We start from the raw sequence: 72089 nt of genomic DNA, 5'->3' as shown, positions 1-72089 counted from the left end.
TGACCAAAGCTGTGGTATATTCATTAGTTGGAATCCATTGCAAAACATTGTCGGAAACGGAAACCATTTACCCCAAACTAAAAATGTTATGCAACGAAAACGCAAGTTTCTATTGGACAAATTCAGTTAGGCCCCTCCCAGTTCCATTCCTTTTTGCTCTGTTTGCTTCTGTTTGGTTCCTAGATGGTAAACAGTTTACGTTGCAAAACGTTTACCAACAGACCGAATGTTTGTAATGGATGCTAGCTGGGGTCCCCTTGCTGGTCCTCTCTGTGTTGCATGTTCAGCTGCAAACTGGACATCTGTCGAACAACTGCAGCAGGAAGTCCTCATAAACAGTGTACTTCCTCATTTTATGAGGTAGTGTTGATTGGGAGGGCCTGTGACAGGGTGATACAATCGACATCCAAGTGGTAAATTGCATTTTGTTATAAAGAAAGTTTTTTGATGCTCTTCACAACCAAATGACTACTTCTGCTTGGTAATTAACCTACTAGTTAATCAAACTGAGTATTTTTTTATACAACATTTCACATAACACATATTACCGTGGTTGATGAAGCCGTCATTGTCATCAAGGCATTAAATCGTATCAAGCCCATTCTAGGTCATCAGCAGTTACCACAGCCACAAAGCCTCCCTATTTCTACAATTTATCTTCTTTAAATTTGAAATTTGAAACCTAACCTTAACCGTAACCGCACTGCTAACCTTATGCCTATCCTTAAAATAAGGTGGAAAAGCTTGTTTTTTTCCCATTAATTTTTACGAGAAAATTTGACTTTGTGGCTGTGGTAGTGGAATCCCTGATTCTCAGCTATACTGATTGTAGCTCCAGATTGGATAAAATTTAGGCCAGTAACGCGGTTAAAGTTTTTGTTGCTCCTAGTTCACTGTATTAGTCAGACTTAGACATGAGTAAACTACAACCATAGCTGCATCCATTGTTTAGTTTTGCCCTGGACAATACAGAATACACGTGTATGAGCTACGAATTAACTTGCAAATCTGACTTGTAGGCTAATGTTAGCTAGCCTGACTCACTAGCATTATCAAATTATAATGTTGCATAACCAGCAGTATCTAGACAATACACAAACTTCTATGAGCTACGACCTAAGTCATAATGAGGTAGCTAGCTAGCTAAGCTAATATTATTTCAAACTTAAGCTAGCCTGCCTCGCATTATCAAAAGATAGCTACCTACATAATGAGCAATAATGTCATCTAATGTCTTTAGCTAAATTATACCAGAGGTAATTATATTCCAGTATCTCTGGTTTTACTCACCACCGCCAGTTGTTGCACACCAACCTAGCACGCAGACTTGGGGACAACGAATTCCAAACGATACACCATCCCATCTGGGTTGGGATTAGTGGGACTATCATTTGTTTTTCATCAGGACAATGACCCAACACACCTCCAGGCTGTGTAAGGGCTATTTGACCAAAAAGGAGAGTGATGGAGTGCTGCATCAGATGACCTGGCCTTCACAATCCCCCTACCTCAACCAAATGGAGATGGTTTGGGATGAGTTGGACCGCAGAGTGAAGGAAAAGCAGCCAACAAGTGCTCAGCATATGTGAGAACTCCTTCAAGACTGTTGGAAAAGCATTCCAGGCGAAGCTGTTTGAGAGAATGCCAAGCTGTCATCAAGGCACAGGGTAGCTACTTTAAAGAACCTCAAATATAAAATCTATTTTGATTTGTTTAACACTTTTTTTGGTTACTACATGATTCCATATATGTTATTTCATAGTTTTGATGTCTTCACTATTATTCTACAATGTAGAAAATAGTCAAAATAAAGAAAAACTCTTGAATGAGTAGGTGTTCTAAAACTTTTGACCGATAGTGTATATAAAGAGACAAAAATAAAATGTTATGGTGTGGTGCCTGGCCTTGTATACTCTTCGGGCTACCTGTAATTATGCAATACGACATATTTTGCATCAGCTTGAATGTCGGCCCACCACCTCAAACTCAAGCTCAAACTCGGTAAGACGGAGCTGCTAATCCTCCCTGGGAACGCTATCTGCCCAAATGCATAATGCCAACTGTAAGGTTTGGGGGATGAGGAATAATGGTTTGGCGCTGTTTTTCATGTTTCGGGCTTGGCCCTTAGTTTCAGTGAAGGTAAATATTGTCAAGATCGGTGTGGAAGAACTTGACTGGCCTACAAGTAGCCCTGATCTCAACCCCATCGAACATCTTTGGGATGAATTGGAACACCGACTGCGAGCCAGGCCTAATCACCGATCATCAATGCCCAACCTCACTAATGTTCTTGTGCCTGATTGGAAGCAAGTCCCCACAGGAATGTTCCAACATCTAGTGGAAAGCCTTCCCAGAAGAGTGGAAGATGTTAAAGCAGCAAAGGGGGGACCAACTCCAAATGAATGCCAAGGATTTTGGAATGATGTGTTTGACAATTAGGTGTCCACATACGCTTGTGTTAGCCCACTCTTTACTCAGTTAGCCAACATTTTCCGATTTGGGTGTGAATGAAGTTATGCTGTTGCTGCTTTTTTGAATGTGTTGAGGATTAGTGTAGCGGAGGTGTTGTTGCCTGCCTTCACCACAGTGGGGCCCGCCAGGAAGTCCAGGACCCAGTTGCACAGGGCGTAGTGATGAGCTTGGAGGGCACTATGGTGTTGAAAGCTGAGCTGTAGTCGATGAACAGTGTTCTTATGTAGGTATTCCTGTTATCCAGATGGGAGGGGGCAGTGTGCTGTGCGATGACTATTGCCTCATTCGTGAATCTGTTGGGGCGGTATGCAAATTGTATTGGGTCTAGGGTGTCGGGTAAGGTGGAGTTGATATGATCCTCTGAAAGCACTTCAGGAGTACTACGGGTGATAGTCATTTATTTCAGTTACCTTTGCTTTGTTGGATACAGGAAAAATGGTGGACATCTTGAAGCAAGTGGGGACAACAGACCTGGATAGGGAGAGATTGGATATGTTCGTAAACACTCCAGACAGCTGGTCTGCACGTGCGGCTTGGGATATCGTCTGGACCGGCAGCCTTGCCAGGGTTAAGACGCTTAAATATCTTACTCACGTCTGCCACGGAGAACGAGAGCTCACAGTCTTCGGGAGTGGTAGAGGCCTGCGTTGGTGGCACTGTGTTTTCCTCAAAGTGGGGAAGAAGTTGTAGAGCTTGTCTGGGAGCAAGGCATCAATATCTGCTGTGTGGCTGGTTTCCTCTTTACAATTCATGATTGTCTGGAGGTAAATGTTGTTTGTGGGTAATAATGCAAGAAACGTTCTGCAAAAATAATGTACGAAAAAATACCACCCCAAACAATACTGCAAAGTTGTCTAGGAGCTAGGAACAGGGCGACGATGTCCGTCGGTCCCGTCTTGTCAATGTGCAACACGAATGCAGTGAGGCAGCTGAAAGTTATGTTGGATTCAGGCAGTCATATTGGACTAGCAAAGGTTCAAAAGTAACTACTAAATGATAGCGGGAGAATCCCCGCCACGTCCTCAAAACCCATTGGAGGAAAAGGGCAGACGGGAAGATCCTCCAGATTTCTCATCCAATGGGTTTTGAGAAGGAGATGAGGAGAGGGGATGTGAGCAGTATGCAATTGAGATCTTCACAAGCAGGTGACTTAACAGTCCATTTATGGCGGGCAAATTGGATTCCCAACATAGTTGAATTACACAAAAATAGTCTTGAGTACAGGTCATAAATCCTGTACACAAATATGAAAATTGTCTCACATTTAAAACATGTAGAGTGGATGGTGAATAAACCATAATTTAACGGACAATTCCGCCACTTTATAACTAGTTATTAAGCTATTAGTATACAGTGTACGTAATGCTATTTGAAACCCATTTTGATGTTTTATACCTCACAATTGTTTTAGGAATTTTGGTGCTTTTGTATTGCCCTCATCTACAGCATACTATGATTCTGATAGAGGAATTTTAGATTCCTTTATGCTTTAATTGCCAAAACCAATTAGCACTCATTTCTAATTCATTAATGAATTGTAAGTTCATTAATTATGCATGAAGTAGATCGAGACCAGTCTTAAAAGCCAGGTAAAGAGCGTTTAATTCCAGAGAGTACTGACCCAAAATACAAAGAACATTACATTTTAAAGAAAGAAGACATAAAATGACGTCATCAGTTTCACACCCTCTCCCAGCCTTACAATGGCGTAGTATTCGGTCCTGGAGATAGTTTCACTCCCCTCATAAACTACATTCCAACCTGTCTAAAGGATATTTACATTTACATTACATTTAAGTCATTTAGCAGACGCTCTTATCCTCTCCACTAATGGAATCCAACCAAAACATTCTTATCTGTTTGAAAAACTATCTTATCCCTCCTTCTTAATTTTCCCAGGAGACACAGACAATTAATTCATTTCTGCTTACATTTTCAGTAACAGCTCAACTAAAAACTCATACTTTTCAAATCATAACATAATAGTATTAGAATAAATGGTTCTAATCATTAATGTATACATAATTGATCATCTAAACTATAATTTCCTCTAACAGATTCCCAGGGTGCATTTTGTCTCCCATGATGCAATGCTCTCTGTAGTTAGCCTGCATTTAGCCTAGCTAGCCCAGGCAAAGCTAAGTCTAAATATATTGCTTATGTCATAAGTTATGAGTAAATTTCACATTACTTTTTGGTAAATATATTGTAAGGCTGCCTATGAATGGCATGCTGAATATATATTTGTTTGATGCTAACTAGCTACGCTAACCATAATACAGAGTTACTGCATCTAGTTAGCATGCTAGCTAGCGTGACTGTGAACGTTATATTGAAAACAAGTGTTTGCAACAATAACAGCCAAGTTTCATCTAAGTGACTGTTTTAAACAACAGTCAAAACAACATGTTCTTCCTTTCCTTCCTCCCTTGTTCGTCCATCATAGTCATTGACAATGACCATGACACGATTCATTGGGATGAGCAGATGGCTGTTGAGACCAATCTCAGCCCGGAAAAGACTCTTTGGCAGGCTTGACATAATATCGTGGTAGCATTCTCCTGAGGGACGGCTCTGTTGACCTCTAAAAGTCTAAGCCGTTGGGGTACTAAGCTAACATAGTTGGCACATCAGCATTACCGAGTTCAGACGAGTCCCGTGACACTTCTGGGGGTTGGAGTCGTAGAACACCAACGTAGGCAAAACCGTTTGAACGCTACAGACGTTTTCGTGAGAAGACCGATTTTTGGGATGTCTCAAAACCGCTATTGCTCTGCCACTTTTCGCGGAAGACTGACATAAGCGGATGCGGTGGATTGAGATGAAGCCCATGACGCCCACGCCCAAAAACTGATATCTCTACCTTAAACTGGTGGATTTGGATGGGGATTTGTTTATTATGTTACTTAGATTGACATACGGGTGCGTCAATAGACTCTTAATAATTAATAATGGTATTTTGCTTTTGTCTCTTCACCATGGCATTTTTGGTCCTGCTGGTTTCAGAGGTGGTAGCACCATCCCAGATGAGATTACGTCAGATGGGACGAACATGAGCGAGGCTTTCCCATGACCTTAGATCGATGTTAATGCTCTTGAGGGACGCATACAGGGTGTCTTTAATGTGTTTCTTTGGTCCAACTTGTGCTCGCTTGTCATTTTTCAGCTCTCCGGAGATCTGCTTAGAGAGACAGGTAGCAGGCATCCTGGTCACATGGCCCACCCATCTGAACTGTGCTTTCATAAGCAGTGTGGGAATGCTCATCATGTCGACAAGGCTGAGGACTTCAGTGTCTGGGATTTTGACGTGCCACTTTATTATGGGCTCCTGAGTGACACAGCGGTCTAAGCGGTCTGATCCTACAGGAGCAGAATAGTATACAGGAGGAAACTGTTTGTGGCAGGTTAAAGAGAAATTACGCTGAAAAAGCATGTGGCAGATCTCATTCTTGATCAATCATTCCACAGTGCAGTGTGTGTTATGTCAGCAACATATTACGAAGCCGAACTCGAAATCAAGACACATAAAACTCACCATAACATTTCCGGGGAAGAGTAAAATTATAATCTGCATTGCATTTTATATTGTTACTCCCATCTATTCTAAATGTTTATGTGCGTTATATCACAAAGGAAAATGCTGCCCTAAATCACCAATCCCACTTCTGCTGTTGTGTGTGTTCACATTCTTTTGGCTGTTAGATAATGAGGCTACCACACCACAAGTACATGCCTGAATCTCTCAGGCCCCTCAGGTTAGCAGTCAGCAGCACTTCTGGAGCACTTTGTTTATCACCTGACTAACTAATTACTTTCCTGATCATAATCACATGACACATTTAGTCCTGTGTTCAGCTGTCAGGGTGAGTGATGGCTCTATGATGACTCATTACCACACCACCTACCTGCAGGCTAACACACACACACGCATACACACACACGAACACACACACACACACACACACACACACACACACATTCACACACTTGCATGCTATTATGTGGTGTGAAGACAGCGAAGGAGAAGAGACAATTTCTAAATGTCTGAGACTATTTAAATAGTTCCTGAATTTTACAGTTTGATCTGCTGTGTCTGACATTTGATGTACAAAAACAAGACACGTCATTAAATTATTAGACAAATGTTGTCGATTTAGTGTTTATCCATCTTCAATCCGAAATAACAAAAAGGTCTGATTGAACCAGTTGACCTCTCGCTAGCTCTCTAGCGCTTTTTCTCTCTCTCGCTCTCTCTCCCCCTCTTACCCACATTCCCCCCCTCTCTCTTTCACTTGATTTATTTCCCGCCTTCCCTACTGGCATAACACAATTTCTCTGGCCTCCCCAAAGGTCGGAATCGAGGTCCCACCCTACCCCCAAAAATATATAATAATCGGAATGTGTCAACCAGACAGCCACTCACACAATTGCAATTGCAACATGTCTTCAGTCATGACCAAAGGTTTTGAGAATGACCCAAATATGAATTTCCACAAAGTTTGCTGCTTCAGTGTCTTTAGATATTTTTGTCAGATGTTACAATGGAATACTGATGTATAATTACAAGCATTTCATAAGTGTCAAATGCTTTTAAAGACAATTACATGAAGTTGATGTCAATATTTGCAGTGTTGACCAATGATTCCACAGTGACCAATGATTCCACAAAGATAATTACAAAGACAATTACATCACTCAATCAATATTTGCAGTGTTGACCTTTCTTTTTCAAGACCTCTGCAATTCGCCCTGGCATGATGTCAATTAACTTCTGATGGCAGCCCATTCTTGCATAATCAATGCTTGGAGTTTGTCAGAATTTGTGGGTTTTTGTTTGTCCATCCGCCTCTTGAGGATTGACCACAAGTTCTCAATGGGATTAAGGTCCGGCGAGTTTCCTTGCCATGGACCCAAAATATTGATGTTTATTCCCCCGAGCCACTTAGTTATCACCTTTGCCTTATGGCAAGGTGCTCCGTCATGCTGGAAAAGGCATTGTTCGTCACCAAACTGTTCCTGGATGGTTGGGAGAAGTTGCTCTCGGTGGATGTGTTGGTACCATTCTTTATTCATGGCTGTGTTCTTAGGCAAAATTGTGAGTGAGCCCACTCCCTTGGCTGAGATGCAACCCCACACATGAATGGTCTCAGGATGCTTTACTGTTGGCATGACACAGGACTGATGGTAGCACTCACCTTGTCTTCTCCGGACAAGCTTTTTTCCGGATGCCCCAAACAATCGGAAAGGGGATTCATCAGAGAAAATGACTTTACCCCAGTCCTCAGCAATCCAATCCCTGTACCTTTAGCAGAATATCAGTCTGTCTCTGATGTTTTTCCTGGAGAGAATTGGCTTCTTTGCGGTCCTTGACACCAGGCCATCCTCCAAAAGTCTTTGCCTCACTGTGCGTGCAGATGCACTCACACCTGCCTGCTGCCAAATCAACTTTAGGAGACGGTCCTGGCGCCTGCTGGACTCTCTTGGGCACCCTGAAGCCTTCTTCACAACAATTTAACCGCTCTCCTTGAAGTTCTTGATGATCTGATAAATTGTTGATTTAGGTGCAATCTTACTGGCAGCAATATCCTGCCTGTGAAGCCCTTTATGTGAGAAGCAATGATGACGGCATGTGTTTCCTTGCAGGTAACCACCGTTGACAGAGGAACAACAATGATTCCAAGCACCACCCTCCTTTTGAAGCTTCCAGTCTGTTATTCGACCCCCATCAGCATGACAGAGTGATCTCCAGCCTCGTCAACACTCACATCTGTGTTAACTCTAACTCAACCACTGAGGAACATTCACTGTCTTTTTGGTAAGCAACTCCAGTGTAGATTTGTGTTTTAGGTTATTTTCCTGATTAACCTGTTAACTTCTTGCGTCGAGCCATCCCGGATCCGATATCGTGACTACAGCCTGAAGCTCATTACCATAACGCAACGTTAACTATTCATGAAAATCGCAAATGAAATGAAATGAATCTATTTGCTCTCAAGCTTAGCCTTTTGTTAACAACACTGTCATCTCAGATTTTCAAAATATGCTCCTCAACCATTGCAAAACAAGCATTTGTGTAACAGTATTGATGGCTAACGTACCATTTAGCGTTAGCATTCAGCATGCAACATTTTCCACAAAAACCATAAAAGCATTCAAATAAAATCATTTACCTTTGAAGAACTTCAGATGTTTTCAATGAGGAGACTCTGTTAGATAGCAAATGTTCCGTTTTTACAAAAAATATTATTTGTGTCGACTAATCGCTCCGTTTTGTTCATCGCGTTTGGGTAAGGAAAAAAAAAAAAAAAAGTCATTAAAACGCGAACTTTTTTCCAAATTAACTCCATAATATCGACAGAAACATGGCAAATCGATGTTTAGAATCAATCCTCAAGGTGTTTTTCACATATCTATCGACGATAAAATCCATCGTGGCATTTTACTTTCTGTTCTGAAGAAATGGAACGCGCATGGACCTACAGATTACGCACACAGGACAACGGGCGGGACACCAAGTAAATGTAGTCTCTTATGGTCAATCTTCCAATGATATGCCTACAAACACGTCACAATGCTGCAGACACCTCGGGGAATAGACAGAAAGCGCGGGCTCATTCCTGGCGCATTCACAGCCATATAAGGAGACATTGGAACACAGCGCCTTCAGAATCTGGGGCATTTCCTGTATGAAACTTCATCTTGGTTTCGCCTGTTGCATTAGTTCTGGGGCACTCACAGATAATATCTTTGCAGTTTTGGAGACGTCAGAGTTGTGTCTTTCCAAGGCTGTCAATTCCATGCATAGTCGAGCATCTTTTCGTGACAAAATATTGCGCTTAAAACGGGCACGTCTTTTTATCCAATAATGACACAGCGCCCCCATAGGTTCAACAGGTTAAGTCTACCCCCTACATTTTCGAACATTCTGTTAAAAATCGCGCAACATTTCAGCGTCCTGCTACTCATACCAGGAATATAGTATATGCATATGATTAGTATGTGTGGATAGAAAACACTCTGACGTTTCTAAAACTGATTAAATCACGGCTGTGACTATAACATAACGTGTGTTTCATCGAAAAGCGCAAGAAAAACTGATCACTGAAAACTGGAAAATATATCAATGTGCCACTTGCATGTATTGTCTCTTGGAAAGCAAATTACATGGGGCTGAGATTGTAAGTCCTACAGCTTCCACAGGATGTCGCCAGTCTTGTCAATTGCCTGCGCTTTGTTTCTTGGTCAAACGAGTAAGAGAGAGCCCATTCCTTCCGGTCTCCGACAGGATGTTTTGGATGAGAAATTTCCGAACATGATTTCAAGACGTGGAGCTATTGAATACACATCGCCCCGTGATCAATTTGATAGATTATTAACGTTTACTAATACCTAAAGTTGGATTACAAAAGTATTTCGAAGTGTTTTGTGAAAGTTTATCGTCGACTTTTTTAATAAAAAAAAAATTACGTTGCGTTTTAAAACGCTGTTTTTTCCTTGATCACACACTTTCCATAGATCGATATTTAGGGTGTATATGGACCGATTTAATCGAAAAAAATACCCAATAGTGATGTTTATGGGACATCTAGGAGTGCCAACAAAGAAGATCGTCAAAGGTAATGAATGTTTTATATTTTATTTCTGCGTTTTGTGTAGCGCCGGCTATGCTAATTATTTTGTTTACGTCCCCTTCAGGTATTTCAGGGTGTTGCATGCTATCAGATAATAGCTTCTCATGCTTTCGCCGAAAAGCATTTTAAAAATCTGACTTGTTGGCTGGATTCACAACGAGTGTAGCTTTAATTCAGTACCCTGCATGTGTGTTTTAATGAACGTTTGAGTATTAACGAGTGCTATTAGCATTTAGCGTAGCGCATTTGCATTTCCAGATGGCTAGATGGGACGCATGCGTGTCGGGTCGACGTAAGAGGTTAAAGGTGAATTAATCTCCCAGTGTCTGGTGGAAAGCAGACTGAACCAGGTTTTACTCTAGGATTCTCCCTGTGTCACGATGCAGCCATCACTATGCTTGAAAATATGGAGAGTGGTACTCAGTTGTGTGTTGTATTGGATTTTCCCCAAACACAAAACAAATGTTTTATTCAGGACAACAAATGAATTGCTTTGGCAAATTTTTTTGTGTAGTATTACTTTATTACTTTAGTGCCTTGTTGCAAACAGAATGCATGTTTTTTAATATTTTTTAATATTTGTATTTTGTACAGGTATTGTGGAGTAACTACAATGTTGAAGATCCATCCTCAGTTGTCACAGCGATTAAACTCACTGTTTAAAGTCACCACTGGCCTCTTGGTGAAATCCCTGAGCGATTTCCTTCCTCTCTGGCAACTTAGTTAGGAAGGCCGCCTGTAACTTTGTAGTGACAAGGTGTATTGATCCACCCTCCAAAGTGTAATGAATAACTTAACCATGCTCAAAGGGATATTCTATTTGTATCCCTCTTCCAATAGGTGCCCTTCTTTGTGAGACATTGGAAAACCTCCCTGGTCATTGTGGTTGAATCTGTGTTTGAAATTCACTGCTCGACTGAGGAACCTTACAGATAATTGTATGTGTGGGGTACACAGATGAGGTAGTCATTCAAAAATCATGTTAAACACTATTAATGCACACAGAGTGAGTCAATGCAAACTATTGTGTGACTTGTTAATTAAGCAAATATTTACTGCTGAACTTATTTAAGCTTGCCATAACAAAGGGGTTGAATATTTATTGACTCAAGACATGTCAGCATTCCATTGGCCTTCTCCCACTATGCCTATCTCTCCTGGCAAAGTCATAGGAATGGCCTAGGAGTGTTAATTAAAGCCCAGCTCAGAGACTCAGTCCAGTGCATGTGCACAGCAGCTCTAAGATCAACACTGATACCCTCTGAGATCTGTGAAGAGGTTAGGGTCAAAGGTCAGGCCATCCATCCTATTGGGCACCTCCGTTCTGAACTTTAATGCATTTGTCTTCACAAGGCATGGCGCTTTGTTTGAAAAGGTCATTTGCACCCGGGTCAAAAAGGACCTCAATATCATCTTAGCATTACGTTTCTGTTCTCCATTTTGCTACAACTTGTCTGAAGGTAACCCATACAAATTAATGGAAGTATGGAGTTAGTTTTGTGCCAACAAAAACAAGGAGTTAAATATGTGTCAAAATAAACAAAAATATGTCATGAGTTTTCTTACATCTCCCAGGTATAGGACAGACCCTTCAAAACCTTATACCTCATGATACATTTTTTGTAAAACTTTTTTTAAATGCCATTTAAGAAGGTGTTATTCAAGACATTTATGTTGGCTATAGTAGGAAATACCAAATTCAATATTTTATCAAATAATATTTGGATATTTTTTTTATACCTAAAGGGGTCCTAAAATTGGAAATCAAATAGCTACATGATCCATGTTATGACCATCTTAACCTCTAGCGACGAGCAATCCCGTATCCAGGAGCGTAATCATAGCCTCAAGCGCATTACCATAACGCAACGATTCCTATTCATGAAAATCTAATCTAATCTAATCTAATCTAGGCAACATTTTCACTAAAACAAGAAAAGCATTCAAATAAAATAATTTACCTTTGAAGAACTTCGGATGATTTCAATGACGAGACTCTCAGTTAGATAGCAAATGTTCATTTTTTCCAAAAAGATTATTTGTGTTGGCGAAATAGCTCCGTTTTGTTCATCACGTTTGGCTAAGAAAAAGACCGGAAATGCAGTCACTACAACGCCAAACTTTTTTCCAAATTAGCTCCACAATATCGACAGAAACATGGCAAACGTTGTTTAGAATCAATCCTCAAGGTGTTTTTCACATATCTATTCGATAATATAACCGTCGTGGCAGTTGGTTTCTCATCAGAAGCAAACAGAAAAATACTGTAGCTGGAGATTACGCAATAATTGCAACGGAGGACACCAAGCGACCACCTGGTAGATGTAGTCTCATATGGTCAAACTTCCAATGATATGCCTACAAATACGTCACAATGCTGCCGACACCTTGGGGAAGCGACAGAAAGCCTAAGCTCATTTGTGGCCCATTCACAGCCATATAAGGAGTAATTGGCATGAGGCGGTTTCAAAAAATGCGGCACTTCCTGATTGGATTTTTATCTGGGTTTCGCCTGTAACATCAGTTCTGTGGCACTCACAGACAATATCTTTGCAGTTTTGGAAACGTCATAGTGTTTTCTTTCCAAAGCTGTCAATTATATGCATAGTCGTGCATCTTTTCGTGACAAAATATCTTGTTTAAAACGGGAACGTTTTTCATCCAAAAATTAAAATAGCGCCCCCTATATTTCCAAGAAGTTAAAACATTTCCATATGTTTTGTTGAACAAAATGCACCGGCGAAGCTGGTACGCTAAGTACAGACCCCCTCGCTCACTCAATGTACGCCGTTTGCAAAATATGTTGAGATACATTGAGTTTCCCTGTATTTTGGTGGGAAACATCTGTGAAGCTAGCTGTAGCCTATTGCCTGTTTGTGTTTATGAATATTTTATTAAAGAATGTGAAAGAATGGTGTTTGTTGTTTAGGCAAATATTAATTAGTTAATGCGGAAAAATATTTGGATCTGGTAAAAGGCCAAGATTTGGTCCTTTCAATTAAAAAAGTACTCTTTGTAAAGACTATAGAAATGGAAACAGTGATTTTAGAGACACAAGGTAACAGTAGCCTATGATTAAAAGGATCACAGTCCATCTGTTACCAGGGTCTCACCATCATCATCATTATTCACATTCAATCAAGTCACAATGATCAGCTTCGGTATGACTTTCAATTGCCCATTTATTCATTGACATTAGTGAACAAGCTTTCTGGGTGAGGAGAGACATTTAGTACATGGTTACCAACGGAAAATGCCTGAAAACATTGCTGTTTGTGATTCTGACCACATGTTTATGTAAAATGTCTGCATTTTCTCCTACATTTTAAAGATGATAATAAGTCCATTTAATATAGGACAACGTCCCAAAAACAATTGGTTCATTTAGTATCATTATGATACAGAAAATGTATTTCAAAATAACATAATTGTCACGTTCTGACCTGAGTTATTTTATTATGTCTTTGTTTTAGTATAGTCAGGGCGTGAGCTGGGTGGGTTGTCTATGTTCCGTTTTCTATGTTGTGTTTGCGTTTGGCCTGGTATAGTTCTCAATTAGAGGCAGGTGTCATTAGTTGTGTCGTCTCTGGTGTCGTCTCTGATTGAGAATCATACTTAGGTAGCCTTTTCCCACTTGTGTTTCGTGGGTGTTTATTTTCTGTTCTGTTTTTTATTTCACCGTTCAGGACTGTTCGTTTGTCGTTTTATTGGTTTTGTTTCAGTGTTCACTATTTGTATAAAAAATCAAGATGAACACTTACCACGCTGCGCTTTGGTCCTCTCCTTCATACGACGACCGTTACAGAAACACCCACCACAACCGGACCAAGTAGCATGGTACCCAGGAGCAGCGGGTTCAAGACTCCTGGACTTGGGAGGAGATCTTGGATGGCAAGGGACCCTGGGTACAGCCGGGAGAATATCGCCGCCCCAAGGCAGAGCTGGAGGCAGCGAGAGGCAGCCCCCAAAATGTATTGGGGGGGGGGGCACATGGAGAGTGTGGCTAAGTCAGGTAGGAGACCTGAGCCAACTCCCCATGCTTACTGTGAAGAGCGGTGGACCGGGCAGGCACCGTGTTATGCCGTGAGGCAACGCTCTGGATCATATAAAAGCCTAACCAGCTCTGCTAGGGCAAGTAATGTTCAGTGAGCAGTTATTTCATTTGTGCCTGGAAGTGGCTAGCAAGTTAGTTTGGGTGCTTGACTGCTGTTGTTTGTACATAATGCTTGGATCGACCCTAAAGAGATGGGTGGGGCTAAAGCATAAATCATCAGCTGGTAGGCTGTAATGGTTAAAACATCAGCTGGAGGCTGTATTGGTTAAAAAATTGGCTGGGAGGCTGTAATGGTTAAATCATCAGCTGGAGACTGTAATGGTTAAATCATCAGCTGGAGGCTGTAATGCTTAAATCATCAGCTGGAGGCTGTAATGGTTAAAACATCAGCTAGAGGCTGTAATGGTTAAAACATCAGCTGGAGGCTGTAATGCTAAAATTGTCAGCTTGGAGGCTGTAATGGTTAAATCGGCAGCTGGGAAACTTTAATGGTTAAAACATCAGCTGGAGGCTGTATTGGTTAAAACATTGGCTGGGAGGCTGTAATGGTTAAATCATCAGCTGGAGACTGTAATGGTTAAATCATCAGCTGGAGGCTGTAATGGTTAAAACATCAGCTGGAGGCTGTAATGCTAAAATTGTCAGCTTGGAGGCTGTAATGGTTAAATCGGTAGCTGGGAAACTTTAATGGTTAAATCATCAGCTGGAGGCTGTAATGGTTAAAACATCAGCTAGAGGCTGTAATGGTTAAATCATCAGCTGGAGGCTGACAATGGGATGTAGACAAAGAACGGCTCTCCAGTAATAGTACCAAAACATTCAAAAGCCATTTTCTCAAAAGTGAGTTCACAAGTTTATCAACTTTCAAAGCGGAACTTTCCCATTGTTCCTCAACTGTAGTGTATGATATACCACGTTGTAGCTCTGAGTCTCTACTTTAATCCAACGTAAAAAAAATTGCTACATAAGACCGATTTGATCCAGTTGGTCACTTGTATAGACTTATATAGCTCCATTTTGAGTCTCATAGCTAAGGATCTGAATACTTATGCAAATAAGGTATCTGTTTTTTTTTAAATATATTTGCAAAAAATGTTCAAAACTTGCTTTCACTTTGTCATTATGGGGTTGATTGACGAGGAAAATAAATAAATATTGAATCCATTAAAGAACAAGGCTGTAACGTTCCTGTTTCAACAGAAGTAAATTTGTATAGTTTTCGTCAGTTGATGTATCGTTAACGTGAATTTGGCTAACTTTAGCTAGCTCACTATCTTTAGCTATAATTTTTGCCTCAATCACACTAGTCCTTAATCAAACAATAAAACCAGCGGCCAAACGATATTCTGACGTTTTTTATTAGAATCAGTATAGCAATATGACATTGTGCTAATTCCCTACTTTTCACACTGACATGGTATAAACAGCTCTACTGTTTATGCTAGGCTACACTGTAATTGTGCACAGTCAGTCAGTACATAATACTATGCTCGTCATGTCTTACCAGGATCAGATGGTGACAGGTGTCCAGCAGGGTCAGACAGCCATGGAAGGCCAGTCTATGGAGCTCAGGTAAATTTTGAAGTATATTATAACAATCAGTAAATGGATACAATGTTCCATTTTGAGTTGATGGGTAGGCTAGTATCTGGGATCTGGAAATAATGGCCATTTCAATTATTGAACCATTTTTTCTATTCTTGGATAAGATAATGTGTAAATGTACACCAAGGTAATTATTTATTATGACTCATCTAAGCAGGATCAGATGGTGACAGGGGTCTCAGCAGGGCCAGGAAACCAGGGAAGTCCAGTCTGTGACGGCGCTGAGGTTAACTTTTGCTGAGGTGAACTTTTACAGATACAACACTTTATTCTGTATGTGCAGCAAACAGTGGACAAGCCAGAAGCTTCAAAGATTGAAACTATTTTATGGCAGTCTGTCAAACGTCAAGTTGATTTCCAAACTGTATCTAACATGCAAACAAAAATGTGTGGACCTGGGAGACACTATTGATGATGCATGGATACAGATATGTTTGAATGCCCAGTCATGTTCATATAATCTCAGACATACATTACCACAGTTTGAAACCTTTTCACATTTAGTTCCAAATATCTCTAACAGTTGCCCCAGTGTAAGTTTGTTATGCACGTGATGTCAGAATGCACTCACTGCTCCAAAATGTGATTGTTACACAATAGGACAGTTAACCCACACTTCCCTCAAAGCAAGACACGCTGCCTTATGTATAGGCTGTTTCAATATGTCAATTTCAAATGATTTTCAAACAAGTTTGAATTGATGTGTGTTCTGGCTCCTCATTAATTCACATAAAAGTAGCCCATTTCACTTTTGTGGACTTTTTGGGGGTTTTATTGAGCCGGACAAACTTCCCCAAGCGCTTCCCCATTGTTTCCGCAGATCGAGTATGTAGACATTTGCGCATCTCCAGTCAGAACAGGACCTGCACAAACTTTTTCACATTTTTCAAGCTGGTGCCTGCATTGCCTTCGCTGTTTTCCTAATTACATGATAATAACTTTGGACGTGTGCGTTTTCATCAAAGTAAGTACTTATTACGTTATAATAGTCTGTATGTCGTGTTATTTAACTTCTACTGTAGCTCACTGTATGTTTGGAGCATAATATATATATATTTAAATATATATATATATATATAACCACAGACATGCAAGGAACTCATTTCATAACTTTTATGGCGTTAAACCCAATTGTGCTTATGTACCTAGCTACATTTTTCTATTAGCTCAGTAAAACAATGCTAATAGCGTCAGAGAAGTATTAGCTTGTATTATCTTTTGAAGCTACACTGGCCTTTTGACCATGGTCTGCTTTCATTTGGCTTGTTTAGCATAGCTCTATTCTGCCCTGCCCTGCAGCCTTGTGGAGCTCAACAGTTACTTTTTCTTACTGTTACATAACTCATATTTGTGATTTTTGTCAATGCAAATTCATATTTTTATAGCAGTGTTATTATGTTACTTCTTTGCAATTTTGTTTTATTGCTTTATCCTGATATTGTATTCCAATTACGAATACTTCCTCTTTACGCTGTACTTTCAGAAACCACACACACATTCAGTATTGAACATTATTTGCCAATATCACAACTGGAGCTGGACATCTTTCGGAGCTGAATCTTGAGGCGAGCTTTTGTATGCTAGCAACATACTGTTTGAACGTACATGCCTTAACAGTTATACTGGATGAAAACACAGCAAGAAAACACATAGGCCTATACAATAGCCATCTATTTTATTGAAGTATTGGTGGTGGTTGAACAACAACAACACTAGAGAAAATAAAACGTCAAGAAAAGACTGGCAGCTTGTGAACATGCGTAACCCACATTTAATTTTCATGCAGTGATTGAACGACAAGTGCATTTCCAACCCTCATCTTGAAAGGCATAGTATCATGACAGGTCACCTGTCAAGTCACCTGTCAAAGTCAGTCAGTCAGTAATTGCTGCAGATGTGCTCAATAGTGCTTGAGCATACGGTACTCCCCAAAGCATGGCAAAACACATAGAGGTGTGTCACATGTACTTTGTCAATCTCCTATGCTTCCTTCTCCTGGTGTCAGACAGGCAGACTTTGCAGTGCCTCCGTGTGAGACTGCCTTGAGCAGCAGTTTGAGGGACTTATCTGCAGTGAGGCATAGGGAATTGTCTGCAGTAGGACAGCCCCCAGTGGATGGGCACTGAGGGGGTGTGGTGCTCTTCCAGCAGCTCTCTCATTAGGTTTTCTCTGTACTTTTGGTAGATAATGACTTTACCTATGGGGGAGAGGGAGTGGGGAGGATGAGGGAGTGGGTAGGTGGGTGAGACGTTGTCACTTTAATTGGATATGTATGTGAACTGTACGTCCAATCAGAAAAAAACTTGTTCAGTAGTCTCACATGTTATTTGGCAGTGAACTATGTGGCTATTGAGGGCAGCAGTGTCGATCAGATGGAAAAATATCTTCTTATACCACTTGGTAGTTTTTCAAGCGCATTCCACAAAGATGTTTATCATGTGCTCCTTATCCACTGCCCCCATTTTGAAGTTATAGCCAAGCAAACAGTCAGGTTTGATCTTTCTTTCTCGTGTCAGCTGGTCCACCTTCCCTTTGGTTGTTCATTAAAAATCCTACAATGTGATTTTCTGGATTTTATTTCCTTATTTTCTCTGTCTTAGTTGAAGTGTACCTATGATGAAAATTACAGGTCTGTCTTATCTTTTTAAGTGGGAGAACTTGCACAATTGGTGGCTGACTAAATACTGTAAATAACAACACTGAATGGCTCAGAGTTGGTGTCAGTTATGTTATTGACTGCCAGCACACGCCACTTGTATCAATAAATCACTATCAGAAAATGTTTTGTGTGGTAAATTAATTATTTATTTATTGTTTTATTTACATGCTTTCAAGTTCCGGTGACAAATCATGCATTCCGATTCTTGAACAGATTGTAATGGACACATATGTTTGTAAAATACTTTTTTGGTTGTTGTGCTGATTATGATGAGCTAAGCTAATTCCAGCTATGTGTGGAACCATGTTTGTTGACATACAATGCATTCTGGGTTTCACGTAAACGTCTGTCAGACCAAAGATGTTATAACAAAATTAGGTGAGGGAGGGTTCACTAATCTTTCAAGTAAACTTCTGGAAGTGAATGATGGTAGATGACACACCCCCTTTAACATGCATTCTGCAAACAGATCAAACTCATTACATCTTTGGTTGACATGAAGAGAAAAAAAACATGGCGGTGTGCACAAACTACCCATCGTCGGATTACTTTACATTTCTAGAAAGTGTTTAACTCAATTATTTATATCAATGGTGAGCTCACCCATGATGTGATGAATTATAAATAGTAATTGCTATTAGCTAATTCATATTGTGGTTTCTGTCAGCCGAGAGTTATCTAAATATGACGCTTGTGATATGTCAATCTTTCCTCTAGTACGAACGTAGCCTACATTTTCCAGTTTGGCTGATTATGTTATGCTCTCCCTACTTTGGTGAATGTCTGAACATTGTATCCAAAAATAAATGTCACATTCAGGACATAACTTTGCAAGGGCTGTGTTTGTGCAAAATGTTTCTATGAAAAACAGTGTGGCTAGCTCAAATGCTGACTGTTGCGTCAATCAAAACTGGACGTTCTAAATAAGTGTTCTAATCACACCAGCCATAGAAGATACTATATGCCAGTGAAACATAATATCATCCAATATCTAATCCAAGATGGCGTAGCAGTGAAGACGTGTTTTGTTCGTCCTCTCGTGTACTTTTGTATATATCAATTTTATTTTCAATCTCTTTTCGATTTTTAATTATATTATACCTTCCGGTAACCTGCCTCACCCAATGTGATACGGAATCGCAATTATTTAACATTTTAGAACACATTCAAGAACCTCCAGAAGCTAACCAGCTAATTAGCTATAAGCTATTTAGTCATTGTTAGCCACTGCTAGCTGCTTTTACCTTCTGCACGGATACCAGCCCTGTTTTTAGCCTGGATAATACTCACCAGTCTACCAGTATCGGACTGTCTCTCCACAACAACGCTGGATTCCTGCCGTAATCCCTGGACCACTACTTCTGATCTTCCCACCTAGCTTGCAGCTAGCTAGCTCACAGCTTGCTTGATCACCACTGCTACCGATTGGCTATAGTGGCTAACGCCACTGCCACGAAGATAGCTCCAGTTAGCCGTGAGTCAGGCGCATCTCCCGGCTAGCAAACTAAATTATACAATACCTCTTTCGACATCTGGCTTGGATTCTCTGTCGACACGGCGCCCCGCCGCACCACCACGACTGGCCTGTCGACGAATACTCCATCCCCTGTGCCTTCAACCGGTCTCCGTCGGAGCAGACGCTTCTACTAGCCCCGAGCTACTAACTTTAAACGCAGTGTCGCCCGCGTGCTGGACTGTCCTTTAATCATTGTACTCCATTCTGTTTAATTTTATTTTTTTATCTGTCGGCCCCAGCCGCGAACTCAGGCTCTGTGTGTAGTTAATCCGACCCTCTCTGCCTAGTCATCGCCATTTTACCTGCTGTTGTTGTGTTAGCTGATTAGCTGTTGTTGTCTCACCTGTTGTTTTAGCTAGCTCTCCCAATCAACACCTGCGATTACTTTATGCCTCACTGTATGTCTCTCTCAAATGTCAATATGCCTTGTATACTGTTGTTCAGGTTAGTTATCATTGTTTTAGTTTACAATGGAGCCCCTAGTTCCACTCTTCATACCTCCTTTGTCCCACCTCCCACACATGTGGTGACCTCACCGATTACAACCAGCATGTCCAGAGATACAACCTCTCTTATCATCACCCAGTGCTTGGACTTACCTCCGCTGTACCCGCACCCCACCATACCCCTGTCTGCGCATTATGCCCTGAATATATTCTACCACGCCCAGAAATCTGCTCCTTTTATTCTTTGTCCCCAACACTCTAGGCGACCAGTTTTGATAGCCTTTAGCCGCACCCTCATCCTACTCCTCCTCTGTTCCGCGGGTGATGTGGAGGTAAACCCAGGCCCTGCATGTCCCCAGGCACCCTCATTTGTTGCCTTCTGTGATCGAAAAAGCCTTGGTTTCATGCATGTCAACATCACTGCCTCATTGCCTGTATCCACCACGGGTCCGCGGTCAAACGACCACCCCTCATCACTGTCAAACGCTCCTTAAAACACTTTTGCGAGCAGGCCTTTCTAATCAACCTGGCCCGGGTATCCTGGAAGGATATTGACCTCATCCCGTCAGTTGAGGATGCCTTCTCATTCTTTAAAAGTAACTTCCTCACCATCTTAGATAAGCATGCTCCGTGGAAAAATGCAGAACTAAGAACAGATATAGCCCTTGGTTCACTCCAGACCTGACTGCCCTCGACCAGCACAAAAACATCCTGTGGCGGACTGCAATAGCATCCAATAGTCCCACGATACGCAACTGTTCAGGGAAGTCAGGAACCAATACACGCAGTCAATCAGGACAGCAAAAGCCAGCTTTTTCAAGCAGAAATTTGCATCCTGTAGCTCTAACTCCAAAACGTTCTGGGACACTGTAAAGTCCATGGAGAACAAGAGCACCTCCTCCCAGCTGCCTTCCTCCTGGCTACTCCAACCCCCCCGCAGCTACTTGCCCAAGCCTCCCCAGCTTCTCCTTTACCCAAATCCAGATAACAGATGTTCTGAAAGAGCTGCAAAACATGAGCCCATACAAATCAGCTGGGCTTGACAATCTAGAACCTCAATTTCTGAAACTATCCGCTGCCATTGTCGCAACCCCTATTACCAGCCTGTTCAAACTCTCTTTCGTATCGTCTGAGATCCCCAAGGATTGGAAAGCTGCCGCGGTCAACCCCCTCTTCAAAGGGGGAGACGCCCTGGACCCAAACTGTTACAGACCTATATCCATCCTGCCCTGCCTATCTAAGGTCTTCAAAAGCCAAGTCAACAAACAGATCACTGACCATCTGGAATCCCACCGTACCTTCTCCGCTGTGCAATCTGGTTTCCGAGCCGGTCACGGGTGCACCTCAGCCACGCTCCGCTGTGCAATCACGCTCCAACTGCTCTTAAACGCTAGTAACCAAATGCATGCTTTTCAACCGTTCGCTGCCTGCACCCGCATGCCCGACTAGCATCACCACCCTGGATGGTTCCGACCTAGAATACGTGGACATCTATAAGTACCTAGGTGTCTGGCTAGACTGTAAACTCTCCTTCCAGACTCATACCAAACATCTCCAATCTAAAATCAAATCTAGAGTCGTCTTTCTATTTCGCAACAAAGCCTCATTCACTCACGCCGCCAAACTTACCCTAGTAAAACTGACTATCCTACCGATCCTCGACTTCGGCGATGTCATCTACAAAATAGCTTCCAATACTCTACTCAGCAAACTGGATGCAGTTTATCACAGTGCCATCCCTTTTGTTACTAAAACACCTTATACCACCCACCACTGCGACCTGTATGCTCAAGTCGGCTGGCCCTCGCTACATATTCGGTGCCAGACCCACTGGCTCCAGGTTATCTACAAGTCCATGCTAGGTAAAGCTCTGCCTTTTCTCAGTTCACTGGTCACGATGGCAACACCCACCTGTAGTACCCGCTCCAGCAGGTGTATCTCATTGATCATCCCTAAAGCCAACACCTCATTTGGCCGCCTTTCCTTCCAGTTCTCTGCTGCCTGTGGCTGGAACGAATTGCAAAAATCGCTGACTTTTATCCCCCTCACCAACTTTAAACATCTTCTATCTGAGCAGCTAACCAATCGCTGCAGCTGTACATAGTCCATCTGTAAATAGCCCACCCAATTTACCTACCTCATCCCCATACTGTTTTTATTTATTTACTTTTCTGCTCTTTTGCACACCAGTATCTCTACCTGCGCATGACCATCTGATCATTTATCACTCCAGTGTTAATCTGCTAAATTGTAATTATTCGCCTACCTCCTCATGCCTTTTGCACACAATGTATTTAGACTTTTTTCTACTGTGTTATTGACTTGTTTATTGTTTACTCCATGTGTAACTCTGTGTTGTTGTCTGTTCACACTGCTATGCTTTATCTTGGCCAGGTCGCAGTTGTAAATGAGAACTTGTTCTCAACTAGCCTACCTGGTTGAATAAAGGTGAAATAAAAAATCCAAAAATGCACTCAGAAATGTAATTCCTCTGTTGAAGGTGTGAAACACAAAAGGGGACATATTTGAATGTTATGAGCTTGTGAAAGCTGGCAGAAATCAGGCATCGAGTATGTTATTTAATCTCTGCATGTGTACAGATTCTCCCTGTTTTTGTTTGCTTGGAAATGTTGATACTGGAGAATGTTATCAGAAGAAACTGTGTAAGCTAGCCTTTATAGCAGCTAAGAAATGCATTGCCATTAATTGGAAGGTTGGTTATCCTCCCACAATGTCACAATGGATGACAGAAATGGCAATTATTACAAGATTAAGGGTATACTGTGTGCAACTTTCATAAAGTCTGGGTGCCTTACAGTATATGGAATACTGTATGACAAAAGGGATCTGTATTGAAAACGTTCGATTGTTTTTGGTCCTGCAGTTGCAAATATATAAATATTTTTATGGTACACGAGACACCTGTCTGATTTGCGTCTAATCCACGGAGGAGGCTGCAGGGAGGACACGGTCCAAGAATATGGGGATTGTGGCTCAGATGCACAAGACAGATCTCTCTCCAGAATGCGTTCTGTTTTGCCATTTCATGGGTATTCATTGTATGGTTACAGTAATTTCTGTTAATGCATTCAATATATGTGACCGACCGGCTCGATTCGGTCTTATGTAGCAAAATTCAATTTAAAAAAAGTATTATTATTACTTTTTACCCATTTTTCTCCCCAATTTCGTGATATTCAATTGGTAGTTACCGTCTTGTCCCATCGCTGTAAATCGCGTATGGATTCAGGAGAGGCGAAGGTTGGGAGCCATGCGTCCTCCAAACCACAACCCTACCAAGCCACACCGCACCAATGTGTTGGAAAAAACACTGTACAATTGGCAACCGAAGTCAGCGTTCATGCGCCTGGAGTCGCTATAGAGTGATGGGACAAGGACATCCCGGCCGGCCACACCATCCCCTAACCCCGGCGACGCAGGGCCAATTGTGCATCGCCTCATGAGATTCCCGGTCACAGTCGGCTCCAACACAGCCTGGGACTGAACCCGGGTCTGTAGTGACGTCTCAAGCACTGCAATGCATTGCCTTACACCGCTGTGCCACTCGGGAGGCCTGAAATTGCATTTTTTATATTAGATAAAAGTAGGGACTCATAGCTAGAAAATTGTATATCATATACTACAGTTGAAGAACAATGGGAAAGTTATTCTGCTTTGAAAGTTAATAAACTTGTATCCTCAGTTTTGAGCAAATGCCCTGGTACACCTACTGTGTAGGTACCTACCGGAGAGCTCTTCTTTGCCTACACCCATTCAGCATTGTTGACACCCTCTAAAGCCTTTGCCCCACGCATCTCTTTAAGGATTCACATGTGAGGCCATGTACTAAACAACCAAAGATATTCAAGACTAAAGGCTGGTTTATACTACAGGTGTGATCGTAAATTTAATCTGGAGTGCCAGAATGTGCTCATAGTGCACTGTGTGCACTGTGCACTGTGGGCGTTTGTACACAGTATTGAGCGTTTTGCTCTCGGAGCATTCAGAGCGCACACTGGACGCTCTTGCAGAGGAGTAGTGTTGATCTGAGCGTTCTGACCTAACAACAGCAGTCAAGCACCCAAGCTAACTGGCTAACATTGACTAGCTTGCTAGCTACACTACAGGTAAAAAGTTCAGAACACCTACTCATTCAAGGGTTTTTCTTTATTTTTACTATTTTCTACATTGTAGAATAATATTGGAGACATCAAAACTATGAATTAATACATTTGGAATCATGTATTAACCAAAAAAGTGTTAAACAAATCTAAATATTTTTTATATTGGAACGTGTTCAAAGTCGCCACCCTTTGCCTTGGTGACAGCTTTTCATACTCTTGGCATTATCTCAAACAGCTTCATGAGGTAGTCACCTGGAATGCATTTCAATTAATTACTTCTTAATTGAACTGGTGGAATTTCTTTCCTTTTTAATGTGTTTGAGTCAGTCAGTTGTGTTGTGACAAGGTGTATGTGGGGGGAGGGGGGGGGGGGTAATACAGAACTTAGCCCTATTTGGTAAAAGACCAAGTCCATATTATGGCAAGAACTGCTCAAATAAGCAAAGAGAAACGACAATCCATCAATATTTTAAGACATGAAGGTCAGTCAATACGGAAAATTTAGAGAACTTTGAAAGTTTTTTCAAGTGCAGTTGCAAAAACCATCATGCACTATGATGAAACTGGCTCTCATGAGGACCGCCACAGGAATGGAAAACTCAGAGTTACCTCTGCTGCAGAGAATAAGTTAATTAGAGTTACCAGCCTCAGAAATTGCAGCCCAAATAAATGCTTCACAGAGGGGACTGTGTGAATCAGGCCTTCATGGTCGAATTGCTGCAAAGAAACCACTACTAAAGGACACCAATAAGAAGAAGAGCAATGGACATTAGACCATTGGAGTCCAAATTGGAGATTTTTGGTTCCATCCTTCGTGTCTTAGTAAGACGCAGTGTGGGTGACCGGATGATCTCTGCTTGTGTATATCCCACCGTAACGCATGGAGGAGGTGTTATAGTGTCAGGGTGCTTTGCTGGTGACCCTGTATGAGATTTATTTCAAAGCACACTTAACCAGCATGGCTACCACAGCATTCTGCAGCGATACGCCATCCCATCTGGTTTGCGATTAGTGGGGCTATCAATTGTTTTTCAACAGGACAATGACCCAACACACCTCCAGCCTGTGTAAGGGCTATTTTACCAAGAAGGGGGGTGATGTAGTTCTGCATCAAATGACCTGGCCTCCACAATCCCCCGACCGCAACCAAATTGAGATGCTTTGGGATGAGTCAGAACCGCAGAGTGAAGGGAAAGCAGGCAACATATGTGTGAACTCCTTCAAGAGTGTTGGAAAAGCATTCCAGGTGAAGCTGGTTGAGAGATTGCCAAGAATGTGCAAAGCTGTCATCAATGCAAAGGGTGGCTTTTTGACAATGATTTGTTAAAAAAAAATTGGGTTACTACATGATTCCATATGTGTTGTTTTATAGTTTTGATGTATTCACTTTTATTCTACAATGTAGGAAATAGTAAAAATAAAGAAAAACCCTTGAATGAGTAGGTGTTCTAAAACTTTTGACCGGTAGTGTACTTCCAGACACAAATAAGAGAACAGCTCATCCTAACCATTTTACTTGACTTAGCAGAGCTGGTTAGGCTGTTTTTATGTTATCCATAGCATTGGTGACTGCAACTGTGCTGCTGGCAACAATTGAATTACTATTTTTTGCCAACACTTACTGATATCGCTTACTGACATCAACCATATTCAACGGTGTTTGAGCGTTCGTAATTTGTCCGTTATTCTGCGCTCTGGCAGACTCCGACTAGAGTGCTCTGAAATCATAGTAGATAGCCAGAGCGAATTTACCAGCTACGACTGTGGACAGTTGTCGAAGTGACATCATGAATATTCTATTGAAATGGTTATTTGCATAGTATTTTGTTTAGAAATGTAGCTAGCTAGCTTAACAACGACACATTTTATTCAATCAGAGCGTGACATATGTTTGTTGTGTTGAACGCTGTCAAATGCCGAAACTGAAACCTGTCGAACACTGAAACCTGAACTTAAGACCTCGGTTTAAAAGCTGACAGTGTTTTATATACTTATATTTTATTTTAAAACCTGCGGCTCTGTTGGGCTAAATTGCTGTGAGCGCTGCTATCTGTCCCAGGATCCTGCCAGATTCCATATAGGGGAAGAGAAGCGAAAGCCCAGCTAGCCTAGCTGGCTCGGCGGTCTCAAATGGAGGCCTCTATTGAACGTTTCCAATGTTGCAGGAGCTGTGTTTACTTTGCTTTGTTCTGGGACAATGTGGACCGCGTTGGCTTTAAATGTAGCAACTGCTTGCATGTGGAGGACGACAGGAGCGAAGTAGCTACTCCTGGCAAGCAAGCGGCAAACCTACAGTTGAAGGTTGAAGAACCCCAAAAGGATACTCCAGGCACCTTTTCTTTTTAGAGTGTAGGAGTTAATGTCAGTTGGCTTTTCAATAGCCGAGCATTCAGAGGTCAAGATAGGAAGTGTGTGAGAGAGAAAATATCGAAACACACACAATAACGTGTGTTAATGAGTTCCGAGAGCCGATCTGTTATCCAAAGATTAGTTTAATAGTCTGGCTACTGTGTGAAAATTCACCCCCAACAAGCAATATCCTACCTGCGTGTGGTCAACTATTTCAGCAACGTTTCACGCTGCTCTGAGACAAGCAAGACTACTTGATAAACATATACAGTGGGGCAAAAAAGTATTTAGTCAGCCACCAATTGTGCAAGTTCTTCCACTTAAAAAGATGAGAGAGGCCTGTAATTTTCATCATAGGTACACTTAAACTATGACAGACAAAATGAGGGAAAAAAATCCAGAAAATCACATTGTAGGATTTTTAATGAATTTATTTGCAAATTATGGTGGAAAATACGTATTTGGTCACCTACAAACAAGCAAGATTTCTGGCTCTCACAGACCTGTAACTTCTTCTTTAAGAGGCTCCTCTGTCCTCCACTCATTACCTGTATTAATGGCACCTGTTTGAACTTGTTATCAGTATAAAAGACACCTGTCCACAACCTCAAACAGTCACACTCCAAACTCCACTATGGCCAAGACCAAAGAGCTGTCAAAGGACACCAGAAACAAAATTGTAGACCTGCACCAGGCTGGGAAGACTGAATCTGCAATAGGTAAGCAGCTCGGTTTGAAGAAATCAACTGTGGGAGCAATTATTAGGAAATGGAAGACCTCACTTCCTGTATGTGTCAGAAGTGTCATCACTCCCTTCTGTCTTTTGATGCAACATATGCCTCCTCGGTGAAGAATTAAGGAGCGTTGCTTAGCACAACACAGAGGGCTTACTTTACTTTTTGAACTTCCTGCCAATTACAGAGACAGAGTCATAAAAGGAAAGTTCTTGTCGTTTTAAGTTCAGATTTCCACATCGGAGGAGTGTCTGGCGAGCGGCTCATGAGCGCAATTCATCTCTTCTCAGTGAGGAACTACGCAGGTTTTCTGTGACAGGGAGAAGGTTGTAGCCACTACACCACCTTGTTTATATTTTTCAGTGATAAAGACATGGATGTCTCATGTTAGGGTGGGGATGCAAAACGGGTCAACTTTGAGCACCTCTGTCTCCTGAATGTTTTGGCATTCAGCTTCAAAAAGTCACTTTCTTACCACTTCTACCATGGGCAAACATGTTTGGAAAGTTTTGTTCAAAACTAAAGGGGTGCAGTCAGAAAATGATTGGATTCATATGGAACGAAAATCAGTCCTTTGCTAAATTAGTAATGGATGGAGATAGGGATTTGTGCTTGGTATACCGGCCAATGACTATAACAGTGGTTCTGATCCAACCATAAATTCATACATTCTGCCCCTGGCCTGAGAGGATGGAAGTTCAATATGTAGCTAGATGTAGTAGGCTTACATTAACTAGGTAGCTCATTGTTGCCCATGAAACTAAGTTAGGCTAGTTAGCAAGTCCTTTAGTCAGGTAACCTAGTCTAGGTGTAACAAGTGCGCTGAGAGTCAGGAAGCAATAAATGAAACACGTAACACAAACAATGCACCGACATGAAAACAGAGTCAGTAACACCTGAGGACAGAACCAAGGGGAGTGACAGATATAGGGAAGGTAATCAGGTAGGTGTTGGAGTCCAGGTGAGTCTGAGGATTCTCAGGTGCGTGTAATGATGATGCCAGGTGTGTGCCATAACAAGCAGCCTGGTGACCTAGAGGCCGGAGAGGGAGCACACGTGACATTAGGACAAAAAGCATGTAGGATACTGTATGACAGAGTCATAGACTGTTTTGGCAACATGAAAGAGAGAAGGATGGTATAGGTGTTCCTCTACAAGTAGGGAGAGTAAACATGTTTTTTTCTTCTTGCATTTGTACACAGAGAGAAATCATTCCTATGGACAGCCACATGATATTTAGCTTACGTTGATTGGATAGTTGTTGGTATCTTTAAGTTTTCGCTGTATTAGACTAAGCATAGGTGATGTGGTGCTGGAATGTTGTAGCGGAAGCAGCTCCTGTATATTTTGTGGCTTGCGGTAACTCTCTGTGGTTCTAAATCAATAGTTGTTTAGTAATCCAAAACTTACGCAAACATTAACTTGCTTGAGCATGCTGTAGATCATGAGACTGTTTGTTACATGCAATATGTTTTGGGGACTTCACCGGACAGACGTTGCTCTCTGGTTTTGTGATGAAACAAACTTGTGGTTCTTCTTGTTGACTCTGCCTTTATATATCAGGGTGGCATATGAACTAATGGGTTATAGAGCAGCAAACAAAGCAAATAATCACAACACATAGGTTGTAACCAATAATAGGAGCGCTTTGCACATGTCAAACATTATCTTCGGCTCTGTCACTCGTACAACACACAATAGTTAGATTCAACGTTAGCTTTCAATAACGATTTACAAAAGTGCTTGAAGTTAATGAAAGGCGTGTTCTGGGAGAAGAAGAACGGATCTGAAGGGAGATGAGCATTCTTCCCGCACGCACACGTACACGATTTGGATCTTCTGAATTTGAAATAAGCCACACTGTCCCAGCTCTCGTCCTCCAAGCACAAGCCATCTTGTACACGGGTAAAAAGAGATGTGATGGAGACAGGGAAACTGGGCATTTACAGTAAAAGGAAAACCCCACCCCCAACTAACAGATAACACCTGGAACAAATCACAACTAAGTGACACATGTCACACAGCATTTTCACCTGCTCTGTGATGTACTGTATGTGTGGGTGTCTCATTTGGGCAAAAGTCCATCCTCTGACCGGAAACCGATAAGTGATCGAGAAGTATGTAAAGTAAATTCATTAGTAAGCAAACGGAAAATGGTCCTCCCCTCCTCGATAACCTCCTTTTGGTGAGAAAGCACAAGTGTGTCCTACCACGGAAGAGTTTTGATATCTGCTACATCCCCTTTGAATCAGATGTTGTATTGTCAGAGGAGAAAAGTATGCACACATTTTAAAAACTATATGCTACTTATCCATTTAGCTATAAAATGTAAACGTCATTTGCCTGAGGAGTGGAGAAAAAGCACATTTTCGTCCACATTCACTTCTTGCCACCTCTCCTCGATTACATTTGACCTTTTTCAAAAGGACGCAAGCAAGAACGGAGAAGAGAGAACGCAGGAGTTGAGCAAATCTAATTGAGAAAAGACCTGTGTGTGGATTACTCCAATCTTACATCCTCTTCACACAGCTTGTGTAACGAGACAATTAGAAGAAAGCTTATTTCACAACCCTTTTTATACACCATATTGAAAATAATACAGTGGGAGGAAACAGTCAATAATAGATTCCTTGTAATGTTTGAGGCATCCTTATGTTAAGAAACACCCCCAGATCCTAAAGACTTTATACATTTTTAAACACTTAAACAGAGCATGCACTGTAGTCCCTTGAACTGTAGGATTATTATAACTTTAGCTCTATGAAATATAACACATCAAATCAAATGTTATTTGTCACATGCTTCGTAAACAACAGGTGTGGACTAGCAGTGAAAAGCTTATCAAAACTGCAGAGAGAAAGAAAATGGAGAAAATGTATGAAAGGTATTCATAGGTTATTGTACTGTATGGTGGAATTAATAGGGAGTACCAGTGGTGAAATTGCTCCTCTTGTCCAGTCTGTATGACACAGATTAGCCACAGGCAGGACATATGGAAGAAAGAGATGGGTTTGAACATGTCCCTTCCCCATGTTGAGCAAATCAAATACCGGGCACATCTTCCCTCCCTCCTCCGCAATCTCCCTCCATGTGTCTAGCAGGCTGACACCTCTGTAGGGCCCTGGAAAGTGGCCTATTGAATTACAGCTTCCTCAACGGCCCTAAGTCATCCCACGCCTCTCACCCTCCATGACCGATCTATCAGAGTTAGTCAGCTTGATCGTTCATCTTGCCACCATGTTTGAATAAAACCGGGCAGAGGAGTCACAACCACACATCGCTCAACTGGCTGGGTCCTCTATGAGACAGCAGCAAAGTCAGAGGAGAAAAAGGAAATGACACGGTGGTGGTGTGGTACGGTGGAGATGGACCACTGGTCATGCTCCTGTCTAGTTCCCAAATGGCACCCTTTTTCTATGTAGTGCCCTACTTTTGGCTCTAATCAAAAGTCAAGTAGTTTACCATATTGGGTATAGTGTACCATTTGGGATGCAGGTTTCTCTCATCGTGGAGGTCTCATACACGTGTTTAGCAGATGTTATTGCAGGTGTAGCGTAATAATTACGTTTCTAGCTCCAACAGCGGAGTAATGTCTAAGTTTAATTCATCATCCAAATTGAGGTCAGTGATAGTTGATGTCCAGAAGCTCTTTTCAGTCATAGGAAACAATGCTATAAACATTATTTACTAAAAAAAGTGAACTTCTTATGGCTGCGGGGGAAGTATTGAGTAGCTTGGATGAAAGGTGCCCAGACATGCCCAGAGTCAACGGCCTGCTCCTCAGTCCCAGTTGCTAATATATGCATATTACTATTAGTATTGGATAGAAAACACTCTGAAGTTTTTTAAACTGTTTGAATGATGTCTGTGAATATAACAGAACTCATATGGCAGGCAAAAACCTGAGAATAAATCCAAACAGGAAGTGGAAAATCTGAGGTTGGTCGATTTTCAACCCAGCCCCTATTGAATACACTGTGGGATATGGATAAAGTTGCACTTCCTAGGGCTTCCACTAGATGTCAACTGTCTTTACAAACTTGAATGAGGCTTCTACTGTATTGTGCAGCCGGATGGGAGCTCTTTGAGTCAGTGTTCTGGTAGAGAGCCAGGTCCTGGTCAAGCGTATTTCACATGATAGCGACCTGCGTTCCATGACTTCTCTACAGACATAGGAATTCTCAGGTTGGAACTTTATTGAATATTTATGATAACAACATCCTAAAGATTGATTCTATACTTAGTTTGACAAGTTTCTTCGACCTGTAATATAACCTTTTGAAGTTTTCATCCGACGTTCGGATGGACCTGCACGAGCGTTTGGATTTGTGTACTAAACGCCCTAACAAAAGTAAGGGAACACATCCCTGAAATGTACAAAAATGAATGGGAAGTCATTGGCACTGCACAAACCAGATACATGGTGTCCAATACCACTAAATTTGGCGTTGTTTCATTCAAAGTTGATTGCAAATGCCATATGGTATGCCAAGTGTAACACTGCAAAAATCCAACAGATGGCGAGTGCACTCCACTGTGATTTTTCATATTGCAAATGTAACACAAGTCAAGACCCAAAAGTAAAACATTTTTTCAAAAACGTATCACCCCCATATGCACCTGCATTTGCAATATGTTTCAATGGGCATTTAGCATCACGAATTTGTCATGCTCAAAAATCCTGCAGAAATGCTAAATTGACTGGCCTGATGAACTCGGGACGGCCGGGCAGTGATAGTGGTTCCTCTCCATCGCTCATTGGTGTTGATTTCAGAATGTCATTTTGGTGATTGTACCTCACTGTTTAAACATATTGCAAATGGACAAAAGTCAATCCAGCAAGTCAACGTCCATCAGTCAATTAGATGTCATTCTGACACCAAACTGATACAAACTGACACCACACCCACTTTTTCCAACTCGTTTAGAAGCCAACTATCACATACTTCAGAGCTGGCCCAAAATTCACAGGGCCTTCTGTTCAAACCATAATAAAAACGTAAAACACGTAGTTACGTTCTAGCTGCGGGTCCAGTTCTGACATTATGTGTAGGCCTAGCTGAGGCAACCCTGAATCCCAAGTTTCGGCACGATAAGTCATTTGGTGCCCGAGCAAGACCTTAATTGGTGCTGAAAATCCACTTTTTTCCATGCCTTGCTACGGGGTCCTTGAATGAGCTATCGGACAGAAACGTTGGTGTCTGTCTCTATGGGCCGAGCCGGTTTCAATGGACCTAGTCTTGCGACTCTGGGACTTTTATAAATGTCGTAATTTTCGTAATGGTCAAAATGAATTGAAGTCATTGCAAATGTACGAGGCTGTTTCTCGGTCTGAGAACTTTCTAGAGCCACATAACTCACCACGCACTATCGACCTGAGCTCTAGAACAGGTTTCAACATTTTTATTTTAGTTCGAACAAAGGTAACTATTGCAGGCTCTGTCTGTCTCTACGCACCACACTGTGTCACTCCGTCCAAGCTGTGTGTGTGTGTGTGTGTGTGTGTGTGAGTTTTTCTTGGAAATTTTATGGGAGACATGACTGATTTACATTCATGAGGTTTGCCTAATCACACATGTGAAGTTTTGGAAAGATCTGACTTTTTTAACCCTTCGAAACAGCCCCTATGACACCAATTTTTGCACTTCCGGTTGGCACAGGAAGCTGAACGTGAACGCATATCCTCATTGGGGTATGCTTTTACAGAATCCTGAGTTTTAAGTCTATACGTTAAGAACTGACTGATTTACACAGGGTTGAATTCTCTATTTTTATCAAACATCAGGTTGGGTATGGAAAAACACTTTTAGGGTGATTTTAACCACTTCCGGTTGCTTCAGGAAGCTTAGAATTGACACAGGTAGACCTCATAGTGGCCTGATGGATTGTCATCGAAGACAGGTGGTTCATAAGGCATTATTAAGGTATGTAGCTACCTGGACATAAATAATGGACATTATCGAACAACGTTATCAAGCATTTATATAGGATAAAGTAATCCTTCTCACCCCCCCCCCCTTAAAAGATTTAGCTGCACTATTGTAAAGTGGCTGCTCCACTGGATGTCATAAGGTGAATGCACCATTTTGTAAGTCGCTCTGGATAAGAGCGTCTGCTAAATGACTTAAATGTAAATGTAATTTATTGTGGAACTGCGATTCCTGGGAGTGCATTCTGATGAAAATCGTCAAAGGTAAGGGAGTATTTATTATGTGATTTCTGTTGACTCCAACATGGCGGATCATTTTATTTATTTTCTGAGCGACGTCTCAGATTATTGCATGGTTTTCTTTTCCGTAAAGTTTTTTGAAATCTGACACAGCGGTTGCATCCTCTTGGTGTTAGGGGGCAGTATTTTCATTTTTTGAAGAAAAAAAACGTTCCCATTTTAAACGGGATATTTTGTCAGGAAAAGATGCTAGAATATGCATATAATTGACAGCTTTGGATAGAAAACACTCTAACGTTTCCAAAACTGTAAAGATATTGTCTGTGAGTATAACAGAAATGATGTTGCAGGCGAAGAGTGAGAAAAATCCAATCCGGAAGTGCCCCAGGTTTTGAAAGCGCTGCGTTCCAATAACTCCCTATATAGCTGTGAATGTACCATCAACGAGCTTACACTTTCTACGTATTCCCCAAGGTGTCTACAGCATTGTGACGCATTTCTGTTGAAGAATAGCCGTATGGGGGCACATTGCGTAAGTGGTCACATGGCGGCTCCGAGAGAGATTCTCGCGTCAAGTGCAGAGGTAGCCATTACTCCAATTGGTCCAAGAGAAAAAGGAATTGTCCCGACGGATATATTATCGAATAGATATTAGAAAAACACCTTGAGGATGGATTCTAAACAACGTTTACCATGTTTCTGTCGATATTATGGAGCTAATTTGGAATATTTTTCGGCGTTGTGGTGACCGCAATTTCCGGGCGATTTCTCAGCCAAACGTGAAGAACAAACGGAGCTATTTCTCCTACAAAAATAATATTTTGGGAAAAAATGAACTGTCTACCTGGGAGTCTCGTGAGTGAAAACATCCGAAGTTCATCAAAGGTAAACGATTTAATTTTATTGCTTTTCTGATTTCCGTGACAAGTTTGCCTGCTGCTAGCAAGGAATAATGCTATGCTAGGCTATGATAAACTTACACAAATGCTTGTCTAGCGTTGGCTGTAAAGCATATTTTGAAAATCTGAGATGACAGGGTGATTAACAAAAGGCTAAGCTGTGTTCCAATATATTTCACTTGTGATTTTCATGAATAGGAAGATTTTCTAGGAAGATTTATGTCTGTTGCGTTATGATAATTAGTGTCAGATGATGATAACCGTCCTGTTCACGGGCTGGACGTCACTACAGGTTAAGGAGAGGTATATCTATATTGCCATGTCTAACAATTGTATTTATAATGAGTATTTCTGTAAAATGATGTGGCTCTCTGCAATATCACCGGATGTGTTTGCAACTAGTGAACGTAACGCGCCAATGTATGCTGAGATTTTTGTATATGAACTTTATCAAACAACACATACATGTATTGTGTAACATGAAGTCCTATGAGTGTCATCTGATGAGGATCAACAAAGCTTAGTAATTCATTTTATCTCTATTTGTGCTTTTTGTGCCTCCTCTCTTTGGCTGGAAAAATGGCTGAAATATTCTGTGAGTTGGTGGTGACCTAACACAATTGTTTGTGGTGCTTTCGCTGGAAAGCCTATTTGAAATCGGACACTGTAGTGGGATTAACAACAAGATTACCTTTAAAACGTTATAAAATAGATGTATGTTTGAGGAATTTTAATTATGAGATTTCTGTTGTTTTGAATTTGGCGCCCTGCACTTTCACTGGCTGTTGTCATATCATTCCCGTTAACGGGATTGCAGCCCTAACGTTGTTAAGATCAGAGCAAAAAAAACTAAATCAAAATAGGCTGTTATTCCCTTCAACTCTATCCTTTTTACATAATTTCTACAGCATGTCAACTGTGCAACTAAAATCTAGATACCTTTACTCCACACACAGAGACGCTTACAAAGCTCTCCCTCGCCCTCGATTTTACAAATCTGACCATAACTGTATCCTCCTGATTTGTACTTGCAAATAAAAACTCAAACAGGAAGTACCAGTGACGCACTCAATACGGAAGTGGTCCGATGAAGCGGATGCTAATATAGAGAACAGTTTCACTAATAAAAGAGATTACCAGATCAGTCACCGTCTTCATTAATAAGTGCATTGATGATGTCGGCCCCATAGTAACAATACATACACATCCCAAACAGAAGCCATGGATTACAGGCAACATCAGCACTGAGCTAAAGGCTAGAGCTGTCGCTTTCAAGGAGTGGGACATTAACTCTTACACCGATAAGAAATCCCGCAACACCATCCGACAAACCATCAAACAAGCAAAGGGTCAATACAGGACTAAGAACTAATCCTATTACACCGGCTCTGAAACTTGTCGTATGTGGCAGGGCTTGCAAACTATCACGGATTTCAAAGAAACCCAGCAACGAGCTACCCAGTGACAAAAGCCAACCAGATGTGCTAAATGCCTGGTATGCTTGCTTCGAGGCAAGCAACACTGAACCAATGCATGAGAGCACCAGCTGTTCTGGACGACTGTGTGATCACACTCTCTGAAGCTGATGTGAGTAAGACCTTTAAACAGGTTAACATTCACAAGGCCGCAGGACCAGATGGTTTACCGGGACGTGTACTCGGAGCATGCGCTGACCAGATGGCAAGTGTCTTCACTGACAATTTCAACATCTCCCTGACCCAGTCTGTAACACCTACATGTTTTAAGCAAACCACCATACTCCCTGTGCACAAGAACACTAAGGTAACCTGTCTAAATGACCATCGCCCCGTGGCACTCACATCTGTATCCATGAAATGCTCTGAAAGGCTGGCCATGGCTCACATCAACACCATCATCCCAGACACCCTGGACCCACTCCAATTCGCATACCGCCCCAACAGATCCACAGATGACACAATCTCCACACTACCCTTTCCTATTTGGACAACAGGAACATCTATGTGAGATTGATGTTCATTGACTACTCCTCAGCGTTCAACACCATAGTGCTCTCGAAGCTCATCACTAAGCTAAGGTCCCTGGGACTGAACACCTCCCTTTACAACTGGATGCTGGACTTCCTGATGGGCCACTCCAGGTGGTGAGGGCAGGCAACAACACCCCCGCCACGCTGACTCTCAACACATGGGAACCTTAAATGTGTGTGCTTAGTCCCCTTCTGCACTCCCTGTTCCCCCATGACTGCGTGGCCACACACGACACCTTTATTAACTTTTTAAGGCTAGGGGGCAGTATTCGGAAGCTTGGATGACTGAGGTGCCCAAAGTAAACTGCCTGTTACTCAGGCCCCCAGGCTAGGATATGCATATGCATGGTGTATTGGATAGAAAACACTGTAAAGTTTCTAAAACTGTTAAAATAATGTCTGTGAGTATAACCGAATTGATTTGGCAGGCGAAACCCAGAGGACAATCCATCTAGGATTTTTTGTTGTTGTTGAGATCATTGGACTTTTCAACGCTTTTCAATGGGAAAGTCTAATAATTAGGACCCAGATTGCAGTTCCTATGGCTACCACTAGATGTCAACAGTCTTTAGAAATAGTTTCATGCTTGTTTTTTGAAAAATTAAGAAGTATTCTTTCAAAGTATCCCTCAGAAGGACTAGTCTTTTGGCTCCTCGTTCTTCTTCTCGGGTATTGAACACTATATATTCCGTCTTAAATTTGATTGATTATTTACATATTAGGGTACCTGATGTTGGATTAGAAACCTCCATAGCATATAACAATTTGTCTGTGTATAACCAGACCTTCATGAAAATTTGCCATGCAGAATTCTTGAAGCACAACTGAAGGTGCTGTCATATCCTGCCAGCACGCCCACAAGCGAGCCACTCAGGCGGAGAATGTCGCGTGGATGAGGGCGAGGAACGAGATGGGAGTGACAACAATTTTCTTGTATTGACGCTTTGCTCGTTTGATGGTTTGTCGGAGGGCGTAGCGGATTTCTTATAAGCTTCCGGGTTAGAGTCCCGCTCCTTGAAAGTGGCAGCCCGATGCTGGCACTAAGACCGCACTCAACCAGCTGTATAAGCATACTAGAAAATGCTCATCCAGAAGTGATGAACCTAGTGGCCAGGGACTTTAATCCATGCAAATGTAAAGCTCAGTGTGGATATTTCCTGTAATCCATGGCTACTGGTTTGTGTATGTAGGTACAGTCACTGTGGGGACGATATAATTGATGTACTTATTGATGAAGCCGATGACTGAGGTGGTATACTCTTCAATTTCATCGTAAGAATCCCGGAAAATATTCCAGTCTGTGCTAGAATAACACTCCTAGCATAGTTTAGCATCTGCTTTCTGACCACTTTTTTTATTGAGTCATTGGTGCTTCCTGCTTTAATTGTTGCTTGTAAGCAGGAATCAGGAGGATATAATTATGGTCAGATTTGCCAAATGGAGTGCGAGGGAGAGCTTTGTACGCGTCTCTGTGTGTGGGGTAAAAGGTGGTATTGAGATTTTTTACTCTGGTTGCCCATGTGACATACTGCTAGAAATGAGCTAAAACAGATTTAAGTTTGCATGCATTAAAGTCCCTGGCCACTAGATTCATCACTTCTGGATGAGCATTTTCTAGTATGCTTATGGCCTTATACAGCTGGTTGAGTGCGGCCTTAGTGCCAGCATCGCTTTTTGGTGGTAAATAGACGGCTACAAATAATATAGATGAGAACTCTCTTGGTAGATAGTGTGATCTACAGCTTATCAAGAGGTATTGTACCTCAGGTTAGCAATACCTCGAGACTTCTTTAACAGTAGACATCGTGCCAACAGCAGTTATTGACAATAGACACACATCCCACCCCTTGTCTTACCAGACGTAGCTGCTCTGTCCTGCTGATGCACGGAGAAAGCAGCCAGCTCTATTTTATCAGTGTTGTTGTTCAGCCACGTCTAGTGGAACAATATATATATATTTTTTAAATGATGTACTGTTGGTAGTATTGTCGTAACTGTAGATCGTCCAGTTTGTTTTCAAATGATTACACGTTGGCTAATAATACGGAGGGTATTGGTGATTTACCTACTCATCAGCGAATTCTTACTTGGCAGTATATCCTTTGCGTTAATTAAAGAAAAAACATAGTCCTGTTCAAGGTGAGAAATTGCTATTCTGATGTCCAGAAGCTCTTTTCAGTCATAAGATATGGTAGCAGCATCATTATGTACAATATGAGTTACAAACAATGCAAAAAAGAACAAAATAGCACAGCACCATTGCATGTCTATCAGTATTATCTGAAGCATGTATGGCGGAGTCCAGGGATATGGCTTTTGATGTTTTATACCGTGACTTTCCAAGACTACTATGTGCCAGATGACGTAACGGCCGGCTCTGAAAAGGTCCTGGGGAAAGGTGGAGCAAGGGAGTGCGCAAGCAAATGTGTTGCAAAAGGAGGAGAGAGAGAAAACGATAAGTGTCGTTGGAGAAACATAATGTGCTAGTTCTGGAAGAGGATTCTCCCATACCTCCGAATGACTGTCATTTTCGCCTTCACGATTAACGTGAGTTCAATCGATGGAGCTAGCTACCAGCCAGAGTGATGGATAAGAATTGTTACCGACACCAGAGGAGAGATGTGAGTTGAAGTGATTTACTTATGTCCTGAAAGAAGAGGACATCTAAAGTTGTGGACTTTTCAGTTGTTTGACATTACACAGTAGTGCAAGGATAAGATGGGGCACTATGAATAATGCACATTTAGGCCTAATTAGCCATTCATAAGGAGAAGAATATTACCGTGACAACGTTGCAGGCTCCTTCTGTTATTTTTGTCCCTGCCAGCGCTCATACAGACTCCATGAACACAGTAACGGGTGTCGTTCTTTATTTATTTTAGTTTGTTATTGGGATATCTGATGTAAATGCTGTAAGACTGCTAGTTTGTATTGCTATGTTTTCATTGGTTATCTTCAAGCTAGGCTACACTTGCACATGAGGTAGGTTACAATAGGCTATTCTGAGAACTGTGAAATTGTGCCTGTTGTGTTGTTGACAATATATTGTCATTATTTTAAAGCAGAACTGTCTTTCATTATTACTGCCTTGGGGTAGGGGGCATAACCTGTCATAGTGCACTATTGTTGACCAGAGCCTGGTCAAAAGAAGTGTGCTAATTAGGGAACACAGACACTTGAGCTGTCCTGCTGTAGTCAGAGATTAGTGTGTGAATCCTCTAGCTACTCAGCTTCCGGATTGATGTGACATCAATCGCGCTTCAGGCTCTGCCATTTTCTCAGTGATGAGGCTCTGTCCCAAATGGCACCATATTCCCTATATAGTGCACTACTTTTGACAAGAGCCCTATAGGGCTATGGTCAAAAGTAGTGCACTAAATAGGGAATAATGTGCCATTTGAGACACATCTCTCTCATTGTACTCTACTACTTTGACTCACACACCTAAATGAACCAACAGAATGAACATCAGCCTGACATCAGCTTTCATTTTCTAATATGCCAACACATTCCAATACAGTGTAACAGTGGGTCCCTGGGTGACCATTAAAATAAATCATTCCTGGACTGAAGTGAGAGCCCTAAGTGTTCATGCCTCATCAAGAGCTCAATTTCTCTACTCGATTTACCCTGCCACCGCTGCCAAATGAAAGCACATTTCTCCTTTACACCCTAGCTAGTACAGAATATTACATTTAACTTTGTAGCTCTCCTTTGTACTGCCCATGTGCAGTGATGGACGGCAGAATATAGTGAATTTGGAAAGTATTCAGACCCCGGCACATTTTTCCACATTTTGTTACGTTACAGCCTTATTCTAAAATGCATTAAAGACAAAACCTTTGCAACCCAATACCCAATATTGACAAAGCAAAAATAGGTTTTTAGAATTATTTACAAATATATATACAAATAAACTTAAATGTCACATTTACATTTTAAAGTATACAGACCCTTTACTCAGTACTTTGTTGAAGCACCTTTGGCAGCGATTGCAGCCTCGTGTCATCTTGGGTATGACGCTACAAGCTTGGCACACCTGTATTTGGGGAGTTTCTCCCGTTCTTCTCTGTAGCTCCTCTCAAGCACTCAGGTTGGATGGGGAGCGTCATTGCACAGCAATTTTCAGGTCTCTGGCCCCCCAATGGTGGAACAAACTCCCTCACGACGCCAGGACAGCGGAGTCAATCACCACCTTCCGGAGACACCTGAAACCCCACCTCTTTCAGGAATACCTAGGATAGGATAAAGTAATCCTTCTCACCCCCCCCCCCCCTTAAAAGATTTAGATGCACTATTGTAAAGTGGCTGTTCCACTGGATGTCTTAAGGTGAACGCACCAATTTGTAAGTCGCTCTGGATAAGAGCGTCTGCTAAATGACTTAAATGTAAATGTAAATGTAATAATGTTTACATGCTGCTTTACTCATCTCATATGTACAGTTGAAATCAGAAGTTTCCATACACCTTAGCCAAATATATTTAAACTCAGTTTTTCACAATTTCGGAAATGTAATCCTGGTATAAATTCCAGGATCCCCACTTTATTTTAAGAATGTGAAATGTCAGAATAATAGCAGAAAGAATGATTTATTTCAGCTTTTATTTCTTTCATCACATTCCCAGTGGGTCAGAAATGTACATACACTCAATTAGTATTCGGTAGCATTGCTATCCATGCCTCCTGACAGAGCTGGAGTAACTGAGTCAGGTTTGTAAGCCTCCTGCTTGCACACACTTTTTCAGTTCTGCCCACTCATTTTCTATGGGATTGAGGTCAGGGCTTTGTGATGGCCACTCCAATACCTTCACATTGTTGTCCTTAACTTTTTATGGCTCCAGGGGCAGTATTGAGTAGCTTGGATGAAAGGTGCCCATATCAAACGGCCTGCTCCTCAGTCATAGTTGCTAATATTTGCATGTTTTTAGTATTGGATAAAAAACACTCCGAAGTTTCTAAAACTGTTTGAATTATGTCTGTGAGTATAACAGAACTCATATACCAGGCAAAAACCTGAGAAATTCCACTTTCTGTTTTTTTCTGGAGGTGGCAGATTTTCAACCAAGGTCTCATTGAAATTACAGTGAGATATGGATGAGTTTTCACTTCCTACGCCTTCCACTAGATGTCAGCAGTCAGTGGAACTTTGTCTGATGACTCTAATGTGAAGGGGGGTTGATTGACACAGGAAATAGTCACCACAGCCTTGAGTGGACCATGCTTTCACAGATGAAGGACCTGCGTTCCATCGCTCATCTGAAGTCATTCTAATTCTCACCTAATTCTCACGGTTGACAACTCCATTGTGTCCTCCTCCCAGAGCGCTAAGAACCTTGGCGTGATCCTGGACAACACCCTGTCGTTCTCAACTAACATCAAGGCGGTGGCCCGTTCTTGTAGGTTCATGCTCTACAACATCCGCAGAGTACGACCCTGCCTCACACAGGAAGCAGCGCAGGTCCTAATCCAGGCACTTGTCATCTCCCGTCTGGATTACTGCAACTCGCTGTTGGCTGGGCTCCCTGCCTGTGCCATTAAACCCCTACAACTCATCCAGAACGCCGCAGCCCGTCTGGTGTTCAACCTTCCCAAGTTCTCTCACGTCAACCCGCTCCTCCGCTCTCTCCACTGGCTTCCAGTTGAAGCTCGCATCCGCTACAAGACCATGGTGCTTGCCTACGGAGCTGTGAGGGGAACGGCACCTCAGTACCTCCAGGCTCTGATCAGGCCCTACACCCAAACAAGGGCACTGCGTTCATCCACCTCTGGCCTGCTCGCCTCCCTACCACTGAGGAAGTACAGTTCCCGCGCAGCCCAGTCAAAACTGTTCGCTGCTCTGGCCCCCCAATGGTGGAACAAACTCCCTCACGACGCCAGGACAGCGGAGTCAATCACCACCTTCCGGAGACACCTGAAACCCCACCTCTTTCAGGAATACCTAGGATAGGATAAAGTAATCCTTCTCACCCCCCTTAAAAGATTTAGATGCACTATTGTAAAGTGGCTGTTCCACTGGATGTCTTAAGGTGAACGCACCAATTTGTAAGTCGCTCTGGATAAGAGCGTCTGCTAAATGACTTAAATGTAAAATGTTCTCAGGTTGGAATGTTATTCAAGATATATGTAAACAACATTCTAAAGATTGAGTACATTGTTTGACATGTTTCTACTGACTGTTACAGAACTTTTGGACATTTCGTCACGTTAAAGTGGACGCACTTTGTGACTTTGGAATTGTTTACCAAACGCGCTATCCAAAGTAGCTAATTGGACATAAATAACGGACATTTTCGAACAAATCAAGCATTTATTGTGGACCTGGGATTTCTAGGACTGCATTCTGGTGAAGTTCATCAAAGGTAAGGAAACATAAATCATGTATTTTCTGGTTTCTGTTGACTCCAACATAGAGGCCAATTTGGCTACTGTTCTGAGTACCGTCTCAGATTATTGCATGGGTTGCTTTTTTAAATCTGACACAGCGGTTGCATTAAGGAGAGGTGTATATATATAATTCCATGTGTATAACTTGTATTATCATCTACATTTATGATGAGTATTTCTGTTGAAACGATGTGGCTATGCAAAATCACTTGATGTTTTTGGAACTAGTGAATCTAAATAGCCAATGTAAACTCAGATTTTTTTTATATAAATATGAACTTTATCAAACAAAACATGCATGTATTGTGTAACATGAAGTCCTATGAGTGTCATCTGATGAAGATAATTCAAGGGTAGTTTTTAATTTTATCTTTATTCATGCTTTTTGTGAATGCTATATTTTGCTGGAAAATGGCTGTGCTTATTGTGGAGACCTAACATAATCGTTTCTAGTGCTTTCGCTGAAAAGCCTATTTGAAATCGGACACTTTGGTGGGATCAACAACGAGAATAGCTTTAAAATGATATCAGACACATGTATGTTTTAGGAATTGTAATTATGAGATTTCTGTGGTTTGAATTTGGCGCCCTCTATTTTCACTGGTAGTTGTCATATCGATCCCGATATCGGGATTGCAGCCATAACAGGTTAATAAGCCATTTTGCCACAACTTTGGAAGTATGCTTGGGGTCATTGTCCATTTGGAAGACCCATTAACTTCATGACTGATGTCTTGAGATGTTGCTTCAATATATCCACATAATTTTCCCGTCCTCATGATGCCATCTATTTTGTGAAGTGCACCAGTTCCTCCTGTAGCAAAGCACCCCCACAACATGATGCTGCCACCCCGTGCTTCACGGTTGGGATAGTGTAATTTTCCTCCAAACATAACAATGGTCATTATGGCCCAACAGTTCTATTTTTGTTTCTTCAGACCAGAGGACATTTCTCCGAAAAGTACGATCTTTGTCCCCAAGTTTTGGAGCAGTGGCTTCTTCCTTGCTGAGCGGCCTTTTAGGTTATGTCGATATAGGACTCGTTTTAATGTGGCTATAGATATAGATTATTTTGTACCTGTCTACTCCAGCATCTTCACAAGGTCCTTTGCTGTTGTTCTGGGATTGCTTTGCACATTTCGCTTCAAATTACGTTTATCTCTAGGAGACAGAATGCGTTTCCTTCCGGAGCCGTATGACGGCTGCGTGTTCTCATGGTGTTTTTACTTGCTTTCTATTGTTTGTACAGATCAATGTCGTACCTTCGGGCATTTGGAAATTCCTTCCAAGGATGAGGTCTTGGCTGATTTCTATAAATTGTCCCATGATGTCAAGCAAAGAGGCACTGAGTTTGAAGGTAGGCCTTGAAATACATTCAAAGGTACACCCCCAATTGACTCAAATTATGTCAATTAGCCTATCAGAAGCTTCTCAAGCCATTACATAATTTTCTGTGCATTTAAACATCTTGGAAAATTCCAGTCTACTTAGTGTATATAAACCTCTGACCCACTGGAATTGTGATACAGTGAAAATAATCTGTCTGTAAATAATTGTTGGAAAAATTACTTGTCATGCACAAAGTAGATGTCCTAACCGACTTGTCAAAACTATAGTTCGTTAACCAGAAATTTGTGGAGTGGTTGAAAAACTAGTTTTAATGACTCTAACCTAAGTGTATGTAAACTTCCGACTTCAACTGTATATGGGGCCCTGATCAAAATTAGTGCACTTTGTAGGTAATAAGTTGCCTTTTGGAACTGAGTGCTGCCCTGTCCAAGCTCTCGTTTACTGTACATGAACAGGAAATTACTTAGCAGCCCCTGACCTCTGACCTCTGTGATCTGTTTCACCAGGGCCAGCTGGCTGGGGAACAGGGATGATGATGCCACGCTCACCGTGGGTGTTTCCTGGGTAATTGGTTCACTTTTTCTGAGGTCGAAACTCCATGGTCCACACTATAGGAGCTGGACTGAACAGCACTGCTACAAATAACTGTTTGGTCTCATATTGAGGAGCCCCATTTAAACGCAGAGAAATATAATGTTGTTTATTTGTAAAGGATGTATGCATTAGTAAATGTATATGCATTAGTATTTCAAAGCTTTCATGTTTTCCACCTCTCCCAAATCTATCTCCTACAATTATTGACTTGATTTCGCACATTTATAGGTATTATAGCAACTGTACTTCCATATATATTCCATGAAGTTCAAGCTTGTGTGTTATTGCCTCATACTGTCTCAGGAGTGATGATACACCTTTTTAAACAAGCACATTGAGTGAAGCCCATAAATAAAGGAATGACAGGTGAATAATAAAGGAATGAGTGAAGACATAAAGGAAGTAATGCTTTGTCTAGTAGTGCTCTACTGTCGTGTCTGCATTAAACATAAGTTATTCGATGTACACAGTACTTTAAATGTTGAATCTATAGTTCCTGCACATTGTTATATTTCTTTAACATTAATCTCCCAATAGGATCAACAGCAACTATAGAACTATTGTGCGTACCAGGTCCCTGTGATGTATCACCCCTGTTGAAAAGCACATAAATGGGTTATCATACCATGATAAGACTCCTGTCCTCATCTCTCTTCTCCCTGCTATGCCTGTGTCTACCAAGTTCATAAATAATCATTATATTGATAATACAATCTATCTATTTTCTTTATTCAGAAATTGTCATCGGGATGGTTTATGTTCCCATGGCTCCAAGGGAGGAAGTGGATGGAGGTTCAGGCTGTCTCTGGCAATCTCATTTGCAGGGGGCCTGATGTATAGCATATACAGTGCCTTCAGAAAATATGAACACCCCTTTACTTTTTCCACATTTTGTTGTGTTGCAAAGTAGGATTATAATGGATTTAATTTTTATTTTTGTCAACAATCTACAACAAACAATCTATAATTTCAAAGTGGAAGACAAATTCTAGATTTGTAAAACATTTATGAAAAATAAAACACAAATATATCTTGATTTAGATAAGTATTCAACCCCCAGAGCCAATGCATGTTAGAATCACCTTCGGCATCAATTACAACTGTGAGTCTTTCTGGGTAAGTCTCTAAGAGCTTTGCACACCTGGATTTTACAATATTTTACAATTCTTCAAACTCTGTCAAGTTGGTTGTTGATCATAGCTAGACAGACATTTTCAAGACTTGCCGTAGATTTTCAAGCCGATTTAAGTCAAAACTGTAACTAGGCCACTCAGGAACAATTACATGCCATCTTGGTAAAAAACTCTAGTGTATATTTGGCCTTGTGTTTTAGGTTATTTTCCTGCTAAATGGTGAATTTGTCTCCCAGTATCTGTTTGAAAGCAGGTGGTCCGCTGATTTTGCCTGTGCTTAGATCTTTTAATAAAACAAATCCCTTGTCGATGACAAGCACACCTAACAGCCATCGCCATACTTGAAAATACATTGCCCTGTAGCACTCACTTCTGTCATCATGAAGTGCTTTGAGAGACTAGTCAAGGATAATATGACCTTTACCCTACCTGTCACCCTAGACCCACTTCAATTTGCTTATCTCTCCAATAGGACCACAAACGATGCAATTGCCATCACACTGCACATTGCCCTATCCCATCTGGACAAGAGGAATACCTATGTAAGAACGCTGTTCATTGACTACAGCTCAGCATTCAACACCATAGTACCCTCCAAACTCATTATTAAGCTTGAGACCCTGGATCTCGACCCTGGCCTGTGCAACTGGGTCCTGGACTTCCTGGTTGTGAGGGAAGAAAATAACATCTCCACTCCGCTGATCCTCAACACTGGGGCCCCACAATGGTGTGTTCGCAGCCCCTTCCTGAACTCCCTGTACACTCACGTGGCCATGCACGCCTCCAACTCAATCATCAAGTTTGCAGACGACACAATAGCGGTAGGCTTGATTACCAACAACGGCGAGACAGCCTACAGGGAGGAGGTGAGGGCATTTTAAATTCAGGCTGTAATATAAATCAAGTGTGGAAAAAGTCAAGGGATGTGAATACATTCTGAAGGCAATGTATGCTGTAGGATTTTATAGGTGGACGCTGAGCCACTGCAACAAGATGTAAAGTGTTTTAAGACTATGTTTCAAATGGCATCATATGGGCCCTAATCAAAAGTAGTGCACTATATAGGGAATAGGTGACATTTTGGACGGGCCCTATGGTGTACTGCAGAACAAACCCTTTGTCTTCTTACCCTTATGGACTAGGGAGTGCCCTCTTTTGAAGGATCATGAAAAACAGTGACTGCACAGTGGCACTCATTATCATGGTTATTCGAGACAGATATATATTTATTTTTTATTTTACCTCATTTCGCAAACACTGTATCCTCACTAATAGATCCAATACTTGCAATAGATCATGTATTTTGAAAATATAGTTGACACTAATCATTTACGACCTGAATCAAATCATTACAATATAAGTAATTACACTCTGTGTTTTGTCAAAGGGTTAATGCTGTTCATCGTTGACATTTTTCCAACCACTGTTATTATATGAGTGCAGTAGCAGAGTACGTATCTCCGATCCTCATTTGAATACGAGGTGGTAGAACACACTATGCATAGCAATGCAATTTCAGGCAATTAGTATGTGTATCATGCAGATGTCTATTGAAGTATATGCCTGTACCCACTCAATTATTACCTCGTTATTATCAAACACTCCTCGTAGGGATTCGTAGCAGCCGGTACCTTTTCTGACATTTCTCCTGAAGTCTTATCTCCATTTCTAAACATGCCATGGTATGGGGAAGCACACTACCAGGGTTGCATCCCAAGTGGTAACCTATTCTCTACAGTGCTCTGGTCAAACCCCAATAGGCTATGGTCAAATGTAGTACATTGTATGGAATAGGGTGACATTTTGGACCGCAACCCATAATTATCATCACTAACACATTTTCCCAACATCCCATTAAAACGATCCTGCAACAAAGAGAATACGAAATGAGCTATTCTGGAAATCTGATTATGTGTGGGAGTGAATACCCAAGAGTTTATAAACTTCGAGACTGAAAATAATATTTACAAAATATGCCATGGAGAAGTTTGTTTGCACAAAAATATGAATATGAATCTTTACCTGTAGTATGTGTGTCTGACTTGAAGTAGTATTACCAAACCTGGAAGATCTCATCAGGTTTATTTACTGACGGGATTAAACCCTGGTACCCTGCCTGTGTCTGTGTTCCAAATTCCCCAAATAGTGCACTACTTTTGACCAGAGCCCTTTGGATTCTACCCTATGGGCTCTGATCAAAAGTAGTGCACTATATAGGGAATAGAGTGCCATTTGGGACACAGGTGTGTAAATGCCTGCCAGGCTGCTGCCAACCGATGAGTCACCCCCTATCATCTGTCTAGACCGTACTGCTTGCTTACATCACCCCCTATTAGACACACAGAGGCACACTGTACCGGACTGGGAGGCTAATTCTGCTCTGCTCTGCCAGACAGAGCGACAGAGAGGCTCCTTAAAGTGTATCTGCTCATCTGTAATAATGTGATGTTATTGTGAAAACATAGGCTTCAACCGACTCACAAAACATGACAGCCCTAGATCTGATTAAAATGCTCCATCAACATTGAGAATACTGTTCATACGCATATTACCATGTTGTCAGAGAAACAATATATTTTTCAGATTCCTATCATGTTGTTAGAGTGAGATCTAGATCCCTCACTTGCAAATATGGCCCTTGTCGCTAATCAGGGACTGAATTAGACCTGGGATACCAGGTGTGTGCAATTAATTATCAGGTAGAACAGAAAACCAGCAATACTCTGGACCTCATAGGGTAAGATGTTAATACACATGTTCTAGAGGATGTAACATTACAGCTGACTCCCTGCAATAACAAGTGTTGCGTAATATCAAATGAATCTTCTTGATTCAATAACAAACGCCTTTAATGGTTGATGAACAACTATTACTAAATAAAGAATAAACAAATCCTCCTTATGTAACATGTTTGTTTTAATATTGGGAAGGAATGCTGTTTGATCCAAAAAATGCCTACATTCTTTGAGTTAATTCAAGGGCCCCTGCCTAAAGGGATCCTCTCTCTCTCGCTCTGTCGCTCTCTCTGTGTGTGTGTGATCCAATGCCCAGAAAATATAATTAATCATAGGCTGTTTGAGGTTTGAATCCTACGCAACCTGCCTACACATAGTTTGAATTACAAAAGCAACACTGCTACCGGAGTAGGTCAAAGCGGTGTTATGGAAAACCTTGGTAGGGTATGAGTGGAATAGGCATTGTGGTGTCCTCATCAGACGAGGAGGAATCGGACCAAAGCGCAGCGTGGTAAGTGTTCATGACTTTTATTAAACAGAACACTGAAACAAAAATGACAAAGGGAATAAACGAATCCGAAACAGTCCTGTCAGGTGCAAAACACTAAACAGAAAACAACTACCCACCAAGCATAGGTGGGGAAAAGCTACCTAAGTATGGTTCCCAATCAGAGACAATGATAGACAGCTGTCCCTGAGTGAGAACCATACCCGGCCAAAACAAAGAAATACAAAACATAGAAAAGGGAACATAGAATGCCCACCCAAATCACACCCTGACCAAACCAAAATAGAGACATAAAAAGCTCTCTAAGGTCAGGGCGTGACACATTGTGGTGCTCATGTGAATTTCCTTTCTTTTTCGGCTTCCGACCAATGCCTATTCTCACTTAAAACATAGGTTTTATGTTTTGTATTCTGCAACCTTGTTTTACGACATACAACATTTATCTGTGGTAATATCTCATCAATAAAACATGGCACAAATAAAATGCTTCTGATTGACCATTCTGAAAATATGTGTTGACAGAGAGCTGCATATATTTGTGTCTGAATTACCTCATTATGTTTCCATTTCTCTCATATGCACAGACTGGATGCATCCAAAATGGCATTGTGTTCCCTTTGTAGTGCAGTACTTTTGAACAGTGCCATATGGGCCCTGGTCAAAAGTAGTACACTCTAAAGGGAATAGAATGCCATTTGGGATACGCTCCTAAATGCCAAGGCCATTTCCCCACACATGCTAATCATATCATATGTGACAGTCAATTGAATGCTACCGGCCGTTTCAGATGGTAGCTAGGCCAGCATGTTCTTACATTGGAGCGACAAATGAAAAATAACCCACTGAGAATACCGATAAATTGACACAGAAATGTATTGCCATCATTTACATATCTGTATGTTCACAAATGGGGACGGTCATCACTGTATGTTGCTGAAAGTAGGAGCCTTTTTAACAGCTCCTTGTGATAGCCGTTTCTAATTCTCTTGCTGAACCAATGGATCGCTGTACAGACACAAGAAATGCATAAAAACCTCTTGTGATGAGCATGCACAGAGCATGCGCAGACCAGCTGGCTGGAGTGTTTACGGACATATTCAATCTCTCCCTATCCCAGTCTGCTGTCCCCACTTTCTTCAGGATGTCCACCATTGTTCCTGTACCCAAGAAAGCAAAGGTAACTGAACTGAATGACCATTGCCCCGTAGCGCTCACTTCTGTCATCATGAAGTGCTTTGAGATGCTAGTTAAGGATTATATCACCTCTACCTTACCTGACACCCTAGACTCACTTCAATTTGCTTACCGCCCCAACAGATCCACAGACAATGCAATCGCCATCGCACTGCACACTGCCCTATCCCAACTGGACAAGAGAAATTACTATGTAAGAATGCTGTTCATTGACTATAGCTCAACATTCAACACAATTGTACCCTCCAAGCTCATCATTAAGCTCGGGGCCCTGTGTCTGAACCCTGACTTGTGCAACTGGGTCCTGGAAGTCCTGACGGGCCACCCCCAGGTGTTGAGGGTAGGGAACAACACCTCCACTTCACTGATCCTCAACACTGGGGCCCCATAAAGATGTGTGCTCAGCCCCCTCCTGTACTCTCTGTTCAACCATGACTGCGTGGCCAAGCATGCCTCCATTTCAATCATCAAGTTTGCAGATGACAAAACAGCAGTAGGCCTGATTACAAACAATGACAAGACAGCCTACAGGGAGGAGGTGAGCCCTCTGGGAGAATGGTGCAGGAAAATAACCTCTCACTCAATGTTAACAAAACAAAGGAGCTGATCGTGGACTTCAGGAAACCGCGGAGAGAGCAAGCCCCTATCCAAATCGACGGGACCGCAGTGGGGAAGGAGAAAATCCTCAATTTCCTCAGAGTACTGATGATCTGAAATGGTCCACCCACACAGACAGTGCAACAGCGCCTCTTCAAACTCAGGAGGCTGAAGAAATTTGGCTTGGCCCCTAAAACCCTGACAAACTATTACAGATTCACTATTGAGAGCTTCCTGTCGGGCTGTATCACCACCTGGTACGGCAACTGCACCGCAGGGCTCTCCAGAGGGTGGTGCGGTCTGCCCAACACATCACCGGGGGCAAACTACCTGCCCTCCAGGACATCACAGGAAGGCCAAAAAGATTATCAAGGACATCAACCACCTGAGCCACAGCCTGTTCATCCCAGAAGGAGAGGTCAGTACATGTGCATCAAATCTGAGAGACTGGAAAACAGCTTCTATCTCAAATCAAATCAAATTTTATTTGTCACATACACATGGTTAGCAGATGTTAGTGCGAGTGTAGTGAAATGCTTGTGCTTCTAGTTCCGACATTGCAGTAATAACCAACAAGTAATCTAGCTAACAATTCCAAAACTACTACCTTATAGACACAAGTGTAAGGGGATAAAGAATATGTACATAAAGATATATGAATGAGTGATGGTACAGAGCGGCATAGGCAAGATACAGTAGATGGTATTGAGTGCAGTATATACATATGAGATGAGTATGTAAACAAAGTGGCATAGTTAAAGTGGCTAGTGATACATGTATTACATAAGGATGCAGTAGATGATATAGAGTACAGTATATACGTATACATATGAGATGAATAATGTAGGGTATGTAAACATTATATTAGGTAGCATTGTTTAAAGTGGCTAGTGATATATTTTACATAATTTCCCATCAATTCCCATTATTAAAGTGGCTGGAGTTGAGTCAGTGTGTTTGCAGCAGCCACTCAATATGGCTGTTTAACAGTCTGATGGCCTTGAGATAGAAGCTGTTTTTCAGTCCCTCGGTCCCAGCTTTGATGCACCTGTACTGACCTCGCCTTCTGGATGATAGCGGGGTGAACAGGCAGTGGCTCGGGTGGTTGTTGTCCTTGATGGCCTTCCTGTGACATCGGGTGGTGTGGGTGTCCTGGAGGGCAGGTAGTTTGCCCCCGGTGATGCGTTGTGCAGACCTCACTACCCTCTGGAGAGCCTTACGGTTGTGGGCGGAGCAGTTGCCGTACCAGGCGGTGATACAGCCCGACAGGATGCTCTCGATTGTGCATCTGTAGAAGTTTGTGAGTGCTTTTGGTGACAAGCCGAATTTCTTCAGCCTCCTGAGGTTGAAGAGGCGCTGCTGCGCCTTCTTCACGATGCTGTCTGTGTGGGTGGACCAATTCAGTTTGTCTGTGATGTGTACGCCGAGGAACTTAAAACTTACTACCCTCTCCACTACTGTTCCATCGATGTGGATAGGGGGTGTTCCCTCTGCTGTTTCCTGAAGTCCACAATCATCTCCTTCGTTTTGTTGACGTTGAGTGTGAGGTTATTTTCCTGACACCACATCACATTCCCAGTGGGTCAGAAGTGTGCATTCACTCAATTAGTATTTGGTAGCATTGCCTTTACATTGTTTAACTTGGGTCAAATGTTTTGGGTAGTCTCCCACAAGCTTCCCACAATAAGTTGGATGAATTTTGGCCCATTCCTCCTGACAGAGCTGGTGTAACTGAGTCAGGTTTGTAGGCCTCCTTGCTCACACATGCATTTTCAGTTCTGCCCACAAATCTTCCATAGGTTTGAGGTCAGGGCTTTGTGATGGCCACTCCAATACCTTGACTTTGTTGTCCTTAAGCCATTTTGCCACAACTTTGGAAGCATGCTTGGGGTCATTGTCCATTTGGAAGACCCATTTGCGACCAAGCTTTAATTTCCTGACCGATGTCTTGAGATGTTGCTTCAATATATCCACATTATTTTCCTACTTTATGATGTCATCTATTTTGTGAAGTGCACCAGTCCCTCCTGCAGCAAAGCACCCCCACAACATGATGCTGCCACCCCCGTGCTTCACGGTTGGGATGGTGTTCTTCGGCTTGCAAGCCTCCCCCTATTTCCTCCAAACATAATGATGGTCATTATGGCCAAACCGTTCTATTTTTGTTTCATCAGATCAGAGAACATTTCTCCAAAAGTACGATCTTTGTCCCCATGTGCAGTTGCAATTCGTAGTCTGGCTTTTTTATGGCAGTTTTGAAGCAGTGGCTTCTTCCTTGCTGAGCGGCCTTTCAGGTTATCTCAATATTGGACTCGTTTTACTGTGGATATAGATACTTTTGTACCTGTTTCCTCCAGCATCTTCACAAGGTCCTTTGCTGTTGTTCTCGGATTGATTTGCACATTTCGCACCAAAGTACGTTCATCTCTAAGGAGACAGAAAGAGTCTCCTTCCTGAGCATTATGATGACTGCATGGTCCCATTGTGTTTATACTTGCGTACTATTGTTGAATAGATGAACGTGGTACCTTCAGGTGTTTTGGAAATTGCTCCCAAGGATGAGCCAGACTTGTGGACGTCTACAATTGTTTTTCTGAGGTCTTGGCTGATTTCTTTTCATTTTCCCAAGATGTCAAGCAAAGAGGCATTGAGTTTGAAGGTAGGCATTGAAATACATCCACAGGTACACCTCCAAATTATGTCAATTAGCCTATCAGAAGCTTCTAAATCCATGACATAATTTTCTGGAATTTTCCAAGCTGTTTAAAAGCAGTCAACTTAGTGTATGTACACTTCTGACCCACTGGAATTGTGATACAGTGAATTATAAGTGAAATAATCTGTCTGTAAACAATTGTTGGACAAATGACTTGTGTCATGCACAAAGTAGATGTCCTAACCGACTTGCCAAAACTATAGTTTGTTAACAAGAAATTTGTGGAGTGGTTGTAAAACGAGTTTTAATGGCTCCAACCTAAGTGTATGTAAACTTCTGACTTCATCTGTATTTACTGTATTATATTCTACTGTTTTCTAGTCAATGCCACTTCGACATTGCTCTAGCAAGATGGGATGTTATTTTATATCTTAATTAACTCAGGAACCACACCTGTGTGGAAGCAACTGTCTTTAATATACTTTATATCCCTCATTTACTTAAGTGTTTCCATTATTTTGGCAGTTACCTGAATAAGAATACAAGTTATCATATACATAACATTTAAGAAAACAAGGACATAATGTCCATTAAAATAGTTAATGTCTAGATTATTCATTGGCATTTGTAGTCCAGCTACCTGACTCTGAAAAGCCATATAAACCCTGTGAGTACCATGATTCAATTAAATAGTATTGATAAGTAGAGGTCCCATACATAAAACCTAATATTATTTGGGAGATCGAAAATGGGTCAATTAAGTTGTGATGATATGAATCTCAACCAAATTATTGATCTGCTCTTTTGCATTTCCCAATAAGGAATAATTATCCTTGTTGTAATGCTATTTGTTTACTTAAAATTTATTCCCTGGAAAAAACAATAATAGATCACATCACGCTAATGCCAAATTGCCCAAATTCTGACTGTTAATTAAAATGCTAATTTGCATGAATATATTCAAACCATTTACCAACAGTGGATTGGGAGATTAAACAAATAAATCACTTTGGGTCAATTGGACTCACATTGTTTGTTTACTTGCGTCAGTGTATGAAAACGAAAACAGGCTATGAATGAAAATCATTGTGTGTCACTAAAAAACAATGACTTGCATATTCTATCCCAGTGTTTGCCAACTCCAGTCCTCAAGTATCCCCAACAGTACACATTTTTGATCTAGCCCCAGACAAGCATACCTGATTCAACTTGTCAACTAATCACCAAGACCTCAAATAGTTGAATCAGGTGAGTTTGTCTGGGGCTACAATAGAAATATGTACTGGTGTGGGTACTCAAAGACTGGAATTGTGAAACGCTTCACTATCCTAACTTCCCATTCTGGTTTGATGTGAGTCCTAAATGAAATATCAAGGTTTCTAATGAGACAAAAGACAGTTGTATTTATTATAAAAAGCACCAAGTCAGACAGACTGCGGTGATCGCTGACAGTTTTCACAGCCTTAGCAATGCCAAAAAGTCAACTCTGACTTTGGGAGACCTTTCCCGGAGCTTGCACCGTTGCTGTGCTTCATGCATGTTAATGGAGGTGTGGGTGGGTAGACAGACATGAGCACAGTGAACTGTGAAATTGGAAGAATAATACAATTCTTCCTGGATGGAAGGAACTGAACAGAACAGAGGTGCTCATTAGTTTTTCTCACACACACTGTTATGACACAACTTTCTTTACCTAAATGTATTTTAAAGTTTAGAATAAGATTGCATCCTAAATGGTACCATATACCTCTAAGGGTCCTGGTCAAAAGTAGTGCACTATAAAGGGAATATGGGGCCATTTGGGACACATCCTAGGTTTCAGAAGACTCTCTGGAAAATATAAAGCAGGTGTTTTCTATTCTCTAAAATAGTGTGCATGTACACTGAGTATACAAAACATTAAGAACATGTTCTCTTTCCATGACAGACTGATCAGGTGAATCCAGGTAAAAGCTTATCCCTTATTGATGTCACTTGTTAATAACTTCTTCGAGATAAATTTAATTTTTGGATAAAAAATGTTCCCGTTTTAAACAAGATATTTTGTCACGAAAAGATGCTAGACTATGCATGTAATTGACAGCTTTGGAAAGAAAAAACTCTGACGTTTCCAAAACTGCAAAGATATTATCTGTGAGTGCCCCAGAACTAATGCTACAGGCGAAACCAAGATGAAATTTCATACAGGAAATGCCCCAGATTCTGAAGGCGCTGTGTTCCAATGTCTCCTTATATGGCTGTGAATGCGCCAGGAATGAGCCTGCACTTTTTGTCGTTTCCCCAAGGTGTCTGCAGCATTGAGACGTATTTGTAGGCATATCATTGGAAGATTGACCATAAGAGACTACATTTATCAGGTGTCCACCCGGTGTCCTGCGTCAAAATTATTGCGTAATCTCCAGGTCCATGTGCGTTCCATTTCTTCAGAGGAGAAACCAAACTGCCACGAATGATTTATCATCAATAGATATGTGAAAAACACCTTGAGGATTGATTCTAAACAACGTTTGCCATGTTTCTGTCGATATTATGGAGTTAATTTGGAAAAAGTTTGCGTTGTAATTACTTAATTTTCGGGTTTTTTCTTACCCATACGTGATGAACAAAACGGAGCGATTTGTCTACACAAATCATCTTTTTGGAAAAACTGAACATTTGCTATCTGAGAGTCTCCTCATTGAAAACATCTGAAGTTCTTCAAAGGTAAATTATTTTATTTGAATGCTTTTCTTGTTTTTGTGAAAATGTTGCATGCTGAATGCCAGGCTTAATGCTATGCTAGGCTATCAATACTCTTACACAAATGCTTGTTTAGCTATGGTTCAAAAGCATATTTTGAAAATTTGAGATGACAGTGTTGTTAACAAAGGCTAAGCTTGAGAGCTAATATATTTATTTCATTTCATTTGCGATTTTCATGAATAGTTAACGTTGCGTTATGCTAATGAGCTTGCGGAGAGAATTACACTCCTGGATACAGGTTTTTTTCGTAGCCAAACGTGATGAACAAAACGGAACGATTTGTCCTACACAAATAATCTTTTTGGAAAAACTGAACATTTGCTATCTAACTGAGAGTCTCCTCATTGAAAACATCTAAAGTTCTTCAAAGGTAAATTATTTTATTTGAATGCTTTTCTTGTTTTTGTGAAAATGTTGCATGCTGAATGCTAGGCTTAATGCTATGCTAGGCTATCAATACTCTTACACAAATGCTTGTTTAGCTATGGTTCAAAGCATCATTTTTTGAAAATCTGAGATGACAGTGTTGTTAACAAAAGGCTAAGAGAGCAAATATTTTTATTTCATTTCATTTGCGATTTTCATGAATAGTTAACGTTGCGTTATGGTAATGAGCTTGAGGCTATAAATAGGATCCCGGATACGGGATTGCTCGTCGCAACAGGTTAAATCCACTTCAATCAGTGTAGATGAACAGTTAACCTGTTGCTTCTACTCGGGACGCTTGCGTCCCAACTAGAGCTCTGGAAATGCAAATGCACTACGCTAAATGCTAATAGTATTAGTTAAAACTCAAAAGTTCATTAAAATACACATGCAGGGTATCGAATTAAAGCTACACTCGTTGTGAATCCAGGCAACAAGTCAGATTTTTAAAATGCTTTTCGGCGAAAGCATGAGAAGCTATTATCTGATAGCATGCAACACCCCAAAAGACCCACAGGGGACGTAAACAAAATAATTAGCATTTCGGCGTTACACAAACCGCACAATAAAATAGAAAACAGTCATTACCTTTCACCATCTTCTTTGTTGGCACTCCTACATGTCCCATAAACACTATTTGGGTCTTTATTTCGATTAAATCGGTCCATATAAAGCCTAGATATCGTTATATGTAGACTGTGTGATAAACGAAAAAAACATTGTTTCAAAACGTAACGTCATTTTTTTAAATTCAAAAAGTCGACGATAAACTTTCACAAAACACTTCAAAATACGTTTGTAATGCAACTTTAGGTATTAGTAAACGTTAATAAGCGATAAAATTCATCAGGAGGCGATGTAAAGATCATTAGCTGTCCGTCTGGAAAAATGTCCGGCTAGAAACTCAACGAAAATATCCGGTCCTAGACCGGAGGAGATACGGTGTCCTGTATGTGTTTGACCAAGAAAAAACTCGAAGGGAAATGACAAGACTCTAGCCACCGTGTGGAAGCTGTAGGTACTGCAACCTCAGTCAATTAATTGTGGTTCACGTTTATCAATGGGTTCAAGTAGCGCATGGATATATTTTCCCATTTTCAGTGATCAGTTTTTCCTGTGCTTTTCGATGTAAATGCCGTTCTGGTAAAGCCACAGCAGTGATTTAACCAGTTTTTTAAACGTCTGAGTGTTTTCTATCCACACAGACTAAGCAAATGCATATACTATATTCCTGGCATGAGTAGCAGGGCGCTGAAATGTTGCGCGATTTTTAACAGAATGTTCAAAAAAGTAGAGGGTCGACTTAAGACGTTAACGAAGGATTTTTACGTATTGAGACAACTGAAACATGGATTGTGTATGTGTGCCATTCAGACGGTGAATGGGCAAGACAAAATATTTAAGTGCCTTTGAATGGGATATGGTACATGTAGTAAGTGCCAGGCACACCGGTTTGTGTCAAGAACTGCAATGATGCTGGGTTTTTCATGCTCAACAGTTTCCCATGTGTATCAAGAATGGTCCACCACCAAAAAGACATCCAGCCAACTTGACACAACTGTGGGAAGCATTGGCGTCAACATGGATCAGCATCCCTGTGGAACGCTTTTGACATCTTTTAGAGTCCATAACCTGACGAATTGAGGCTGTTTTGAGGGCAAAAGCAACTCAATATTAGGAAGGTGTTCCTAATATTTGGTGTACTCTGTGAATAATAGCCTGTATATATATATATATAGGCAGCTAAGAGCTTCACAGGTAACGTTAAACAGTCAGAGTGCAGTGATTGGAGCAGTTGTTGATCTCTCGCTCACTTTTTCTCATACTTATTTACACTCTCACACTCACTCTCTGTTCCTCTTTACCCATCTCTATCTTTCCACCTCTAAAGCCCATCCCATCTGTGTCATGTTGGAAATCAAACCCCATATGGCAATTACATCATGATGCTGCTCCCAACCAGAATCTGAATTACTGAGAACCACGGTTGATGTCATTGGCCACCAACCGAGGTGCTTACATCAAGGGTGAGCCAGCAGTGCAGTCTGCAGATGCTCCAACCAAGATAATCAGGGTACGCATGCAGACGCATTCACACGCACAGTCGCTGACACACTACAAACTACACGCATGAGTACACGCATAGTACATAGACACACAGCTCCCTCCACTCTTATGGAGAATAGATCCCGAAGTTAATCACTATATCTTATATCATTTTGGTTTACATACATTTTTTGTTCGGTGTAGAAAAAAAATGGCTCAGGTTGACAGGCAATGCAAATTAAATGGAGTGTGAAAGTCCTAATTTTGAGTAATGTTCCTGCCACTACTCATTGTCAGAAAGTAGAGAGGCAGAGGAGAGAGAGGAGACCAGAGACAGAAGAAAATAAATTAAATCACCATCATAATAACCTCACAGACAACTCCCTCTCCTTCTTCCTCTTACAGAGTTTTTTACTCAGACACGTCTGCACAGTGATACACTTTTTTCAAGTGTGACCCCAAATGTGTCTTTTAATTCGTTTAAACTTTTATGGTAGTGGACAGCCTTATTGTGTTTTACACAAATATTTGGTTTATCTAGATTACCCAGCCAATGGGGCTCTGGTCAGAAGTAGTGCACTATATAGGGAATAGGATGCCATTCTGGACACATTCCCAGTCTGCACATTGCTATTAAACATACGCATGATGGTGTCATTTTTTGTGTGAGCCGCTGGGAGGAGGATGTGTTTTATGTGTGGCAGTCAGATATGGAGAAAACCTCTGGTAATGAATAAGAACACCATACTCCATTCCTTTGTCTGCACTCATACAACCCCCCCCCCCCCCCCTGCCATGGTGTTGATGAGACAACACAGGTGGCAACCGCTTCCCCACCCCCCTACTTCACTAATGAGGTATAAGCCTACCTTCTCCATGTCCCCCAGTCTCAGCCCTTCGCTTCGCTGGTCCTTCTCCACATACCCTGCCTCTCCCCTTTCACTGCCTCTCCTCATCCACCCCCCCACCCACCCCTTGCCTCTTCCTCTCCTCATCCACCCTTCCCCGATTCAACCATTCTGCATCCATCCCTTCCCATCTTGTGCCTTACCCTTTCCTCTTCAACCATGCACCCTCTCCCTTCACCCCTCCCCTTTTCCTGCATCAACCACACTGCATGCATACCTCCCTCAGCCCATCCCCTGCCTCCCCCCTTTCCCCACCTCGCCCCAACCCCAAAAATACTGGCATTTGCAAACCCACCCTTAGAGGAAGAACACTTCTCTCTCTGTATCTGCAGTTTGTAAAATACTGTACACCTGACCATGGGCTAGTATGAGAAGACAATTTTGGTACCCACGATATTTGTGATATTTAAAAGGTAAACAAATTATCCTGTTAAAACCAGGAATATGTCCTATAACTCCCATGTATAGCAGAGGTGTAAATAATTAATTTGCTGAGAGGAATGAAAATATGCTAATCAGAGTGTGTGTGTTCATGTGCTTGTGTGTGTACACGAGCATGCATCAGAATTGATAATAATGCAAATCACTTGCTGTCCCTAATAATTAGAATCAGTGCTTATTTTAATTACACATCAGAGGATGAAATCAAGTCACACTGTCATGTTATGACCTATATTTCCTTTATTTAGTCTTTATTTAGTGTGGTCAGGGCGTGAGTTGGGGTGGGCAGTCTATGTTTGTTTTTCTATGTTTGGTTTCTGTTTCGGCCTAGTATGGTTCTCAATCAGAGGCAGGTGTCGTTAGTTGTCTCTGATTGAGAATCATACTTAGGTAGCCTGGGTTTCACTGTTGGTTTGTGGGTGTTTGTTTCCGTGTGAGTGTTTGTCGCCACACGGTACTGTTTCGGTTTTTGTAGATTTCACTTTATTGTTTTTGTTCGAGTGTTCATTTGTATTTATTAAAAACATTATGGACACTTACCACGCTGCATCTTGGTCCGATCCGTTACACACACACGGTAGAGGAAATTCAGCCCTAAGATTATTTGTTTGTAGTGAAAAATGAAATGGCAAGGATTTTTAAAAGCATTTTTTATATTTTTTATATTTGGATTTATAGATGGTGGCAGGTTAATTTTAAGATGTGGGATGGGGGGGGGCATTGAGTACAGTCATGATGAGCTCTCACCATCTGTTAATGTATGTGTCCCATACATGTAGGGACAGTCATCACTGTATTTTGCTGAAAGTTGGAACCTTTTTAACAGCTCCTTGTTATAGATGTTTCTAATTCTCTTGCTTAACCAATGGATCTCTGTCCAGACACTAGAAATGCATGAAAACTTTTTGCGATGAGCATGCGCAGACCAGCTGGCTGGTGTGTTTACGGACATATGTACCAGTCTGCTGTCCCCACATGCTTCAAGATGGCCCCCATTGTTCCTGTACCCAAATAAGTTAAAGGTAACTGAACTGAATGACTATCACCCTGCAGCACTCACTTCTGTCATCATGAAGTGCTTTGAGAGACTAGTCAAACATCGTATCACTTCCATGTTACCGGCCACCCTAGACCCAATTCAGTTTGCATTGGTGAGGGCACTCGGAGTGTGGTGTCAGGAAAACAACCTCTCAACGTCAACAAAACAAAGGAGTTGATCGTGGACTTCAGGAAACAGCAGTGGGAGCTCCCCCTATCCACATCGAAGGGACAGCAATTGAGAAGGTGGACAGTTTTAAGTTCCTCGGTGTACACATTACAAACCAAAATGGTCCACCCACACAGACAGTGTGGTGAAGAAGGCACAACAGCGCCTCTTCAACCTCAGGAGGCTGAAGAAATTTGGCTTGTCATCCAAAACCCTGACAAACTTTTACAGATGTACAATCGAGAGCATCCTGTCGGGCTGTATCACAGCCTGGTACAAAGCTGCACCACCCTCAACAGCAAGGCTCTCCAGAGGGTGGTGCAGACTGCACAACGCATCACTGGGGGCAAACTACCTGCCCTCCATGACACCAACAGCACCCGATGTCACAGGAAGGCCTTGCCTATGCCGCTCAGCCATTGCTCATCCATATATTTATATATACATAATCTCATCCACCCCTTTAGATGTGTGTATTTTGTTAGATTACATTTATTTACAAGAATTTCATTACACTCACATTAACATCTGCTGATCATGTGTATGTGACCAATTTAATTTGATTTGACCCATGCATTTCAGTTTCATCAGGAGAATATCATGGTCCACAGTGTCCAGAAAGGTAGCGTGACCAGAAAGGTAGCGTCAGTTTGTTTTCTTCCTGTATTGAACACAGATCATCCTGTCTTCTTTTTATTTACGTAAAAAAATACCTAAAGTTGTATTACAAAAGTAGTTTGAAATGTTTTGTGAAAGTTTACAGGTAACCTTTGAGATATTTTGTAGTCATGTTGCGCAAGTTGGAACCGTTATTTTTCTGGATCAAATGCGCCACATATCCCAGAGAGGATAAGGCAAGTATCAGTGGTATGAGCTGTTCTAAATCCAGATTGTAGTTCATAAAGAAGATTGTGCTCAAGAAGGTATCCCTCAAGTTGATTAAAAACAAATCTCCCAACAATTTTGGATAAGGTGCTGAGGATTGACACAGGCCTGTAGTTTCCTACATATGTTTTACTGCTCTTCTTGTGGAGTGGAACCATCCAGGCTGTTTTGAGATCCTTGGGAAATGTACCACAAGTAATAGAAAGGATTACATTATATGTGTTATAATTTTAGCAGTGACACAAGCACTGTCCTTTATGAATCTTGCAGGAAGGCTATCCAGGACAGTTGCTTTGTTCGTGCTCATTAAGTATAGTGGATTGGAAACGTTGTCATCTATTACCATGCACAGCTCAAACAAATTATTTGTGATCCATTTGCTATGATACAAGTTGTTAATGAAAGACTGGCCATAGTGTTTAGAGCAGGTGGATAACTTCTTAACCAGAGATGAGGCTATAGTGGTAAAAACCTTTGCCTGGTCATGGCATAAACCATAATCAATATCCAGGCCAATACTACAGGATTTTACCTTTATGGGGAGTTTTTGAGCCAATGACCTTTAAAGTTTTCTACAGTTTACGAGGCTGATGTAAGTTGTCATTAACGGTGTCTATATAATGTAGTGGATTTGGCCTTATCCATTTTGTATCTTGCCTGGATTCTTGCCTGGATTCTACAGTTAATATAATAATCTTGTTGTAGATTTGTCCTTCTGAATCTGGCCAGGTTGCAATCCCCTTTTCTTATGAGGTCTAAGATCTCGGAAGTGACCCATTTCCCTGAACGCTGTTTGAATCGAATTTGTATCACCGGAGCCAGAGAGTCGAGTACAGACAGAAACAGATCTTTAAAAAGATACCAAGCTTGATCAACATCATCACAGTTTAGTACATGAGACCAATCCAGAATTTCAAGTCCTTCTACAAAACGGTATTTTGAGTATTGTTTCATAGGCCGTACCTTTATGTATTTATTACCTGGTTCTAGAAGCATTTTGGATGTTTTACGGGTACAGTAGGTTACCATATGATCACTAAAACCAATATTTAAGACTCCTGACTGACAGACGTTCTCTTGATCTGATACAATAATCAAATCCAAAGTTTGATTTACTGTCAATACACACCCGGGTTGGCTCAACAATCAGTTGTTTTGGCTGTTAAACAGCCATCACTAACACAGAGAGGCTGCTGCCTACATACAGACTTGAAATCATTGGCCACTGTAACAAATGGATCACTGGTCACTTTTTTACTGCCACTTTAATAATGATGTTTACATATCCTGTATTACTCATCCCATATGTATATGCTGCATTTTATACCATCTTGCCTATTCAGCTCGGTCATTGCTCATCCATATATTTATATGTACATATTCTTATTCCATCCCTTTACTTAGATTTGTGTGTATTAGGTAGTTGTTGTGGAATTGTTACATTACTTGTTGATAGTGCTGAACTGTCAGAACTTACAAGCATTTTGCTACACTTGCAATAACATCAGCTTACCATCTGTATGTGACCAATAACATTTAATTTGATTTGATTTATCTACAAACATATATTATATAGAGTTTGGGGAACACTATCACTATAAAGAAATATGTGGATCAATAGGCAATAAGACGCATAGACTACACTAATATATTGTATGCCTCATGTCTACATATCCTCACTAGGCTAGGGGGCGGAATTTTCACGTCCGGATGAAAAGCGTGCCCAAAGTAAACTGCCTGCTACTCAGGGCCAGAAGCTAGGATATTCTATCCTAGATTTGGATAGAAAACACTCCGACATTTCTAATACTGTTTGAATGGTGTCTGTGAGTATAACATAACTTATTTGGCAGGCGAAACCCCGAGGAAAAACCATCCAGGATTATTTGTTGTTGAGGTGACAGTGTTTTCAATGAGGTTTCTATGTGGATCTAAATTTCTAAGGCACTTGCTTGCAGTTCCACTGGATCTAACCAGTCTTTAGAAATTGGTTGATGTTTTTCCTTTGTGTAATAAAGAAGTAGTGCTGTTTAGAACGAGGGTCGAGTCTTGTGTACTGTTGTGGTTGGGGCGCGCGACCTGAAAGCTCGCTCCAATTTGTGTTTTTATCTGCTGTTGAACTCAGTTTATCCCGTCTTAAATTTGATCGATTATTTACGTTAAAAAATACCTAAAGTTGTATTAGGAAAGTTGTTTGAAATGTTTGGACAAAGATTACAGGTAACTAATTAGATATTTTGTAGTCATGTTGCGCATGTTGGAACCAGTGTTTTTCTGGATCAAACACGCCAAATAAATGGACATTTTGGAGATATAACGACGAAATTAATCGAACAAAAGGACCATTTGTGATGTTTATGGGACATATTGGAGTGCCAACAGAAGAAGCTCTTCAAAGGTAGGGCATGAATTCTATCGTTATTTCTGAGTTTTGTGTCGCACCTGGCGGGATGAAATATGATTGTCTGTGTTTGTTTGATGGGGTGTTGTCCTCAGATAACAGCATGGTTTGCTTTCGCTGTTAAGCCTTTTTGAAATCTGACACGGTGGCTTGATTAACAAGAGGTAAAGCTTTAAGTAGGTGTATTGCACATGTGATTGCTATAAAGTGAAATATTTCTAATAATTTAATTTGAATTTGGCGCTCTGACATTTCACCGGATGTTGTCAAATCGATACCGTTAACGGGATTTGATCCCTAAGAAGATATTAAGGAAGGGTGACCGAACATCGTCGGAATTCCCGAATGAGTCCGGGGTCCAAAATGTCCCGGCCGGAACCCAGGAACATTCCTCAGGCCCGTAAACCTTCCAGTCCACGAGATACTGAGGCCCTCGCCGGAACTGACGACTGGAGAGGATGCGTCACACAATGTAGGCTGGCTGTCCCGCTATCATGCAAGGCGGAGGTGGAGGCCGAGTGGCCGGAACCAGAGAACTGAACACCAAAGGAGATGTGAAGGTGGGATGAACCCTCATGGACCAGGGAAGACAAATACAATAGGCCACTGGATTGATGCGCCGTACAACCTTGAATGGCCCAACGTACCAGGGAGCCAACTTCCTAGATTCCACCCGTAGACGCAGATCCCTAGTAGACAACCAGACCATCTCAGGCTCGGGCGGTGATGCCGGTTGGCCTGTCGTTGAACCTGAGCTGAGGACATCAGGAGCGCTGACAGAGCACTCTTCCAGGTCCGGCGGCAATGAGAGATGAGGCGTTGAGTGGAGGGCTAGTAACCGTACAACACCTGGAATGGTGACAGGCCAGTGGAGGAACACTGGAGAGTGTTGTGTGCATACTCCAACCAGGGAAGGTGCTGACTCCAAGTGGCGGGGGTGGCGGACATACAGCACCGTCAGGCGGTCTCCAAATCCTGGATCACCCACTCAGTTTGACCGGTGTCCTGGGGTGATAACCCGAGGACAGACTGGCCGATGACCCCAGAAAAGTACAGAATGCCATCCAAAGTCTGGAGGCAAACTGGGGGTCGGAGACTATGTCCAGAGGAAGCCTGTGAAGGTGGAAAACATGCTGAATGACTAGCTGAACAGACTCATAGTCAGATGGAAGCTTAGGCAGTGGAATGAAATGTGCCGCCTTGGAAAAGTGGTCCACAATGACCAGGATGGCCGTGTGTCCCTCTGAGGATGGAAGGCCCGTGATGAAATCCATAGAGAGATGGGGCAAGGGTCGAGAAGGTGTTGGCAGTGGATGAAGATGCCCCAGAGGCTGCTGACGAGGATTCTTGTTCTGGGCGCATGTCGGACAAACCGCCACAAAGGTCCGAGTATCCCCCGACACCCCCGGGCCACCATAACCTCCTGCTCAAAAACTCTAAGCGTTCGCTGCCCTCCTTGATGAGAGGTGAGATGCGACAAGTGAGCCCACTGAATTACCTTGACCGTGCCCCAAGAGGAACAAAAAGTCTGGTAAGTGGACAGCCATCTGGAACTGCCTCCCTACCTTGCGCCTGCCTCACTACAGATTCTATACCCAAGGACAACGTCGTGAGGATGAGCGAATTGTGGATGATGGATTCAAGTGGCCGATCCTCCCTGGAGCTGGGGTACTGGCGAGAAAGGGCATCCGGCTTCACGTTCTTAGACCCCGGGCGGTAAGATAATGTCAATCTGAACTGTGTGAAGAAGAGAGCCCAACGAGCCTGTAGGGGGTTGAGGCGTTTAGCCTCCTGGATGTAGGTCATGTTATTGTGGTAAGTCCAAACCGTAAAGGGATGTTCCGAGCCCTCCAACCAGTGCTGCCACTCCTCCCAAAGCCAGTTTGACCGCAAGAAGCTACCGATTGCCGACATCATAGTTCCTCTCCGCTGGAGTGAGACGCCTGGAGAAGAAGGCAAAAAAGGGATGAAGCTTTTGGTCTTTCGCAGAGCGCTGCAACAGAACCGCCACCACGCCAACGGCAGAGTCATCCACCTCTACCACAAATGGGAGAGAAGGATCCGCATGAAAGAGAATGGGTGCAGAAGAAAACTGATGTCTCAGGTCCTGGAACGCCTTCTCAGCAGCAGGGGTCCAGCGTACATGCCCAGCCGAGCTCTTTGTGAGTTTTGTCATTGGCGTTGCCACAGCACTAAAGTTTCTTACAAATACTATTCCGGATCCCTCTGGAACTTTCATTGCGCACACCTGGCCTGTATTCCCACTGATTGTATTTGTATATATGTGCCCTTTGTTCACCATGGTGGGGTCGGTTATTGTTACAATATCCGTTGGTGCATGTGAGTTCCTGTGCTGTTTATTTTGGCTTTCGTGCCATTGTATTTTGCACAGATGAGTACGGGTCTCGTCCTGTGTGATAATCATTGTGCGTTTATGTATTTATTCGAGGTGCTCCTCACTGTTTCGTGTTGGGTTTCAACCCTGTGTTTTTGTTACGTGTTTGTTTGGTCTTCGTCCCCGTGCCTTTACACGGCACGCCGTAATTTGGGTTAAATTTAAAAAACTATTATGCATTCCTGCATCTGTCTCCAGAATCCATTATGCCAACGTGACAGAAATATAAAATATGTTTAATACTTTTTTGGTTACGACACAATTCAATATGTGTTATTTCATAGTTTTGATGTCTTCACTCTTATTCTACAATGTAGAGACTGTCAATCAAGTGAACACCGCCCATCTCATTGGTGCATAATGATGACTGTCCTTTGTGGCCTAATAGTGTTGTGTAGCCAATACGAAATGTACAATGGTGTCTGAAAATTGCACAGAAACTGAACTTGACTGGGTGAAACCAAGTTTAGCAGTTTAGATTTCATAGTTGGTTTTGTTGAAAGAGTCAGAATTCATGCAAAATGCTGTATACAACATGGGTTGTGTTAGGATATAAAAATGGATATTATCAAACAAACGACGCTACATTTTATCTCTGGGACCGGCATGATGACAAATCAGAGCAAGATTACGAATTTAAGTGCATTATGTACGGTCAGAGGTGAATGTATCAAACCAGTTGCCTTGATAAGTGTTTTGTTATTGTGCACTATACTCAAACAATAGCATGGTATTTTTTTCTGTAATAGCATATTGCAAATGCCAAGTGTCATACAGCAAAAATCCAAAGGATGGGGAGCGCACTCCACCGTTAATTTTCATATTGTAAATGGACATTAAGTCAAAATGCGATTGATTTATTCCACAGCCACTCCAAAATGTTGCCCTAATACAGTTGAATGGCAGATGCCTTAATCTAGCTTCTGATGGACTAGCCAATGGCTAATTTAGCTAGATAGATTTAACTCCCCATGACCAGCAAAGAAAAATCCTGATTAGATATTTTTTTCCTTATTTTTCCTTATTTAAAAAACTGCCACGATTAAATCAGAACATAATTGAAAATAGTAATATCATTATGAAAATATTATACTCATTATTTTATAAATCCTTAGCCCTTCTTTGAAGGCGTAGAAGGCCTATTGTTCCTCACTGTGTTTGGGTTAGTAATAATTTGTAGAGTGGCTCTATTTTCTATTCTGTTTTACTATTTCGAATGTCTAAAGAATCTATATTGTTCTGAATCATGAACACAGAAATACTGGACATTTCGAAACTCTTATTATGGTGGTGATTTGACAAAATTACAATCATGGTCTTGAATTTGACTCACATTTTTCTGGTCTTGGTCTTGATTCGGTCTTAAGACCCCTTGTCCCCCTCCCAGTCTTGGTCTTGAGTCGGTCTCGCTACCCCTTCCGTCTTGGTCTTGACTTGGACTTGATTTGCTCCGGTCTTGGATCGATCTCGCTTTAGGTGGTCTCAAACACAACATTGCCTACTGCCATACCCCGTTCAAAGGCAGTTACCTGTAAATATTTTGTCTTGCCCATTCTTCCTATGAATGTACACAATCCATGTCTCAATTGTCTCAAGGCTTCTTTAATCCTTCTTTAAAACCTCTCTGGGACGCTAGCGTCCCACCTGGCCAATAGCCAGGGAAAATGCAGAGCACCAAAATTCAAATAAAATACTATAAAATTCAAACTTTCATTAAAACCCTAAATGTAGGACACCAAATTAAAACTACACTCGTTGTGAATCGAGCCAACATGTCAGATTTCAAAAAGGCTTTTCGGCGAAAGCATAAGATGCTATTATCTGATGATAGCACAACCGTAAACAATGAGAGAGCATATTTCAACTCTGCAGGCGCGACACAAAATGCAGAAATAAAATATAAATCATGCCTTACCTTTGATGAGCTTCTTTTGTTGGCACTCCAATATGTCCAATAAACATTGCAAATAGTCCTTTTGTTCGATTAATTCCGTCCATATATATCCAAAATGTCCATTTATTTGGCACGTTTGATCCAGAAAAACTTTGGTTCCAACTTGACCAACGTCACTACAAAATATCTCAAAAGTTACCTGTAAACTTTGCCAAAACATTTCAAACTACTTTTGTAGTACAACTTTAGGTATTTTTAAACGTAAATAATCGATAAAATTGAAGATGGGATGATCTGTGTTCAATACAGGAAGACAACAAACTCAAGCATGCTTTCTGGTCATGCGCAACTATCAAACAGTACACATGACGTGACACTTGTTTAAGATGGCCGTACTTCTTCATTACACAAAGGAATAACCTCAACCAATTTCTAAAGACTGGTGACATCCAGTGGAAGCGGTAGGAACTGCAAACAAGTCCCTTAGAAATCTGGTTTCAGTGACCTAAAAAAAAAAAAAAGAATCTGAATTGGTTTGTCCTTGGGGTTTTGCCTGCTACATAAGTTCTGTTATACTCACAGACATGATTCAAACAGTTTTAGAAACATCAGAGTGTTTTCCATCCACATGTAATAATAATATGCATATCTTATATTCTGGGGATGAGTAGCAGGAAGTTGAATTTGGGCACGCTATTTATCCAAAAGTGAAAATGCTTTGCCCTATCCCGAATAAGTTTTAATGGTTGGGACCATTTTCCCAAAACAAAAAGAATATTACACTTTTTTAAACATTTTGGTATGACTATTTTCACATTTTCATAAATTCTTATAGTGTTTGGGAATGAAGTATAGTAAGGCATTTGGGAAAATTCTATAGCAATAGAGTGGGAAAGCGGCCGAGCGTTTGGACATTTAATAGACACAGACCAGTGTGCTATAGCAAATCAGAGCTACAGTAGGCCTTTATGTAAACAAGCCATTTGCAACACAGGCCTGCCATTATTCACTTTGAACTGGACTGTGTGTTTACAGGCAGTTGCAACAGCAAGCTTTAGATCATTAGAACGTATTCACCAAAAGCCCAAATACACCTGAATGGATTTCTGCAAATATGTAAACACGGGAGTCCTCTTACATTTGAAAACTTTAGTCTTATTGATCAAACAACCATGAAAAGGTAGGCTCTCACTCCCTCAGAAAAGGTAGGCTCTCTCTCCCTCAGTTATGCACATCAACAATAACAAGATCAACAACTAATTTTGCCAGAGCAAAATTAGCTAAAATCTAACAAAAGAACATTAGACAAACCCTCTCAAACTTTTCAGCTAGATGGCCGTCAAAATTGCACTGATAAACAATGAGGAATTCTAGCCTTCTCATCCTTCTGCAGCTTCCCTGCCAATGCATGCTTGTCCTAACCAAGCACCCAAACTAACCGGGTAAGGTTGGTTAGCTAGCTACTTCCAGGCATAAATGAGAGAACACCTCACTCACCATTTTACTCATTGTAGCAGAGCTGGTTAGGCTGTTTACATGTTATCTAGAGCATTCTGACTAACTACAATTTTTTTTGTCTACGTTTACTTACACTGGTCATATTCAGCGGGTGTTGCACGTTCGTAAATTCCTCAGTTGTTCGGCAATCAGGCACACTCAGATGAGAGTGCACTGACATCGAAGTAGATAGAATATCTCTTGCATTCGCAAATTCACTCTGGCTAACTGGATAATATGCGTTCAAGTACTTGCTAGCTGCCCAAATTACACTTGGATCTCCACCGAAAAACGATATCAAGGGAAAAAGTAAATCACTCACCCACTCCTCCAATGGCATGACATGACAGGACATCCACATAGTAGTTAGCTAGATTCATATATCTATCCAGATAATGTTAGGCTCCGTGTTATTATCTTGCTACAGTTGAAGTCAGAAGTTTACATACACCTTAGCCAAATACATTTAAACTCAGTTTTTCACAATTCCTGACATTTAAACCTAGTAAACATTCCCTGTTTTAGGTCAGTTAAGATCACCACTTTATTTTAAGAATGTGAAATGTCAGAATTTATTTTATGATTTATTTCAGCTTTTATTTCATTCATCACATGGGTCAGAAGTTTACATACACTCAATTAGTATTTGGTAGCATTGCCTTTAAATTGTTTAACTTGGGTCAAACGTTTCGGCTAGCCTTCCACAAGCTTCCCACAATAAGTTGGGTGAATTTTGGCCCATTGCTCCTGACAGAGCTGGTGTAAATGAGTCAGGTTTGCAGGCCTCCTTGCTCGCACATGCTTTTTCTGTTCTGTCCACACATTTTCTGTAGGAATGAGGTTAGGGAAAACCCACCTGAAATGGACAAAAATGAATTGGAACATATTGGCAGTTTACGAAACATATACCCGATGGCAAATACCACTCAATTGGACGCCAATTAATTCAATCCATATTGCAAATGGCATATGGCAAATGCCAAGTGTCATACAGCAAAAATCCAAAGGAGGGTGAGCGCGCTCCACTGTTAATTTTCACATTGTAAATGGATATCAAGTCAAGTCCCAAGTGTCAAATTTTGACATTTTGAAAACAGTTTGAAAAATGTTTCACCCTCTAAAAAAGTGCTTTCTGGTCTGTTTTTTGAGATTCTTTCGTGTTTTGTTCGTCAATTATACATATATAAGAACTGTATGAACATACCTCTGTCATATTGTATTGTCATATTTTTTTACTTGTCCAGAAGGTATATGTTTTGTCCATTTGCAACATGATATGATAGGAAGTCAAAAGGCAGTTAACCATTGCCAAATGCCATAAGACATGTCCAAATGCAATATGAAAGAATTAAAAGTGCCAAATCAGGATATTATGTCCATTTGCCATGTATGATCATAGGATGTCGGTGTCCAAACCCAAAAGTCAGTG

General features: G+C 41.5%; 1 long non-coding RNA gene across 1 annotated transcript; it reads left to right on the top strand.

Annotated features, from left to right (window-relative positions):
- The first annotated feature begins 16390 nt into the window (after positions 1–16390).
- LOC115140523 (uncharacterized) lies at positions 16391–45628 on the top strand. The gene is made up of 3 exons (XR_003865246.2): positions 16391–16726; positions 44301–44408; positions 44908–45628. It is a non-coding gene; the product is annotated as an uncharacterized LOC115140523 (long non-coding RNA).
- Positions 45629–72089: the final 26461 nt, after the last annotated feature.

Source organism: Oncorhynchus nerka, linkage group LG13 (genome assembly GCF_034236695.1).
Source record: "Oncorhynchus nerka isolate Pitt River linkage group LG13, Oner_Uvic_2.0, whole genome shotgun sequence".
Classification (NCBI taxonomy): Eukaryota; Metazoa; Chordata; class Actinopteri; order Salmoniformes; family Salmonidae; genus Oncorhynchus; species Oncorhynchus nerka.
The sequence above is the reverse complement of the archived record's forward strand: the minus strand, read 5'-3'. Positions and strand labels throughout refer to the sequence as shown.